Source organism: Xyrauchen texanus, chromosome 26, assembly GCF_025860055.1.
Source record: "Xyrauchen texanus isolate HMW12.3.18 chromosome 26, RBS_HiC_50CHRs, whole genome shotgun sequence".
Lineage (NCBI taxonomy): Eukaryota > Metazoa > Chordata > Actinopteri > Cypriniformes > Catostomidae > Xyrauchen > Xyrauchen texanus.
This window is the reverse complement of record NC_068301.1, coordinates 12,998,358-13,070,446: the sequence shown is the minus strand read 5'-3', so window position 1 is coordinate 13,070,446 and position 72,089 is coordinate 12,998,358. Positions and strand designations below refer to the sequence as shown.

Here is a 72,089-nt window from a genome sequence, read left to right as displayed (position 1 = left end):
CACAGACCACCTTGTCTGTGCCACCTTGTTGCAGGGGGACAGGTTTGATGAGTACAAGGATACCTTTCCTGAAGATGCATTGAGCAGCACCATGAAAGCGTACCCGATGCTCAGTGGAAGCAAGCTGAAGACAGAGCTCAGTCTCATCTACAGCAAGGAAGAATTCAAAGCCTGCCATGGTGCTGTGGACCTATTCCAGCTGTTTCAAATCAAATCAAATCAAATCAAAGTTTATGGAGAATAATCTTGAAGAAGTCTTTTCCTAAACTGTGACTCTCCTAAAAGTTCTCATTACCACACCCATGACCACGGCTGAAGCTGAGAGGTGCTTCTCAACCTTGATAAGAATAAAAATGTTTCTCAGAAACACCATGACCCAGGAGAGGCTGAATGCACTGGCATTGCTCTCCATGGGAAAGAGACTTGTTACTGAGATGACTGACTTTAATCAGAGAGTCATTGAGAAATTTGCTGGCCAGAAAGAAAGGAGAGCAAAATTTATGTTCAAGTAGTCAACATGCTTTTTGGTACTGCTTTGTATTTATTTTCGGCCACAAAAAAAGCCCCCCCCCCCTCAAATAATTATCACCAGCCGCCACTGCATCAAACTCATGTGAAGTAGTGCACACCTGTCTTCACCTGAAGTGACTCTGATTAACTCTAATTAACTGATTAATTTTTCTGACATTTTCTTGGTTGGATGCTACTACAAGAGCCATGGGCCACAAAGAGCTTACAAAGCATCAATGGGATCTCATTTTTTAAAGGTATCGCTCAGGTGAGGGCTACAATTTTTTTTCCATGCATTAAATATACCATGGAACACAGTGAAGACAGTCATCAACAAGTGGAGAAAGTATGGCACAACAGTGACATTATAAAGAACAGGACGTCCCTCCAAAATTAATGAGAAAATCAAGAGAAAATTGGGCAGGGAGGCTGTCAAGAGGCCTACAGCAACATTAAAGGACCTGCAGCTCTTTCTGGCAAGTACTGTTTGCTCCCTAGATGTGACAACTATCTCCCGTATTCTTCATCTGTCTGGGCTGTGGGGCAGGTGTTGCAAGGCTAAGCCTTTTTTGACAAAAAAAAACATCAAAGCCCGGCATCTGGTCTGATGAGCCCAAGATTGAACTTTTTGCCTAAAATTGTAAAAGGTATGCTTGGCACAAAAACAACACAGCACATCAACAACAGAACGTCTAGGTTACTGTTGTATCCTCCATTCCCTGATGGAGGGAACAAGACGTTGTGTCGAATGAAATGACACCAGGGGTCTTTCTTGAAGGCCTCGGTTACCTCTGAACTTAAGAAAAGGCCAATGAGAAATTGGCAGACAGAATTAGCATATTTGAGTATAAAAGGAGGGAATCGTGTTCAGGTTTTTCACTGAGGTGGCTCGGTACAGCGTTGTGGCCGGGGGACACAACGTCTCGTTCCCTCCATCAGGGAACAGAAGTTACAACAATAACCTATACATTCCCCGAACGAATGAAGTGACACTAGGGGTCCCTATTCAATCATGCCATGCGCTGAACCGTGTATGTGAGCTGCTGATGCAGGTGAGGGCAGGCAGTTGCGTGCCAAAGCAGCAGGTTGCATCAGACTGCATGTACCCTTCCCCATCGCCCCATAAAAATGTCATAAACCTTTTAGGTTCACGGCATCCCCGAAGGTGTGGAACAAGCGATGTGCCAAGCATGGGACATGCGACAAGAGCGCACACCATCATGGCGATTTATGTACGCTATCGTGGTGGTGCTGTATGAACGGATCAAGATGTGCTTGCCCCGAAGTAGCGGGAGAAACCTTCGCAGGGCCAGAATTACAGCCATCAACTCTAGGGGACAGGGACTGGTAGGGAATTCCTCTGCTGAATTCACGGACCAGAGGGCTAGGAAGGAAGGACATCAAGGGAGCGCAATTTTTGTGGACTCTCCTGGGAGAAAAGAGTGCACGTGATCGCCTCAGTGGAGGTGAAGGGCGCTATTTGCAAGCGAACACCCGGTCAGACATTCCCTATTCCCGAGATCCACGTGCTCGGACCTAAGAGAATACGGGACGAAACCAACTCAACCTTGAGATTGTATAATCTCATAAAGGTATGCAGATGTCTGCTAGGGAGGTGCCGTTGGCCAGTGTCCACGAGGATGCCACACTTCTTGTCTAGTGTCAAGTCTTCTCAAGGGGGCGGACATGGCCTTGAAGGGGGTCATAGGAACCTTGGGGAGTCTCTGGAGGCCTGAAAGGCATGGCCTGGGAGGGTTCGGCCTCCGGGCGCCTCTAAGGAATCAGGTAATCAGGTCATGCTTCCCTAAGGACTTACCGTCCACTGCGTCGTGGTGAGCCGATATAGCGGCTACATAAACCTTCAAGGTGGAGGGGGACAGCCTCCACTCCTGCCTCTCCTGCAGAATTGAGAGCACTAACCCGACTGCGCATCTCTGTGGGTTTTCAGATTGGGAAGAACACCAATTTGCGATCAAACACCACTTTAGGGCGTAAAGCAGCTCTAGCTTGGTTGATCGTGTCTACTACAGCAGGTGGTAGGCCACTTAGATCTTCTGCATCCCATCCAGGGACAGCAGTCGTGGGTCCGGAAGCGAGGGTTCTGCGTCCGGTATGCAGGGACTGCCAATGTTTGGTGCCGGGTTGCTGTGAGGATGGCATTTGCGGGCCAGATGACCCAGGGAACGAGGAAGTAGCTCTTTTATTGAGAATGTGTATACCGCAGCCCGAAGGGGGTGCGAAAAAAGAAATAACGACAAATGAGTATTCTGAAATGAGTTTGTTTGTCTGTGTGTGTATACGTGTGTACATCACTATACCAACATTTCTTTAGTTGTTAGTGGAATTTTAAATTCTTGATACCAGCTCATCACAACAAATAATAACACTATTTTGTTATATAAGAATTGTACTCACATAATTATTCAAGACTACTGAACAGTCAATTATAAAATAACAATAAAGCAATGAATATAAATTAAAAGTAATAAAACTAATTTTTTTTTTCTTTATTTAGAAAACTGTGCTTTTGTTAACAGCTTTACATATTTTTAACAACAGTATTAAGTATTCAAGTAAATATTCAGAATTAAATGCTAAATAAAACAACTTTTGTCTTCTTTGTATAAAGTACTGTATAATACATTAATACTACTCACTCTCTGAGTTTACATGAATACCTCACCAAAACGGGCATTTTGGTGAAATTTTGAAATGTATTTCAGGAGCATATCCGCATTATGAGCGTTCTCGGAGCACACGCGCATGCGAGCACACAAAAAGCAGACTGTCAGTGAAAGCGCAGTTATTATTAGATCACTAGCAAATTATAAATTACGCGCTCTTTAATTATTTTTTTCGTTATTCACATTAAGACTACTTTTCTCTTTTACTTGCCCCTTCAAAAATCCTCTTGTCCCGGACAAGAATTAATGTCGAGCCCTTCTTAAATTCAAACCAAACTCTTTACCAGTTCCAAATGAAATGTTATTCAAATCTCAGATTGACAGGGTAAAACAGAACGAGATAAAATACTTTTATATAGCCTACCTGCTTTGCCTCTCTGTTAGTGATTCTCATTCTGTTGCTAACGCAATGAGGTTTTAGGCCATCTATTGTCACGATGTGGCATCTTCATGTTATGGTAATGGTGGGTTTAAACCTTTAAAAACATACCTCAACAAAAACGAAAACTAAACCTTATTCGAGATTATTTGTATTTTATTTCAGTCATGCATTTTTATTGTATTTTTTAAATTTTTAACATTTAGTTTTTGTTTATGATAATAACCTTGATCCCTGCTAATACAAAGGCAACTTTAAGTAAGCCATTCAGAGGTAAATTTTCTTGAAAAATGTAAACATTGTCTCTGTGGAGCTATGAAAATTCCTGTTTGTTTTGAGCAACACATTTAGACCACACCAACAACATTACTCAACCAGTGGCGGGAGCTGAACGCAGGACTATATGATTGTTTGAACAATGGCAGATGTCCGGCGTATTGAGAAAGCTGTTTTGAAAAATGTTTTTTTATTTCAAAAATTCCAGTGGGTGTTGTTGTCCCAGAAATTACATACTTTAGCTTTAAGCTCAATTGACCATTTTCACAGATTGTTATGACATGTTTCCGCCTTATTTATCAGCGTAAATCTTGACATTTTTTAATCATAATTTTTTTAAATATTGAGTGTAAATGGAAATAGTTTTAAAAAACAAACTACCATAGCTGTGAGGTGGTTTCAATTACAGCTGCTGCGAGAGTGACAGTACATTTTACAATCATAATAATTTACATTTATGCATTTGGCAGACGCTTTTATCCAAAGCGACTTACAGTGCACTTATTACAGGGACAATCCCCCCCGGAGCAACCTGGAGTTAAGTGCCTTGCTCAAGGACACAATGGTGGTGGCTGTGGGGATCGAACCAACGACCTTCTGATTACCAGTTTAACAGTACTGTGGTTTGGACCACTAAACCACCACCACATAATCCACTGCTCTCTATTTTTTTCCTCTTCTGGAAAGTCATTCAAACGTAATAGTGGATTTTTTCTTTTGGTCTTGGTCCAAATGGGTAAGTGAAAATAATATTTGCTGTCATCTCCCATTTACTCCCATTCAACGCTGACAAAGTTTACCCTGCAAATGTTGTTTCTTCAAGAAATGCATCTTTCCTTGCAGGAAGCTGAAAATTTGGGAAGATATGGGGACATGTTTTCTTTAGTGCTGGCTCAAGTAAGAGCAGGGGAGTCATTACATTGATAAGTAAACATCTACAATTGAAATGTCTCAAACAGATTAATGATAAATTAGGAAGAGTCATTATTGTTTTAGCAGAAATTCAGGGGCAAAAGTTGATTTTGTCAAATATTTATAACGTTAATGATTACGGCTTTTTTATAGATCTTGAAGGGATGTTGCAAGCCACTGGCACCACTCATGATTTAATATAGGGAGGAGACTTTAATCTTTTGATGGACTCAGTCTTTGATCAAAATAAAGCAAAAGTGTGTAAGCCCCCTTGAGCAACAATCTTGGTCTTACAGATAATTGGAGACTTTTGAACCCATCTGGTATAGATTATAAATCTTTTTCATCAGTCCATAAGATTTATTAGAGAACATATTTTTTTAAATTGTATATCTAAGTCCCTCATTTCATCTATTGTGGATTGCTCAATTGGAAACATCTTCTCAGATCATGCCCTGGTGAGTTTAGAGTTGCCACATACGGAGAAAAAAATAATATAGTTGCCACTTTAATGTATCCATTTTGCTAAATCCTGAATTCCAACAAATGTTAACGGCTGAAATCAATGTTTTTATGGAGACCAACTGGTCCTCAGTATCCTCTATGGGTGTGGCTTGGGAGGCACTTAAGGCAGTTCTTAGGGGTGGGATCATACAGTATGCCTCATTCATCAAAAATCCAAAGCACAAGAACTTGTGAAAACAGAAATGATGATCCAACATGAATTTTCTTGATAAAAAATATGATCGTGCCTGGACACATGCATGTAAAATGGCTAGAAATGGCATTTTAGCTTAGCGTAAAGCTGACAATTTACACAAGGTTTATTTCTATTCCTTCTGCGCCAACTTAAAACGTAATTCTCTGTCTGCTCGTATGAATGTAACACTTCATATGATCGTGTTTCACCACTGTTCAAATGCATTCTGGATCTCATAATTTATATGTATATGTTTTCCATCTGAAAGCACTAAATATTAAATGAAACAAATGACTATAAAATGCAAAGTAATCTCTTCAGTAATCAAAATACTTTTTCAATGTAACTTTTTTCTAAATACCAATTATTTAAATTGTAAATGTATTGGAATACAGTTACTTATATTTTATATTTTAAATACGGAATCCTGTTACATGTTTTTCGTTACTCCCCAACACTGAATACAGATAGGCCTATAATACTATTTTGTCGCGGAAGGTGGAGTTTTGGTTATTCAGAGTCGACATTCATACTTTCAGTCAGGAATCAGGGAAGCTTTTGGCTAATATATATATATATATATATATATATATATATATATATATATATATATATATATATATATATATATATATATATATCTGCCATTAATTAAAATAATGTAATTTAATTTTTTTGAAGTTCACTAAGCCAGAATGTTCAGCTATTATACAAAAATTGTTTTGTGTCATATCTGTGATTTGTTTATTTGCTACGAAGTAAAAAAGCTGGGTAAACATCCTGTAAGCGTGGTGATTAATTGTTGCCAGGGGATGTATAAGCTATCAAAAAGCTCCTAGATTACATATAATTTTCCAAAATTGTCTGGACTTTCCTGAAATTACTTGGAAAGATATTTTTCAATGCTTCATTAGCGGAACGATCAAAAACGTTTGAAACAACCGTAAAACCCATTAAACAGACTATAATATCCCTCACAGCCTTGTTGTCATTCACGTCAAAGATGGCGCTGCTCTGAATAAGGTAAGGATGGCTGGCGCGAAACAGACGTTCCGAAGCTTTGCGAGATCCCGAAGCAAAGATGATTCGAAACACTGATCCGAAGCGTGATTCAAAACACCCACGTCACGTGACAACGGCTAAATGAAGCGTCTAAGTGTTTCATCAGGTGGAGTGCTCCGCCGAATCAGGGTTTCATTGATTGGTCGGTTCGGGAACAAATCACACAATCAGTATAAAAGTTTTGTCAACGCATTTTCATATCGTGGGTTTTTGTGAGAGGAGTTTGGTTTTGAGATAGTGGATTTTTGGTGATATAGTGACATTTATAGTGCGATTTGTTTAGTTATATTTAGGATTTAATTTACATTTACACATTGACTTAGAGACACACAGAGTACATATAGTGACACATGAATAGATGCATTGATAGAAATATATATATATATATATATATATATATATATATATATATATATATATATATATATATATATAGATTAATAGATAGATACATATATTACAGATACATATAGATTATTAGATAGATAGGCTACATATAAAATAGATAGATAGATAGATAGATAGATAGATAGATAGATAGATAGATAGATAGATAGAAAGAAAGAAAGAAAGAAAGAAAGAAAGAAAGAAAGAAAGAAAGAAATGGAGGCTCCACAGAAGAGATGCCGTACATCTGTGGTGTGGGAGCATTTCCATTTGGAAACCCCAAATAAAGTGAGATGTGTGTATTGTGATCGGCAGCTCGCCTACTGCAACAATACATCATCCATGATGCGCCATTTGAGGAGCATTCATCCTGCCATTCTGCAGGGTGCAGAGGATGGTAGTGTTCCCCCTGTACCAAGGCCTGCTACTGACACTGCTGGGCCATCTAAGCAAGGTATGCATTGTTTGAAATATAGGCTAATTATAAGTGAAATATAATAACTAAGTGTTGGGCCATTGTTTAGAAAGGCCATGGACTAAGACATGCCTAACATCCCAATCACAACTGCCAATCACTTTAAAAACAAATGTTGTCAATATAATATTATACTTTGTGAATATACATTTTATATGTCTACATATGAGTACCCAATCTACAGCCAAGACATCATTTTGTTTTTTTGTAATTGTTGTATTTCTATAATGCACTTTATCTTTCTCTGCACACTGAGCATAAATATTCATAACATAACTTTGTTTAGGAAGGTTTCCAAATGAACCAGTAGACTACTTTCACGGTAGGCTACTATTTTTCCAATATATTTGTCTGAAAGTATGTTTTATCTTCTCTTTTAAAAGGCAGACAGAGGGAATTGGATGAGGCTCTTCTGAACATGGTGGTGAAGGATCTGCAGCCCTTCACCATCGTGGAGGATGAGGGTTTCAGGGCCTTTGTGAACAAGCTTGATCCAAGCTATGTCCTCCCATCCCGGAAGGTGCTTAAAACAATGGTCAGCGAAAGGTACAACACAACCAAGGAGAAGACAATGGAGGACCTACAAAGGCGGAATTTGTTAGCCTTACGGCTGACATGTGGTCTTCCATTAATATGGATGGATATCTTGGTGTAACATGCCATTACATAACACCAGAGGCAACAATGGCAACTGTTTTACTGGGTGTAAGGAGGTTTTACCAAACCCACACAGCCCAGCATCTCATGGAGGCTAAAGCCTTGCTAATGGCTGAGTGGGGAATAACCTCCAAAGTTCACTGCATGGTGACTGACAATGCATCCAACATGATCCTAAGTGCCCAGCTACTCAACCTTCGCCATGTCCCATGTTTTGCTCATAATTTGAATTTGATAGTGAAAAGGCCCTGGATCAAACCCCAGTCATCAATGAAATTCGCCAGAAAGCCAGAAAGATAGTGGGGTTGTTCAGATCCAGCTGCAAAGCAAAGGACAAGCTTGTGGAGATGCAGAGCTTGATGGGCAGACCAAGTCTGAAAATGATACAGGAGGTTGAAACGAGATGGAACAGCACATTCGACATGCTACAACGCTTGTATGAGCAACGTGAGCCAGTGGCTGCTGCACTTGCCAATTTAAACAGTGATACTGCTCCCTGACAAGTCTTGAGTATGACATTATTCAACAGTCATTGACACTTCTTCAACCATTCAAACTAGCAACAACAGAGATGTCAGAGGAACAGAGAGTGTCTGCTTCAAAGCTCATACCATTGTACAGGATGTTGCAGCACAAGCTTGCACAGAAAAAGGAAATGCAACGCAGGAATCAACTGTACAATTAGGTAGGACACTATGACCATACGTGTAATTGGCCATAACTCTCATATTGTTGTCATTATTTTAATTAATATGGTTTTCTCTTGTGTTGGCTCATAGGCTCACATCTACAAGAAGGTCTGCACTCCAGATGTGGAGGGTACGAGACTTTTAGAGCCTTGGCACTGGCTACACTGCTGGACCCAAGGTTTAAAAATGTGGCTTTTGGAAATCCTGCCAAAGCCCTGGATGCTGAAAAGCACATCACACTGGAGTGTGCTTCACTGATGCGTTCAAACACAACTCCTGGTGAGTTTCAGTCTAGTTATCTTATGTAATGTGATTCATGAAATTTATACTTCATATGTGTTGTCAGTTTATGATTTGTTACTAATTGCCGTTTTCTTTTAATTCAGAACCACAAATGTCAACATCAGGCCCATCATCAACACCAGTTGAAACACAAGACAGTTTATGGGAACATTTTGACAATCGTATCCGTGAGACCCAGATGATACACAATCCTACAGCTGATGCCACAGTGGAAGTGAAAAAATACCTCAGCGATGTGTTTTTGCCCAGAACTCATGATCCTCTAACTTACTGGAAAGAGAGAGCAGTAATCTTTCCTCATTTGTATGTCCTAGCTAAAAAATATCTTTGTATGCCAGCAACAAGTGTCCCTTGTGAGAGAATTTTTTCAAAGGCTGGAGAAATTATCTGTAAAAAAAGTAGGCTGAGTCCTTCAACAGCAGAGAAATTAATATTTTTGAATAAAAATCTATAAGAAAGGGAGACATTGTGGCTTGATTTATTTTTATTAATATTCATTTTTCATGACCAAAATCACATTATGCAATGTGAAGAGACTACAGGTTACAAGCTTCATATATTACAAAAATACAATAAAAAAAAAAAAACCAACACATTTTTTTATTAGCTCTTTGTAAAGGTTGTTTCAGATCAACACCTGCAAGTGACCACTAGGTGTCACCGTGGAGACGGGTTTCGGATTGATTCGAAGCCTCGAAACAAAATGGCACATTTGCTTCGACTGTTTCATTGCTTCACGAAGCCTCGATCTGCCCATCTCTAGAATAAGGTCATCCGAGTTGAACTCGGAACATTTGATATTGTAGTGCCATCTCATAAACAACAGAGAGCGCCGTGTTCTTATCAAACCTATCAAAAACACATAAAGCAGTGAGTCTTATTCTACCATTCCCTCAGTGAAATCTGCTGGTGATGTCTTTAAGAATCAAGCTTTTTAATGAGGAAAACATCACCATTTTAAAATGTGTTTAAGTAGTGTTTTTATGGTCGTTTTGGGGTTTACACCATTCATCATGTCAAGTTGTAAATGGGATATAACTTTACACATAAAATATTAGTAGGTAATTTTATTGCTCTAAAATCATGTGAACATATATAATATTTACATCTTGTTGCTAAACTTTTGAAACAGTGAGTATTTTAGCATTAATGGACTGGCCACACTTAAGAGCCTCACTATATATATATATATATATATATATATTTTTTTTTTTAGGTAATCAACATGCTACACATGCTGTCGATTGATCTGAACTTTTATTGAACCAAGAATATTCCTTTAACTCTGTGTTTGACTTCGCAACCGTTTAAAATCACGCAGCGTGATTATATTTACTAAGTTCCTCATCGAACACACTGAGATCAATTGCGCATGTCTTTCACCGAAATTGGAGGTGGGAGGTTATTTTTTGTTGTTGTTGCCATTTCAATAATAATCACGCTGTGGCACGGTCAGGTATTGAGATTACAGTCTTTAAAAATCAGTTTAAGTCTTTTATAAAAGAGCTTAAAATTTTACTTTCAACCAACACTATCGCGTTGTATGCACCTAATGTGGGAAACAGCGAAGTTACTGCAGTGCTATCTTAAGTTTGTCATCTCGTGGTTTTCTCCTTTCCTCTAATTTATCTGTTATGTCTTTGTCATAAATAGCCAATATGTGGTCAGTAGAAACGATCCCTAATTGATTTTTCAAGTGCATTGTGAGATTTAAGTTCATGTATGCGAGACAGAAATGCACGTTTTCCGTTAAAGTTTACTCATTGGCTTTTCAGGAATGCTTCCATCCAAGGGTGTTTCATGGATAAAATTAAAGAGAGATTCATTTAAAGTCGAGAATAATTTAGAGCCGAAAAAACGGCGATGGACTGGCCTTAAAACTGGGGATGGTTTAAATCCACTAGCCGACAATGTCATACAGGTACAAGACCAAGACAGCGCTCTAGAAGACGCGTCGGTTTCAGAGAAAGGAGACGCAATTTCCCCAGAACTAAACGGCAACGTAACCTGCTGTCCTGAGCCAACGTCCTACTCGCACGGGCAGACAAGCTCCATCTCCTGTGGTCTTAAACAAGACTCTGCTGAACATGATGATGGACAAGCAGGTCATAATAAAGGTATTTTGACATCCAAAGTATGTGGCTTGAGAACTCAAGGTCCCCATACAAGGAGTCAGTCGGCGTCCAAAACTTGCAAATCGTTGAAAAGATTGTGTGGACAAAAAAAGTCAATTTGCTACCGTTTGCGATTAGCGTTGTGTTTTGACGAAAAAAGACGGCGAAACTGCGGGAAGCGCGTGAGACACTTGCAAACCGATTCGCAATGTCCAGCGTTGTCTTATATCAACAGTAACTTGCCAGTTAAGTCAGGTAATATTTCCAATAAGACCACGTTCCTTGCGGAGCGGCCTGGAGAAACAGTTGGGCCAACTCCACCTGTCCAGTGGGGTATACAACCAGATCCAAAGTCTGCTGGTGTCAAAACTGGCGGCTCGGATGCTTTGAGGCAAGAACAGCCTCGTCGGAGACCGGGAAGACCGAGGAAAGTTTATATTAATAGTTTTGGTGAGTCTGTCACACAGGTGAAAACTACCATCAAGACGGAGGTCCGGAGAGCACAAACTCCCCAAGAGAGTCATGCAAGTAGAACTGGTCGCTCTCGATTTGGACGAGCAGTTGTGTCTGGAGCACCAAGTAAGGGCTAATACATTCCTAAACACACAAATAAGGATAAATGTTGGAGGTTATTTAGTTTAGATTATGTGTATTTTACATAGATTCAAACACCGACATCATGTTTCTTAGCAGCATTCAGTGGGGTTAAATACGAACACTGAACTGGAGTGCCACAGTTTTGTCATAGGACCATTTGCCATTTTTATTTATTTTTGCAATACTTGCAAAATTGTTTGGAATTAAATCTGTTAATATTAATTTTACTGATAACATTTGTTACCAGGATTAGGCCTAGATTGGATGTCTATCATTACATTAATTGAAAGGAATAGTTAACCCAAAAAAAATTAACATTCTGTCAATGTATACCCACCCTCATACCATTCCAAACGACTTTCTTCTGCAGAACAGAAAAGAATGTATTTAAAAAATGAAATTCTCTCATCATTGACTTACCCTCATGCCATCCTATATGTGCATGACTTTCTTTCTTCAGCAGAACACATTTGAAGATAAATAGAAAAATATCTTTGCTCTGTAGGTCCTTAAAATGCAAGTAGATGGTGATCCGTGCCCGGTTGGATAAAGCACCTTAAGTGTAATTTTCCCTTAAGAACACCCTAAAGTTTCCCGTAAATGTAAGGGAGCTGTAGAAAATAAGCGTAAAGTGTTATTTAAGGGGTTTTATAAGTAAATGTTATGATCCCTTTCGGTTTCCCTTAAAGGGCACCTATTATGGCATTTAAAATGTTCCTAATATTGTTTTGGGAGTCCCCAACAACAGTTTTACATGCATGCAATGACAAAAAACACATTTGTTGTCTTATAATATGCATTTATGTTTACCTGATTTGCTCACCGACTCCCAAATGATTCGTTCAATGACTCATTTTTCCAAACCCCTCCTTTGCGTGATGCTAATCTGTGGTGATTGGTCAGATGACCCAGTCAGTTGTGATTGGCATACTCTGTGCAGAGATTGCCGGAAACGGAACGCCCATCACCGCTTTGTAGTAAAAAAATCAAAATCAGAGAAGGAATTTGAGTTGAATTATGTTAGCGATCATAGCCCAAAGTTCGGTGGTAAACACCCAATCAGTTATTGTTTGCGTTAGCCCAACGCATAAACATATTGGTAAAGCACTGCATTACTACAAGTTATTGCTCTATTCTTTATGACAACTCCAATAACATCGACAAACATTTCACATATTTAAAAAAAATTGACATTGGAGACCTAGAAGCTGCGCTGAGCGTAACTTACACAACACACACAAATACTTATTAAGCATGCTAAAAAACACATAAAAGCAACAATTATTAATAATACTTACAGGTTATGATTCGGAGGAGGATGCTGATCCAAATAAACTTGGTACTGAACCTTCCTTCAGTATCAACCGGCTCGCGAATCCACACTTGAAAGCATTCATGTTCGTAAAGCAATCGTCATTAAAATGACGCGAACACAGCACAAGGTTCGGCTATACTTGTGTGGTATAGTTGTGAATATAAACTCTAGCCACTGATTCTTCACATGCTCATCCCTGGGCAGTGAAAAAAAGGTCGCTTTTGATATGCACTTCAGAACACAGCGTCTTGTTGTCGACATGATGTTTTAAAGTTTTCCCTGGTGTCTGTGCGCGCAATGAGTGGGTGTGGCCAATTTGAAAATTTTTCATCTTGACGTCACAACGAAAATGACTCATTGGAAAAACGATTCATTACATTGACTCAGAGTCGACTCCTACTTTTGAGAGACAATAACTTTTTTTTTACGGTGAACTTTCATATATAAAACTTTGCAGGATGTTTTTGTTAACTTAAATCTATGTTACACACTACATGAAAGGTAATTTTCAAAATTCCATAATAGGTGCCCTTTAAGTATTTATTTTTTTTACTTAAGAACACCCTTAAAACATGTTAAGTGTTGCATAAAGCCCCTTTAGTGCCATTTTTTTAAGTAAATCTAAATGTTGGGAAAACTTCACCTTAAGTGTACGTTAAGAGTTAAAGAGTTTCTAAAAATCAAAATGGCATAGTTTATAGAACAAATTGAAGAGTACAGTAAGTAAAGGTGATTTTTTTTTTTTGACTATATTTGACTATCACATAATATGAGAAATCGCCAACTAGCAGTAGGGTGATCTATAATAGGAATACACACACAGAAATGTGCCTAGTATTTTCTGCTCTCTGTATCTTTATAAATTGTATAAATCATGCCGCAATTTCATTTGCGATATATGTATATAGGCTATATATATATCTTACAGTCTTACTGACCACCACTAATATTCTTAATTTATGATGGCAATCCATTCTCTGCATTTATACAAGTATCTAAACATCTTGCACCACCATGCACCCCTTCAAATTCAAAGGTGTCTTCCTCAGGAGGGTGCTTACCGGCCGTAAAAGCAGAATCTATCATTAATTGGTCCACATGCAGAACTCAGGATGTTTTTTTTTACCTACAAGGGAAAGATTTGAACTCAAGGTGTTTGAATCTATTAATTTTGAGGTTTGTAGATCATACAAATGGAAATCCTCCAGTGTTTCCTTCAGAAATTAGCTTGAAAAAATCTTTATGCCTTTATCACAAACCCATATGATTGGTGCAGCCTGAAATGTGCTGTGAAAATGAGCAGTTAACATGTGAAAATGCTCCTCTCATGCATGTATTCATCGCTTCAGAAGAGGTCAGACAATAATTTACACATTAATAATGATACTGAGAAAGTTGAATAATAATTTAAATGAAAATAAAAACATAGTATAAAGTGAAAGTATTTTCTATGTGGTAAAATTGCCCATGGTGCTCGAGACATTTCCGATCTTCTGAAAGTAGTTAGGGACATGTCATATCCAACAGTACAGCTTTATTACAGCAAAATTTGGCTCTCTGTAGGAAATTCTTAAACTGTTTCCCTTAGCTAAGAGAACTGTCGAAGGGATTATGCAACACCCTCATGTCATTTCCTTTGGTAAATTTAAAGTGTTATACTTAAGGGAAAAACTTAAGGTGTTTTATTCAAATAAACACTGACCTTTGAATCTCTTTAAAAGCTTTTGGTGTGAAAATGATCAATATTTAAGTACTTTTTAGCTATAGATCATCGCTTCCGGTAGCAGTTTGCGCATTCACGAGATGGCGGAGTTCACGTGGTCTCATGTGACTTATTCACGTTGGTATGTTTCTGAGGCAATCTCATGTTTTTCTCTCAGTTTAGACATCCAGGATGAGCACACAAACTCATCACTCAAATTATGAGTAAACAAATACAAATACAGATCTAAACCAAAACCAACACATTTTCTGTACAGTGCTGCTCCTATTCTGTTGTAAACAATGCTGCTCTTCCGGAGTGCGTCTGTTCTCATGTGAACACACCAACGCGATTACGTCACACACGTGTACTGCTGCTGAGCAGAAGCGATGATTTATAGTTTAAAATGTACCTAAATATTTATCTTTTTCACGCCAAAATTGAACGTTTCACTTTACAAGATGCCCTGATACAGATGTCCTGTATCCTTGTGTACACCAGTGTCTCCAACCATATTAATGCTCGCAGAGGAGCAGAGTCGAAGCATAACTTACGTCATTACCAAAACAACTTTCTTCCGCAAGACACATGCAGTTTTATTTTTGTGTATGTAAACTTCTGACCCACTGGAATTGTGATATAGTCCATTAAAGTGAAATAATATGTCATACAACATGTCAACAAACATCATAAAAGAAGGGCTTCTACCAGTTTATTGCTCTGATTTGCACAGAACAAAAAAATGACGAGACAGTGGGAAGATAAACATTGGTGATGTTTTATTTTATTTGCTTATTCTTTTTTTCTCCTGCTTTTCAATGCATTGTCTCCTCTTGCTCACACTCTGTATTCCACTGTCTTTTTCTCATTGTCGGTCTCTCACTTGTTGGGTCGGTGCGCACGCCTGACAACTCGTCAGCCAGATTTCAAGAAGGTTTTTGAACCATTAACTATTCTGGGTATGTCATAGAAGTGTGCACACTATATATAGGATCATTGGTCATGTAATCTGAGACTAACTCCCAACTCAAACATCAAAGGAAACCAGCTTGGGTCATGTAGTGTGCACTAGGCTTAAATAATGACAGTATTTTAAGTTTTAGTTAAACTATTCCTTTAACAGTTGGTGAATTCAGGGTATTTTAAGGTATATTGAAAGGAGAAATTGGTTCATTAGTTTGTTTTGCAATGCTTCTTTATATTTCTATTGCATTTATGCTCTCACCCATCTCACCCTCCTTGTCTCTGATTGCAGATATCAGTTCAAAACTTGAGGTGAGGAGATGTCTTAGGTCATCCATGAGACTGAGCTCAAGGAAAGACCTCAAACGTTTGGTGAAAAATTCATGCTGCGCTTTGTGTGGTGACGTTAAATACAGCCCCCCCCCTAGTAAGAATGTGGTTCGTTTACTCAAACACAGATCGAGAGCTGGCCGCCCCCACCTGACTGCATGGCAGAAAGGTGCCATCACATTATCCCCTCAGCCCCCGACCGCACCGATTTTCCAGTTTGAGAAATACCCCATGGTGAAAATGTGCGATGTAGCCAGAGTGTTTGACATAGCCTCGCACGACTTCTCGTGTGTCTTGCCAGCAGTACTAAGACAAAAGGGAAAGCGTGAAAGAGTGCAGTGCTTAAAGAAAGAATTCAGGTGTCTCACGCGTCCTCATCTCCATGGCAACAAGAAGCATCAGAGTAAGATTGACTACCAATCCAGGGATGTTTCCACACCAACCAATAGTTGTACTTCTTTCTCATCAGGTGATCCTCCATCAGGAACTTCTTGCATAGAGTTTGATTCAGGCACAGCAGAGAATCAGGATGGATGTGTCAAGGACTGGGTTGATTGTCTTCCAAGGAATCCAGACTGTGAGAGAAGACCAGCTGAAGGGACTGACCCTGTACACTTGGAGTGTGCTGGAGAGCACAATGTGAGCAATGGTGGTCCTGGTGTGTGTTATTGTGAAGGAGAAAAGTCGTGCCCAATGCAAAACATCTTTGAAAGATTTGAAGGTACATCCAGCCCAGTGCGTCGTGTACCTCCTCTAATACTCAAACGAGTTATTGCAGTCAATGGTTTTGATTTCAGAGATGAGGATGTCGATGATAACAATGGTCATTCTCTGCATGAGGGGGACAAGGAATATGGATCAAATGAGGATTTTGACGGTGATATTAATTCGCCTGAGAGCTTCTCCTGCCAGAGAACACAAGCCTATGTATTTTTCTCTCAATCCTCCTGTGCTCGTACTTACAAAACTTGGCCCTTCCAGAGATCTGGCCCGCCTAACGAAACGAGATCATCGCTGCACACTGGACCTCGCTGGATTGTGTCCAATTCACAAACTTCTCTCATTACAACACCTGAATGCTTATTGAAAAAAGATAAACTCTCCAAACCCACAAAGCCAAGCAGGGGCAGTTTTGAAACAATAGAAGTACTGGAGGGGCAGGCACTTTTATCTGCACCAGGTGTGAAGCCACCCACTGGCACATTAGCAGCGTTGGAAATGAAAGATCTAGCAGAAGGTCTTAACAATCCAAGAGCAGTAACGACTCGGCGTATTCATACTTCCAAACTTGCAGACCAGAAGAGTAGCAGTGCAGAAACCAAAGAAACACTGGAACAGCATCCACTTTCTTATGTGCCTTGTGAGAAGCCTACCCTGTGTGTGTTAACAGAGCTAGAAAGGACTGGTAATGAATTTACAGAAAGTCTTAACAGTCCAAGAGATATATTGACTGAAGATTTTCATGTATCAAAACCTGCAGAGATTGAATCAAACCAAAGAGTTAAGGAAACCATTGAGAATTACAACAATGTTCTTCAGTTTTCTACACCTGCATTCACTGAAAAGGTTAAAGTCTGCAAACCTATTGGCTATGGTAATGCAATGTCATTCAAGGGTTGCAGTCCTCAATCACAACTTTTAGTAAATCATTCCCAACTCAACTCGCCCGATCAGAAAGCTCTCTCAAGTGGGTGCAAAAATCTACACATTATTCCTCTCATCAGAACAGTTGATCCAAACTTGCTTACAAGATGTGTTTCAAATCCCAGAAGTAACCAAATAAGTACCCGTCCTGTTAACCAAACATCAAGTACTCCATCAGCTGTGAATGAAGAGGGGGCCGGAAATGGTATTGGGGCTTTAACTCACTATGACCCAGAGTCACTCTCAGAACTATGTCTTAAAGTAGGAATGCTGAAAGCACAGCACCCTTCCTCTGTGACAACTCCTACAGTGGAACTGGTTACAGTTGACCCTGTGAGTGGCTCTCAAAATTCTGTTCCATTTAGCCTCAGCAGTAACCCTTCCTCTTTAAAAGAAAGGAAACAAAAGAGAGTATTTGAAAAGTATAATATCTCAAACTTGTCCTCTTCTGAAGATGAAAATGAACAGGTCAGTAGACTGTCTTCAGATGAGGACTCTGTGGAATATGATGATGCAGAGAGCTTGCGGTCATGTGATGATACGATCTGTGAAAATAAAGATAAAGATCAAGTCTTCACTCCCCCACAATCATCTGAGTCTACATCTGTAGTTGCCAACAGTTTTCTGGATGTTTCTCGAGCATATGAGGAAGATGTCCTTGTACTGGATGTGATACAAGATGATCCAGAGTTGTTTGGTGCTGTTGTCGCCGAAACTGTGAAACAGGGTATGTTGGCAGAGGAGAATGGCAAGGATCAGACGAAGACCGAGTCAGAACATCAAACTGGGATTCATTGCAAGATTCTCTGGGACCTGAAGGCAGACAGGTGGTACATTTAACATTGTAGATATACACTGAATCTGTTCCGTTTCTTTGGTTTGCCATCATATAAAAATCTCTAAATTCCTTTTTGAAGCACTAGCAAATCTGTCCTTCCTGCTGCAGAAAAAAAGATGGAAAATATGGAAGATGGGAGTCCTCTTTCAGGTGTGTGACATTTAAATGGCTGTGCATTTATAACTGGGGCTGAACGATTAATAAAAATCACATTTAAATCGCGATATGACCCAGTGCGATTATCAAACCAAGAGGGCTGCTATTTCAATAAATAGATAATCTGAACATACTGCCCGCTGTGCTGCGCTTTACTACCCAGCTGTTTTGTCTGTAGTGTGTAGTGCTTTCTTAAAATCATATAAACGGTTTTGGTGTACTTTATTACACATGTGTTTTCAATGGTTCTGTATCCGATACATAACATTTCTGGTACCAGGTTTGCTCTGAGTTTAGTTTGGTGTGCTTATGTGCACTGAGCGCAGTATATTTAAAAGTGCTCCAGATTAACTTTAATTGCACATTTGCATAATTTCACATGTTTGGTCGCTACAATGTTCTATACAAATCTAAACTAACCCCATAATACTTGGTTTTTGTGGACAGAAAGTGAGAAGAGAGCATTTCACTGCACTTCAGTTCTGCCAAAATAAAAGCTTGAGGGTTGAACTGGACTGCAAAGCAATGCTTTAAAGGGTCATCAAACACTCCTCTTTCAGTTTAAGTCTGCCTCACAACCATTTGAAAAATGCAACTCAACTGGGCATGGATAGCTGTGAGAACAAGGGCCCTAGTGTATGGTGCAGGGCAGAGAAGGGGTGAAAGAAGGGGGTGAGCAATCTGTCAGTTGCCCATGCCGGCTCTCACCATCAGGATAAAATATGACTATTTGTATAGCTGGCAAAGTTAAAGGCCAACTAAATATGTTGAAAGCCGCTGCTTGAGGGAACAAATCGTTTGAATTTGTCACTCAGCATTATTTTACTAATACAGTTAACAGCATCAAAGATTCTCACAATTACTTGTAACAGAATGCATAAAGAAATTATACACTGTTTTGTAAGATCACTATACAGTACACAGAATCATACTGGTCATTTTATATCTGTAATTTAATACACAAATGAAAGTCAAGCCATGTACGCTGTATTGAAAATATGTGAATGATTTTTACACTTAAATAACTTTTGAGACTTATTCCATGATGTTCATTCACAGAAGTGCTTCGATTGGTTAACGCACTCACATTAATGATGGATGGATCGATCAATAGCATTTGTGTCTTTGACAAGAAAAAAACACGTCTGAGACAGCCCTCCTCACCACATATATCAAAACACTCGCGTTAATGAATGTGTACTGCGGGGGCCTGGGTTGCTCAGCGTGTAAAGACGCTGACTACCACTCCAGGAGTCGAGAGTTCGACTCCAGGGCGTGCTGAGTGACTCCAGCCAGGTCTCCTAAGCAACCAAATTGGCCCGGTTGCTAGGGAGGGAAGAGTCACATGGGTTAACCTCCTCATGGTCGCTATAATGTGTGGTTCTTGCTCTCTGTGAGGTGAGTTGTGAGTGGATTGCGCTATGTCTCCGCGGTAAGCTACGTGATAAGATGCATGGATTCACGGTCTGAGACGCATAGGCAACTGAGATTCGTCCTCTGCCACCCAGATTGAGACGAATCACTATGCCACTACGAGGACTTAGTGCACATTGACATTTGGGCATTACAAACTGGGTAGAAAAAGGGAAGAAGAAAAAAAGTGTACTGCGTGAACATTTAACCCTCCTGAAGCGTTTAAATTTGGGCGACAACTTTAATGACCCCAAAGTTTTAAAATAAGATTAATTACTCAAATTAAAATGTTTTTTTGCTTTTAAGTCATACTTAATGATTGTGTCCCTTCTGACCAGTTTATTTATACAAAGTATTAGGATAAAACATGGCATTTGATATTTATGATTATTTTATATTTATAATGAATAAAGGAATGAGATACTTTTGTAATAAGTTGACAAAAGCATGGGAGAGAATCGGCAAGAAATGGTAAATCAATAGAGAAAAATAAAGCTGCACATTTTTTCAGGTTACCTACCATAAAATTGGTTGGGGTCAAAATTACCACAAACATCACCGATGTGATCAAAATGTGTACAGGGATTTTGAAAACTCTGAAACATGTAAAGTACATATTTATGTATTCTTCTAATAAATATGGGAAAAGTCAGTTTTTCTAAAAAGGTTAGCATATTTTTAAGAGATGGCCAACTTGCTTTGACCCCAATCATAACAGGAGGGTTAAAAGGTGTTGCCTTTGACTGAGTGAAAGCCTGTCAGCAGTGCGGAGGGGACTTGGGTCACGTTACAATCAACTCTCTCAACTGAGGTGCTTGAGAGTTTGAAGCGCTAATCATGTGCATGGCAACCACTCACTTGACAAACAGCGCTCACTTGTCAAAGTGTAATGGCCACGCCTTCTCATGAATAATTATCATGACAAAGAGTCGCTGAAATTCAATGGAAAGCTAAACCTTGTACTTGTCTTGTGACATTGACTCAATGTTCATTTCAAACCTGGAAGATGAAAATAGCCAGAAAAATCCCTAAATTAACCCTTTTCCTCTTGACATGAAAAATAATAAATGTTGAAATTCTCTTCACTTGTGTGCAAGCGGTATACCTGTTAACATCTAAAAAAAAATGTGTTGTAGTGTTTCATGAAACTATGAGAATAATTATAATTAAAACAAATAATATATTTATATAATAAACTTATATTAAAAATTATTTCATTACAATCTAATTCAAGTTGACTGAGTTTCAATAATTAATGATCAAAAGTGAGCTGACCCTTTTTCAAATTGGACAAACAAAAATGACACAGCGGACCGATGCAATGTTATTGGGATGTTTTGTTTTCCTCTGTGTTATTTATTTAGTTTGGTTTATCATATTGCAATATTTTTCAAAATAATCACAATTAGATTTTTTGTCCAAATTGTTCAGCCCTAGCTGAAATAAGAGATATTTGTTTTTAATATGTCTGTCTTGATGCTGATTATGCAAATTTAATATTGTGTGTGAAAGTCAAACACTCTTTGGGTTTCATTTGTTTTTCAATCTATCATTCAATTTATTTGTTTAACAAATTTGTACACAAATTAAAAGATAGAGAGTGACTTTTAATGTTTGTCTTTTTCCCCTATAGTAAAGGAGACGCAGAGTTACAGAGCTCAGCCTGATAATTGTATAAGTTGCCTCCAGGTCAGCCCTGCTATAGAGGTCAGTATGCATGCCTCAAATGCTTTTGCTATTATTTATTGTATATAGAATTTGCTTTGATTATACTGTAAGAAATTAAACAGCTAGGGCTGGGTGCTTTTATTGAATATTCAGTGATTTTGCTGGCAATGTAAACCAAGTTGTGAATTTGGCAATGAAAGTCTCATTAAAACATTTTTCACACTCTCACTAATTTATTTAATTTGCCTACTACCGATGTCAAGAAGTTTATGTGCAACCCTGATTCCGAAAAATTTGGGACAGTGTGAAAAATGCTAATAAAAGTAAAAAATTATTAGTAAATTATATTCACGTATAGCACTACAACTAAACATTATATGATGTTTTACCTTGTGAATTTCATAGTTGTATTTTTTTAATGTACAGTAATTTAAAATCAGATGATTGTAACACACTCCAAAAAAGGTGAGACAGGGAATTTAAGACCAATAACAATCTTATGAGTTAAAATAACAAGGCAATGTGAAACAGGAGTTATTATACAGGTGAGGCAATTGTGTCATAGTACAGTGGATATAAAAAGTCTACACACCCCTGTTAAAATGCCAGGTTTTTGTGATGTAAAAGAATGAGACAATGATAAATCATGTCAGAACTTTTTCCACTTTTAATGTGACCTATAATGTGAACAATTCAATTGAAAAACAAACTGAAATCTTCGTGGGGGAAAAATCTAAATTAAAAACCTTACAATAAACTGGTTGCATAAGTGTGCACACCCTCTTATAACTGGGGATGTGGCTGTGTTCAGAATTAACCAGTCACATTCAAACTCATGTTAAATAGAAGTCATTACACACCTGCCATCATTTAAAGTGACACTGATTAATCACAAATAAAGTTCAGCTGTTCTAGTAGGATTTTCCTGACATTTCCTTAGTTGCATCTCAGAGAAAAAGCCATGGTCCGCAGAGAGCTTCCAAAGCGTCAGAGGGATCTCATTGTTGAAAGATATCAGTCAGGAGAAGGGTACAAAAGAATTTCCAAAGCATTAGATATACCATGGAACACAGTGAAGACAGTCATCATCAATTGGAGAAAATATGGCACAACAGAGACATTAACAAGAACTGGACGTCCCTCCAAAATTTATGAAAATACGAGAAGTAAACTGGTCAGGGAGGCTTCCAAGAGACCTACAGCAACATTAAAGGAACTGCAGGAATTTCTGGCAAGTACTGGCTGTGTGCTACATGTGACAACAATCTCCCGTATTCTTCATATGAATGGGCTATGGGGTAGGGTGGCAAGACAGAAGCCTTTTCTTACAAAGAAAAACATCCAAAGACCAGCTGAAGTTTGCAAAAACAAACCTCAAGTCTCCCAAAAGCACGTGGGAAAATGTGTTATGGTCTGATGAAACCAAGGTTGAACTTTTTGGCCATAATTCCAAAAGGTATGTTTGGCGCAAAAACAACACTGCACATCACCCAAAGAACATCATACCCACAGTGAAGCATGGTGGTGGCAGCATCATGCTTTGGGGCTGTTTTTCTTCAGCTGGAACCGGGGCCTTCGTCAGGGTGGAGGGAATTATGAACCGTTCCAAATACCAGGCAATTTTGTCACAAAACCTTCAGGCGTCCGTTAGAAAGCTGAAGAGGAAGTTCACCTTCCAGCATGACAACGACCCAAAGCATATATCCAAATCCACAAAAGCATGGCTTCACCAGAAGAAGATTAACGTTTTGGAATGGCCCAGCCAGAGCCCAGACCTGAATCCAATTGAACGTCTGTGGGGTGATCTGAAGAGGGCTGTGCACAGGAGATGTCCTCACATTCTCACAGATTTGGAGCGCTTTTGCAAAGAAGAGTAGGCAAATATTGCCACGTCAAGATGTGCCATGCTAATAGACTCCTACCCAAAACGACTGAGTGCTGTAATCGAATCAAAAGGTGCTTCAACAAAGTATTAGTTTAAGGGTGTAAGACTTGATTTATCTTTGTCTCATTCTTTTACATCACAAGAACCTGGCATTTTAACAGGGGTGTGTAGATTTTTATATCCACTGTATATAAGGAGCCTCCAAAAACAGCTTAGTCCTTCAAGAGCTAGGATCATTCGAGACTTGTCAATTTGCCAATGGATGCTTCAGCAAATTTTCCAGCACTTTGAGAACAATGTTCCCCAAAGACAAATTGGAAGGATTTTGGGCATTTCACCCTCTACAGTGCACACTATATTTAAAATATTCATGGAATCTGGTCAAATTTCAGTGCGTAAAGGGCAAGACTTCTGTATGCGTGTGATCTCTGCTCCCTCAGACATTACTGTCTTAAAGTATAATTCATCTGTGATGGATATCATAAACATGGGCTTGGATTACCTTTGTTAGTCAACACCATTTGCCACTCCATCGACAGATGCAAGTTAAGACTTTACTATGCAAAGCAGAAGCCCTACATCAACACTGTCCAGAAGCACTGCCGACTTCTCTGGGCTTGGTCTCATCTTAGATGGAAAGTAGAACAGTGGAACCGTGTTTGAGTCCACATTTCAAATAGTTTTTGAAAAACAAAGCTGTCGTTTTAGAGCTGAAATGATTAGTCGACATTATTGACAATGTTGACAATAAGTCAACAATAATAACAAAAATTTTCATTGTCGAATAGTTGTTTGATCTCATTTAACTTAACATGAGATCACATTAAACTCCAATAATGACATGCGAGAGCAGCACTGCAGCTTGCGCCTGACTGAGAACAGGAAGAATTACACAACTCGCAGTCCAGATGCATTCTAAACTTTCCAAATTGCTTCAGGTGATGTAGATCGCAAAGTATGAGGAATTATAATGCAAAATACAAAATAAGTAAATACTGAAGCACTGTCATTGTGAAATTAGCAGAACCAGATCTCTTTAAAGGAAACGCATTACATCTTTAATGCAGTTATATTTGATGTGTTATAGCTTTATTAAAGTTCAAATAATATGGAAGCAGATCATGTAAATAACTACAAACTCCGAAACTGGCATGTCTCTGTGCGGTCAGCGCCTCTTCTATGAGTTGCTCGAATGTCCCGATCTAATGGGGAGAGAATGAAACTGCATCCGACTGATGCACACTCTTGTCACGGGGAAGCTCATCCGTCGAGTGTATACGCTTAATGCAGCTAGATGATAACATGATGGCTCGTGACTTATTGAATCATAATATATGCCACTGTGCATTTCTTATTGTGAAGAAAATTGGCAATATGCATCTTTATTAATAAGAGAGAGTTTTTTTTTTGTGAGTTTAAGCTGGATTGATGTGAACAGAAAGGTCAGCGTGGGTTGTCTTCGCCCCATTATACACTGCAACAAAATCCTTTTTTGATTTTGATTTTGTTTTGGCTTGTTTTCCAATATAAATATCTAAGACTCATTTTAAAACAATGTACATATTCTTTAGCAGCTATACTGCAGAAGAAAATATTGTTATTTGAGAATGTTGAATATAATATTACAAATACTAATATTTAAAAAAAAATCTAAAAATCCTTTAAAAAATATGCATTTACCTGAGAAGCAGCATATAAGTCAACAACCATCTCTTTTTTTTGTCCACATTCAGAGACGGGTTGTTGGCTCTACACCAGTCCGTTAGCTGCTGCACCTCTCTGTATGCTGACTCATCATTCTTGCTGATGAGACCCACCACGGTTTGCCGATGTCACGACCATGGTGGGTCTCATCAGCAAGAACGATGAGTCAGCATACAGAGAGGAGGTGCAGCGGCTAATGGACTGGTGTAGAGCCAACAACCTGTCTCTGAATGTGGACAAAAAAAGAGATGGTTGTTGACTTTAGGAGAGCACAGAGTGACCACTCTCCGTTGAACATTGACTGCTCCTTTGTGGAGATCGTCAAGAGCACCAAATTCCTTGGTGTTCACCTGGCGGAGAACATCACCTGGTCCCTCAACACCAGCTCTATTACCAAGAAAGTCCAGCAGCATCTCTACTTTCTTTGAAGGCTGAGGAAAGCACATCTCCCAACCCCCATCCTCACTACATTCTATAGAGGAACTATTGAGAGCATCCTGAGCAGCTGCATCACTGCCTGGTTTGGGACTTGCATCGTTTCGGACCGCAAAGCCCTGCAGAGATGAGGACAGAGACAGAGAAGATCATCGGGGTCTCTCTTCCCTCCATCAAAGACATTTACACAAAACGCTGCATCTGCAAAGCAACTAGCATTATGGATGACCCCACACACCCCTCACACAAACTCTCCTCCCTCCTGCCATATGGCAAGAGGTACCGAAGCATTCGCGCCTTCGCGGCCAGACTGTGTAACAGCTTCTTCCCCCAAGCCATCAGATTCCTCAATACTCAGAGACTGGACTGACACACACACACACACACACACCTGTACACCATCCAACTTTTGCACATGTCCAGAGTTGCACTTTAATTCATTTTCACTTTACCTGGCTGCTACCTCAATAACCGCTATGTCCATAGAACACTATTTCATAGTATGTTATGTTTACATTTGGTGAAAAATACACTTCTATACAAAATACACTTATATTTAAAATATCTTATAATTTGCTTCTCAAGTAAATATGTCTTGTTTAAGGATTTTTAGACTATTTTAAATGGAAAACATGACAAAGATTTTTTTGCAGTGAACTTCTTTACCGAATTAAACTTAATACAAAGTATTTTTTTTTCATTTAGAGGTATTTTTAAAAGATGATTTTGTCCACTTTAGTGTTAGTAAGCGCTTTCAATACAACCTTTTAAGTCGGGGCACAAGCTGAATAATTGGTTAAGTGCTAATGATTAATCATTGCAATAATCAATGAATAGTTGAATCATCATTCTTCTAATTGTTCAATTAATCGATTATCAAAATAATTATTTTGATAATTGGTGTTCTCCGGGCCAAAGGGGAAAAGTACCAACCAAGATGATATCAGCATCAGGTCCATAAGTGTCTGTATGGGCCAGGGGTGTGTCAGTGCCCATGGCATGGGTAACTCGCACATCTGTGTGGGCACCATTAATGCAGACTGATATGTAAAAAAATTTGAGTAGCATGTACTGCCATCCAGCACCATCTTTTCCTGGGACATCCCAGGATTTTCAGCAGGACAACTTCAAACCACATACTGGTTTGAAGTTGAGAGTGCGGGTGCTAGATTGGCCTGGGGGGGTTTGGGGAGTGAGTGGAAGAAAGAAAAGGGGGAGGAGGGAAAAAGTGGAGGTAGGAGGAAAATAAAGGGAATATCCTTTGGAATTGCTCTAGTTAATTAAAATATATAATATAGGTTACTTATTGCAGTGCCCGGAAACCATTTTTAATGCCCTGTCAATTGTCTTTGTATTTGTTAACAATATTTTTTAAGTACGTCTTTGTATTTATCTTTATCTTTGTCTTTGTTTGTTTATATGTTGTTATGATATTATACATGGCATTCATTAATAATAAGCATTATTAGAAGAAATGGTGATGTTTTACAATGGTAAACACTCGACTGTGCCAACATTTTTGGAGTATGTTGCAAACATCTGATTTGAAATTACTGTACATAAAAAAACACTATAAAATTCACAAGGTTAAACATATATAAATTACAAATCTCTCCTTTTTTGTTTTTATGTGCATTTTTCATACTGTCCCATGACAGGAATCCCCCAGGAATTATAGTCATTTTTGTGAAAGTCTGAAAGTCATGCAAATTCCCATCACAGTGTAATTTTCACCACATCCCAAATTCTGGATTGTTTATTAGAAAATACAAATTTGTAAATAACGTTTTAACACTTTTTGCATAATTTGTCAAAACAAGTGCTAGATTGGAAATGATGCCCAATAAAAATATTTTAATCAAATTATATATATATATATATATATATATATATATATATATATATATATATATATAAATAAATAAATAAATAAAAAATTCTTGTCTCTTATTTCACTTCAAGCATGCTCTTCACTGACTTGGTTGTCAACTTGGTTTCCCAGGGAACACAAAAACTGATAAAATGTATACCCTCTATGCACTCTGTCACTTCGGATAAAAGCGTCTGCAAAAATGCATAAATAAATAAAAAAAAACAAATACTCTAATGTTTGTAGAATCATTTTAGGGTCAAGGTTTGTTGTGGTGGAAATGACATCCCAACTTTAGGACAGTCATAAAAAAAAGAGAAAACATAGAAATGGATTTCACACAAAAAATGTAATTATTGGTATTTTTATAATAAATGTTCTCAGTTTAATATTGAAAGTCTGGGTATGGAACTAGGGTTGGGTATTTTGAGTAATTTTGTAGTCAAGAACTACCAAAAAAAAACAAAAAACGAGTAATCGATTACTTGAAATGTAGCATTTAAGTTTCAACCTTCAACCATTGAACATGCTTTTCATTTGAAAATAATTAGCACTATGGATAAACAACAACTCTAAATTAAAAAATGACAGAAGAAATTGTTTTTGTTCACACATAGAAACATACATTCCAAGTCTTCTGAAGCAGTGAAATCATTTCAAATTACAATGCTGTTGAAAAGTTTTTGCCTTCATTCTGATTTCTTCTGTTTTTGTGTATATCTCAAACTAGATTGTTCAAATATTCAAACAAAACCATAAAACAAAGGCAATCTGAGTAAACACAAAATACAGTTTTTAAATTATAATGTTATTTATTAGTTACTGTTAGTTTCTAAATCCCCAAATTTATGAAACCGCATTCATAATAGGGTTCAGCTGGACTAGACCAACACAGGCCTGATAACTGCCAGCCCTATTCAATCAAATCAACTAACTTTTTCAGCAGCATGAAGTTGGCTAAAAGGTCTCACCCAGTAGCACGCTATGCCAGGGTCAACATTCAACATACCTGTCAACATTTGGGTAACAAAATCAGGCAGACCTCAGGGGGTGGGGGTTGCTGGATGGCAGAGACAGGCTAAATATATACAAATTGTGCCATTGTGATTTCATGTGCTACGCTTCAAAACGTAAATTTTTCCCACCGTGTCCGATATTAAAATCAGTGCGACACTTTGCAAAAGGCGTGGCCATTGTCGATATAGGTTCGAGAGATATTAAATTAAATTCTTCCATCCAGCTGTTGTTATATTTACATGTATATCTTGTTCTTTTCACTGGAGCACCACCTAAGTCTTCTCCTGTAGGTTGCCAGATTGAGGTCACAAATGGGTTGTAATGTGTATGATGTGTCGATTGTGTGAGTAGGATGCGTTTCATACATGATCTGGCAACTGGATAACCTTGGAATAATATATTGATGTGATTATTCATAGAACGAGGTTTGGGCCATACAAATTACGGGAGTTTCCCGGGAGAAATAACAAAATGGGAGGGGGTCAGGAGATGGATGTGAAATACGGAGACTCCCGGAAATAACGGGAGTGTTGACAGGTATGTCTGGGACTTCAAAGAACCACAGTGAGAGCCATTATTTCCAAATGGAGAACACTTGGCACAGTAGTGAACCTTCCCATAAGTGGCTGTCCTTCCAAAATTCCTCCAGGAGCACAGCAACGACACATCCAGGAAGTCACAAAAAAGCCAAGGAAAACACCCAATGAACTGCAGGCAACAATCCCTGTTCATGACTCCACTATCAGAAAGACGCTGGTCAAAAATGCCATCCTTGGAAGAGCGGCGAGGCGAAAACCACTGCTAACCCAGAAGAGCATTAAGGCTTGTCTGAATTTTGCCAAAACACACCTTGATGATCCACTAACCTTTTGGGAGAATATTCTGTGGACTGATGAGTTGAAAGTGGAACTGTTTGGAAGACAGGAGTCCCGTTACATCTGGCGTAAATCAAAAACAGAATTTCACAAAAAGTACATCATACCTACGGTCAAGCATGGTGGTGGTATTATGATGGTGTGGCGATGCTTTGCTGCTCCAGGGCAACTTGCAGTAATTGAGGGAAAATGAATTCTGCGGTCTACCAGAAAATCCCTAAAGGAGAATTTCCGGTCATCAGTCTGTGAGTTGAAGCTCAAGCGAAACTGGTTTATGCAGTAAGTCCACCTCTGAATGGCTCAAAATAAGCTAAATTAAAGTTTTGGAGTGGCCTAGTCAACATCCTCACTTGAACCAAATTGAGATGCTGTGGCAGGACCTTAAACAGTCAGATCATGTTTGAAAACCCTCCAATGTGGCTTTAAAGCAGTTCTGCAAAGAAGAGTGGGCCAAAATTACACCACAGCGTTGTGAAAACCGATCTCCAGTTATCAGAAGCATTTGGTTGCAGTGTTGCTGCTCAAGGTGGCACAACCAGCTATTAAATTTAAGGGGGCAGTTAGTTTTTAACATGGGCAATATACACTGATCAGCCACAACAGGTGAAGTGAATAACATTTATTATCTTGTTACAATGGCACCTGCTAAGGGGTGGAATATTAGACAGCAAGTGAACAGTCAGTTCTTGGATTTCATGTGTTGGAAGAAGGAAAAATGGGCAAGGGTAAGGAGCTGAGCGAACTTGATAAGGGCCAAATTGTCATGGCTAAAAGACTTGGTCAGAGCATCCCAAAAACGGTAGGTATTGTGGCGTGTTCCCTGTATGCAGTGGTTAGTACCTACCAAAATTGGTCCAAGGAAGGACAACCGGTGAACCGGCTCGAGGGTCATGGGTGCCCAAGGCTCATTGATGTGCATGGTGAGCGAAGACTAGCCCGTCTGGTCTGATCGCACAGAAGAGCTACTTTAGCACAATTGCTGAACATTTTTTTAATGTTGGCCATGATAGAAAAGTGTCAGAACACACAGTGCATCACAGCTTGCTCTGTATGGGGCTGTGTAGCCACAGACCTGTCAGAGTGCCCATGCTGACCGTCCACTGCGAAAGCGCATACAATTGGCACGTGAGCTTCAGAACTGGACCATGGAGCAATGGAAGAATGTGGCCTGGTCTGATGAATCACGTTTTCTTTTAGATCAGGTGGATGGCAAGGTGCATGCATGTCGTTTACCTGGTGAACAGATGGCAGCAGGATGCACAATGGGAAGAAGGCAGGCTGTCGGAGGCAGTGTGTTGCTCTGGGCAATATTCTGCTGGGAAACCTTGGGTCCTGTCATTCATGTGGATGTTACTTTGACAAGTACCACATACCTTAAGATTGTTGCAGACCACATACACCCATTCATGGCAAAGGAATTCCCTGATAGCAGTGGCGTCTTTCAGCAGGATAATGTGCCCTGCCACACTGATTTTGTCCAGGAATGGTTTTAGGAACATGACTAAGAGTTCAAGGTATTGACTTGGCCTCCAAATTTTCCAGATATCAATCAGATTACACATCTATGGGATGTGCTGGACCAACAAGTCCGATCCATGGAGGCCCCACCTCGCAACTTACAGGAGTTAAAGGATCTGCTGCTAATATCTTGGTGCCAGATACCACAGGACATCTTCAGAGGTCTTGTGGAGTCCATGCCTTGACGGATCAGAGCTATTTTGGCAGCATGAGGGGGATCTACACGATATTAGGCAGGTGGTTTTAATGTTGTAGGTGTTGGATACCTGTTTTTTTTGTTTATGTTATATCTCATTTGAAGATCTAAAACAATTTAGTATGAAAAATACACAAAAACAGAAGAAATCAGAATGGGGGCAAATACTTTTATACAGCACTGTATTTAAATGTTCTTTTGGGTGTTTTATTCCTTTTATTAACAATGCTTTCACAGCGCTGACCAATGCATTTAGTTGTAACGGCGAGATTTAGATAAGGGAAGCCAATTCATTGTTGCCCACTGCAGTCAAAGAGACTAAGGAAAATCAGTAGTAGAGTGTTAATGTTTTTACTTTTTGAATATTCAGAGGTCTTAATTGTCATCTTCTTGCAGAATGCTGCGTACTGCAATATCAACCATGAGATCAGAAACACAAATAATCTGTATGATATTAAAGCGATAGATACAAGATCAGCAATGGACACATGTAATAATGGTAAGTAGGATCAACATCTGCTTGCAGTTCTAAAGTCTGATGTGCATTGACTTTGTTTAGGTGCATTAGGTACAATAATCTCAGATTCTCTGTACATATGTTTAAAATGAAATGCTCATATTTTTGCTTTTGAATACATGTGGCATATCTGAGTAAATGTGATTATACAATTGAACTAACATAAACACTCATAACATCAACTCTACAAGTACAATCTTTGTTTTGATTCTTTATAAATTACACAGAAAATGCTCTGTTTTATGTCCAAGGTCGTGCCATGACTGCAACAGAGACTTCTGCTTGGAGAGTTTCAACCAATGTGAGTGTGCTCAGCCTGGGAAATAGATAAGAGAGTAAACATGAAAATTGTCATTATATTCATATTACCATAAAACAAACAAACAAACAAAATTCTTTGTTGCCATATAATCAACATTTTAGCACATTTTATACCATACTGACTATAATGCATTACATTTTTTTTCCTTTTTCTCTGTCATTTAGTATTGTTGGTACTATTTTAGTGAACATAACGCATGCATGCGAGCTTCCTGTCGGTTCCTGCACACACTAAGAGATGGGGATGAAAAGGTTTGTGTTGTAATTATGTCATATGGGTTCATTGTTTTGATTCTAGTGCCACCTTCTGGAGGACTTTCATACTGTCCACATTACTTCTAACTGTGTTTTTGAATTGGGCCTGTAATGGTTTTGCTTTGTTTTTACAGTTCTGTATGGAAACTGTGAAGAAGTTCTGTCATGTTGGCAACCCTGTTATTGTATTGCGAGCAGGTAACTGATCTTTATAAAACAGTTCAATACAATAGGGCATCATATTGGTCACATTTTAGCTTTTGAAAACTTCAAAATTAAATTTAAAGTATTACATCAATGAATGTCTTGAAATTGCATACATTACATATATGGTTTTGTTAAATATTTATTGTTAGCATGTATCATTTTACTATTTACAAGTATTTACATATATGTAGATCATGTGAGAAATCTGTGCTAAATCGGTACCGTCTCTTTAAGACTACCAGCATCAGCCAGTCAGTGCACATTAACGTGATTATGGCTATCTCTAGCGCATCTGTGCTATGTTTGATTAGAATTAAATGTTTTGTTTGTTTGTTTTTTATCAACAATTGACTAAAGAACAGAAAGGGTATTTTTTTATTCGATTTTTTTCTCCCCAATTTGGAGTGCCCAATTCCCACTACTTAGTAGGTCCTCTAGGTGGCGCGGTAACTCACCTCAGTCTAGGTGGCGGAGGACAAGTCTCAGTTACCTCCGCTTCTGTGACAGACTATCCACGCATTTCATCACGTGGCTTGTTGTGCATGACACTGCGGAGACTCACTGCATGTGGATGCTCATGCTTCTATCCACAATCCATGCACAACTTACCACATGCCCCATTGAGAGCGAGAACCACTAATCGTGACCACGAGGAGTTTACCTCATGTGACTCTACCCTCCCTAGCAACTGGGCCAATTTGGTTGCTCAGGAGACCTGGCTGGAGTCACTCCGCACACCCTAACAGAAAGGGTATTTAAAGAGAAATTATTTAATGATAAATAGAGTGCGTGGATCTAATTTTTGGTCGTCATTTCACAGAACGAGACAAACCAAACTTGTACTCTCAACACTCTGTTAAAGGATGCTGCATTTCTTCTCCACTATACTACTCAAACACTGGTGAGGGAAATCTTAAAGTTTACCAGCCAGCGAATAATCACAGACATTTTTACTCGCATTGTGTGCAATTTGGTCGCAATGATTTACTCACTTGTAGAGGGTTGCTGCATAAAGTAAAAGATTGATCTTGCGAAGAAACAGAGATCTAGATGCATTGAAAATCAATATTTTTACGGAGTCCTTCAAAATACCATGACAAGCTTAGAGATAGTTCAACCAAAAATGCAAATTCTGTTATCAAATACTGTACTCACCCTCCTGTTGTTCAAAACCCTTTTGAATTTCTCTCTTCCGATGAACAATAATGGAGATGTTAGGCAAAATGTTATCCTCAGTCATCATTCACTTTCATTGCATCTTTTTTCCATACAATGCAAGTGAATGGTGACTGATGCTAACATTCTTCCTAACATCTACCTTTGTGTTCCAGAGAAAAAAGAAGTCATATGGGTTTGGAACAGCGTAAATGATAAAAAAAAAATAAAAAAATTCGGGTTAACTCTCAAGGTTCAAATTAATGCTGTCTGTTTTCTGTCCATATTTCTACATGAAGTGGAGGTGTTTATGGGATATTACAGCAGAAGTTCTCCCGGTGTGAAATTTAGTCAGGAGACTGTAAATTCTCTGCTCTTTTCTCTTCTTAATCTGGGTTTACTGAGAGAATTTTTTGAGGTCACCAACTTGCTTCTCACATACAAGAGGCTGGTGAGTGTGTTTGTGATCAAATGCAATTGATGAATCAAAAATAATGTGTGTGTGCATAACTTCATATATGTCAACATTTGTGTTTGTAATCTATGTGTTAGCCTCCATCTGAGATTGTGTTAGCTGTTTTTAAACATGTGAGGGAAAGAGGACTGATCAATTCTGTACCAGAGCTCATTCTCCTCACCTCAAAGGTAATGTTCACATTCTGATCATTATAATATAATAGAGAGCAAGGATGTTCTCTACATGTTAATTTTTCATGTTAAAAAATGCAAAACTTGATCATCTCCAGATCAGCGTGTTTAGTTTTAAAGGTATTGTTCACCCAAAAATGAAAAACCAAAAACAAATTGGCATTATTGCCCTCATACCCTCAAGATTTGTTTTTGCCTCCTGCAATATCATATAAGGCTGCATATCAGCTGAACTGATAAAGTGGGAAAGGATCTAATTTTAAAATTATCTCCTGTTAGGGCATTTAAACCAAACTAAACTAATGCTGTAAGTAATCTCTGTGTGTTATTGTGTTTAGAGTGTCGAGGCTGGATGTGTTTTCAGTGTTGATCAGTGTGAGGTCATGCAGAGACACCTTCAAATGATGCAGGTTCCTTGGCAACAGATGGATATTTTCCTCACTGTGAAGTGCCGGTATTGTCTCTCTCCCTTTGGGCCTTTTTGGGACATATGGGCCCTATTTTAAGAGCGCTATGCCTAAAGCGCAATGCGATATGTCATATGCACATAATCAGTGGGCATGGCCATGAAGTTCTTCTTTTTAGGTACAAGTGGGTTAACGTAACCACGTGCACAAAGCGCTAATGGGCTGGGTCAAGTGCAATTTAATTCTGAGGTTCTTCTCCATTTATTACACCGTCTGCATCCTATTATATATTCCATATCAAGCAACTTCGATATAAATGAAGACAGCCCATTCATAAGAATTTGGTAGTGTAAATGCAAGGCATACCCTGCTCTGTTTGTCACCTGTGCTGCTCCAGACTGCGATGTATGTGTTGTATGTTCTCTATGTTCTCTATCACCCTCTCTGGGACTGTTTGCTCTCGTCGTGCTTGCCCGTGTCTCACCTGCTTGACCTGTTTCTCTACCATTGTTCATTGATTTGTTCATGAAAATAGAGCCCTTTGAATATGTGCTGCAGTGCTAAACTGAACACAAACAAGCCTATAGAGCAGGGGTATTCAATTAAAGTTCCAACATTTCTGATCTCTATATTTCCTTCCCAGCAAAGTTCTGGATAATAATATCTTAATCAGTGTCACTATGGATATGAAACATATGCAGCTCTGGAAAACATTAAGAGAACTCTGTAAAATTATCAGTTTCTTTGGATTTACTATTTAGAAGTACAGTATGTGTTTGAGTAAAGTCAACATTTTTGTTTTATTCTTTAAAGTGCTGACATAAAAATATTGCGATTTAGAGCATTTATTTGCAGAAAATGACAACTAGACCTCGAAGATTAATCTTTGTGAAGGATGCCTGAATCAAACCACATACAAAGTTATTTTCTTTGCATTATTCGAGGTCTGAAAACATTGCATCTTTTTTGGTATTTTGATCAGTTGTCATTTTCTACAAATAAAATGCTCTAAATCGCAATATTTTTATTTGGAATTTGGGATTTGGCTCTGTGAAGGATGCATGAGTCAAGCCACATACAAGGTTATCCTGGAAAAAAACATGCTTCCTTCTGCTCTGACAATGTTCCCCAGCTCTGAGGATTGTTTTTTCCAGCAGGACAATGCTCCATGTCACACAGCCAGGTCAATCAAGGTGTGGATGAAGGACCACTGGATCAAGACCCTGTCATGGCCAGCCCAACCTCCAGACCTGAACCCTTTGAATGTGTGGATGAAGGACCACCGAATCAAGACCCTGTCATGGCCAGCCCAATCTCCAGACCTGAACCCTTTGAAAACCTCTAGAATATGTACAAGAGGAAGATGGATGGCCACAAGCCATCAAACAAAGCTGAGATGCTTGAATTTTTGCTCCAGGAGTAGCATAAAGTCACCCAACAGCAATGTGAAGGACTCGTTGAGAGCATGCCAAGATGCATGAAAGCTGTGATTGAAAATCAGGGTTATTTCACCACATACTGATTTCTGAAATCTTCCTAAGTTAAAAAATTAGTATTGTGTTGTTTAAAAATGAACTTTTACTCAAACACATACCTAAAAATAGTAAATCCAGAGAAACTGATAATTTTGATGAATGATGAACCATAAGTCTGTGGACAAGGACATTATGAAGATGCTGGAGGAAACTGGTAGACAAGTATCTATGACCACAGTAATACAAAACCTATATCGACATAACCTGAAATGCCGCTCAGCCAGGAAGAAGCCACTGCTCCCAAACTGCCATAAAAATCCAGGCTACAGTTTGCAAGTGCACATGGGGACAAAGATCTTTTTGGAGAAATGTCCAAATGTCTGATGATTTTTTTTTTTTTAACTGTTTGGCCATAATGACCATTGTTATGTTTGGAGGAAAAAGGGTGAGTCTTGCAAGCTGCAGAACACCATCCCAACCATGAAGCATGGGGATGACAGAATCATGTTGTGGGGGTGATTTGCTGCAGGAGGTACTGGTTCACTTCACAAAATAGATGGCTTCATGAGGAAGGAAAATTATGTGGATATATTGAAGCAACATCTCAAAACATCACCCAGCTCCATCTTTTGTGGCAGGACATACCACCGCGCCTCTTCCATGTGCAGCTGCTGAGCCCATGTGTCGTATTGCCTCATGTTGACCTTCCATTTTGGGCAGGATGTGGTCTCTGCAGGGTCTTTTCCCCCTGAAAGAATAGGAAAGGAAAAGATCACCTTCCCCGATGCGTATGATAGCGTTAGATGGCCCCAGCCAATCTAATACTCTGTGGAGAGAAAACATAGAGAGAAAAGGCAGTGGTTGGCACGGCCTGCTCCCATGCTAGTTACGTCACTTCCCCCCCTCAGGGATGTGGGGAACTACATGACGTCTTTTGGGGCATTGTGGGAGGTTACGTGCAGTCTGATGCACCTGCTATTACGCACGCAGCAGCCTGCTTGCACCTGCATCAGCAGTTCACGTAACACGGTTCAGCTGTTTTGCCGTTTTTCTATAGGGAACCCTAGTGTCTCTACATCGGCACAATGTCACGTGAGTGACAGAAGGGGAACATCATAGTTACTGTCGTAACCTCTGTGTCCCTCTTGCCACAACACTGTACTAGTCCGACTTTCTAGTCCACTGAAATGGTCCGACCTTGTCTCAGCTCCTCAGCATAAAACCTGAATGGAGTTGCATTCCAGCTCCTTTAGTACCCGTATATCCAGGGGAGTGGCATGCAAATTCCACTCGCCAATTCTCAATGGCCTTTTCTCTGGGCTCTCAAGAGCAGCCCCTAATGTCACGACATCGACACAACGTCTCATTCCCTCCATCAGGGAACGGAGGTTATGACAGTAACCATGATATTTTCTGCAGTTAAATGTTAGGAATTGTGAGTTGAAATGTATTATGCTAAGGTGTTTGTAAATTCTCACTTCAAGTGTGTGTGTGTGTGTGTGTGTGTGTGTGTGTGTGTGTGTGTGTGTGTGATTTATATATATATCACTTAAGACTAAACATTCACAATAGCCTCTTCAAAACTGTGCTGGGATGAGGACATTGGGGGGCAAAAGGTGTTGGGGTCAGAGGGATCTTTTCTACAAAAAGATTAATATATTTCATAGAGTTCACCAATCAAGGGTTATTGGATATGAATATTAAAAGATAAGATCAACAGTTCATTTTTAAGCTGAATAACAGCAATCAATTTTTTGTGTTTGAATATATTTTTTTACATTCAGAATACATACCTATAGGTATGTAGGTAGGCATAGGAGGCCTATTGATAGATTAGAAAATAATGTATTGGAGTTCAGGGGTGTCTCCCCAATGAAAATGTATAACATTTAAGTCTGAATGGGCCATTTTTAAATATTCCTTAAAGTGCCAATCTGCTAACACAAACAAACATTTTACATAACAGTGCAGCATAAAAATGCTGTTTGCTATATATAGAGAGGCTGTAGGTAAAAATAGGCTGACTATGAAATAATATAAATTTTCTCAACAGTGTAGAACTTGTAATTTCAAGTTTTGGTTGTCTTTATTTGCCATCCATGCCAGAGATGATAACATCTTTGATTCGTTTTCATTAAATTAGAACAAAAATCAGTTTGTTTATTATGAAAGGCTTGTAACATGCTGATTAATTAAGCTAAATTTAGATGAGGAGAAAAAATTTTTATAGATCATATTCACGCTTGCGCCATCTTTGATTTTTAATGGGAATAACAACGAGGCTGTGAGGGATAGAGTTACAGTCTCTTCAATGGGCTGTACTGCAGTTTAAAGTGTTTTTGGATCATTCCGCGGACAAAACATTGATACAGTGTCTGTCCATGAACATTCAGTATACAAAGAACTCTAGACAACATGAGTTGTAGAAAATCAGATGTGATCTAGGAGCTTTGTGAACTGGAGAATCGTTTTTTTTAACCGGTTAATTGGAACTAAACATCTGAAAGAACCTGTTCCCATAACTAGATGAAACCAAGCCGGTGTCCTGAGAAATAGAGTTCCCCCTGAAAATCGGGTCACCCTCTGATGCAGCAATCACAGCAATTCCATTGGCTGAGGGACCTATTAATGGGTACTATATTCACTGCCTGAGTTGAAATCCTTTAAAATCGTTTGGTTTATGTCGCTATAACTTTGTAAATACAACATTTAATGACTTTTAAACCATAAGTAACACATAATAGTATATCACTGAAGTTATAGATTTTTAAATTTAAAGATGTGTCGTCGTTTGTGGTTTCAGTTAGCCTAGACTTCAATGACATGCTATCACGATAACATATTAGGTTTTAGGGATGTATGAGACTAGTCGACTATACGGTTCTGATGCTGCCAGTGGACACTTGAATAACTAGTCATTTAATATTTCCCCCCATTAACCTGATCAACATTTTTACACACGCTTGGCTTTATATTTTTACAGAGATTGTTCTTAAATTACTGTCATATTAAGGTTACATATTTTAAATATAATTAATACAAATATATATAAAAAAGGATATCTGGAGCAGATACAAAGTTTCATTTCAACTCAGGCTGCACGTGCTTCTTCCCTCTCTTACTCGCGGCCCACGCAGGAAAATGTCCTCTTGATAGACAAGCAAACTCAGCAAATTAGTTATGAAATCACTTCGGTGGTGGTGCGGGAATTGGATTTCCAAACATTTGAAAGTCCTTATTGATGTTTTCACATTTGAGTCTTCTTTAAATCTGAGCATGCTTGTATGTTATTTTTCTGCTGTGCAGGCTTTTTCAAGCGCAGGATAGCTGCCTCAGGTGACCATTTCGACATGTTCATTTTACTTATCAAAAAATGTATGCTTTTATGTAGCCTAGAAAATGACGGTTTTAGGCTAGTTATGCCATTTCTTTTAAATCTACTGATTAAGAAGGCTATTTTCAACGACGTGCTGACTGGTTGAAATTATAGATTGTGAAATTAAAGATGTGTGGTTGTTATTGTGAAATTTAAAGATGTGTCGTTGTATGTGTTATTCAGTTAGCCTAGACTTCAATAACATGCTATTAAAATAACAATGATAGGTTTTTGCTCAGGCATTACAAATTGTTACCCTCATGGGGTCTCAATTTACTGGGCGGACTCAATTGATCACAGCTGTCAGTAGGTGGCTCGCAAAGACCCAACACTTACAATGCAGTATTAATATATTATAGTATATATTAATATACAAGTATTATATAAGTATTATATTAATATATACATATTTATTTGCTGCAAAAATAAAGGGCATCTTGTGACTTATAATAATTACTGAGTAATAATGAGTTTTAATAACGTCCATATGTTTTCGTGTATAAAAAAGCATGTCTACATGTCTACTCACAACATGTTCAGTAAGAACACATGTGTTGTAAGAAAACAGCAGATCTATCTTTTTCCCTACAGTTTGTCGACTGCACACCAAAATAGAGGTAAAAAACAGGAGCTGATATTAAAAATACAATATCGCATACAAATCGGATGATGACAACCAAATTCAAACTCATGTCTGTAATGTATTTTGTCATATTAATAGTCACTGGTGAACGTTTAACCAATCCTTCCACTCAAATTGGGAGATTATAACTCAACATTAAGACATTTGAAAAGTGGTTCCTAAATAATCAAACTTATTTTATTTCATCCATTTAAAGTTGATCTTAAAATATACAGAGATTATGTTATGAGAGCAATTTGAACATCTGGCTATCATTGTTTAATCTGCACAGTATTTATGAATGCACAAATATGTTTCTTTATAAATTAATGTACGTTTTTGTGGTGTATGACACTGTCATGGGCAAATGTTATTTAATAAGGTGTATGTACGTTTGTTTTAGTATTTTTTTGGTAAAAAAACTGAACTGCTGCTTACTCTTAGGTGTGTACAAATGTGTGCTTTCAATCAGTCAAATAATATAAAACCATTTTCTTTTGTGTTACTGGACTATAAGATTGATGTTTTATTATCATTTTATAAGTTCATTTTCAGATTCAATTTCATTTTCAGAAAGTATGGATTTTACACATTCTAACCCTCATGAATAGCAATATTCACACTTTCACACACTTACGCTTTATTTTATGTCTGTAGAGCACTGGCCACTAACCCACACATCCCAGAGTTGTCTGATCTGGAACAGGCTGTAGTAACAGTAGAGGTGAGTTTACTAAACAATTTTCCATAGTTGATCTATAATTTCTTTTAACTTTTTATTTTAATTTTTTACATTTGCTCTTTCACTGGTTTTCTTTTCTATCCTTTATGCTGCCGTGTTTATAATTTGTCCATTTGATTTAGTACTTCTCTATTATATTGACAAGTATTCAGACCCATTACTCAGTAATTAGTTGATGCACCTTTGGCATCAACTTACAGCCTCAAGTCTTTTTGGAGTATGATGCAAAAAGCTTTGCACACCTGGATTTGGGGACTTTCTGACATTCTTCTCTGCAGATCCTCTCAAGCTCTGTCAGGCTGGATTGGGACCATCAGTGGACAGCCATTTTCAGGTCTCTCCAGAGATGTTCGATTGGGTTCAAGTCTGGGCTCTGGCTGGGCCACTCTAGGACATTCACAGAGATGTACCTAAGCCACTCTTGCATTGTGACTGTGTGCTTAGGGTCATTGTACTGTTGGAAGGTGAACCTTCAGCCCAGTCTGAGGTCCTGAGCTCTCTGGACCAGGTTTTCATTAAGGACATCTCTGTATATTGCTGCTTTCAGCATTCCTTCAACTATGACCAGTCCCCCAGTCCCTGTCACTGAAAAACACCCCCACAGCATGATGCTGCCACCACCATGCTTCACCGTTGGGATGGTATTGCACAGGTGATGAGCGGTGCCTGGTTTACTCCAGACATGATGCTTGGAATTGAGGCCAAACAGTTCAATCTTTTTTATGTTTCTTGCACTGAGGAGAGGCTTCCGTCTGGCCACTCTACCATAAAACCCAGATCGGTGGAGTGTTGTTGCTCAGGTTGTCCTTCTGCAAGTTTCTCTCATCTCCACACTTGATCTCTGTTGCTCAACCAGAGTGACCATTGGGTTCTTGTTCATCTCTCTTACCAAGGCCCTTCTCCCCCAATTGCTCAGTTTGGCTTGGTGGCCAGCTCTAGGAAGAGTCCTGGTTGTTCCTAACTTCCATTTAAGAATTATGGAGGCCACTGTGCTCTTGGGAACCTTTGATGCATGCAAAAAAAAAATTTGTAGCCTTCCCCAGATATGTGCCTTTATACAATCCTGTCTCTGAGCTCTGCAGGCAGTTCCTTTAACCTCATGGCTTGGTTTTTGCTCTGATATAGACAGGTGTTTGCCTTTCCAAATCATGTCCAATCAATTGAATTTGCCACAGGTGGACTCCAATCAAAGTGTAGAAAAATCTCCTGAGAAATGGGATGCACCTGAGCTAAATTTCAAGTGTCACTGCAAAGGGTCTGAATACTTATGTCAATGTGATATTTCATTTTTGTGATACAACATTATTTTTAATACATTTGCAAAGTTATCAAAAATCTGTTTTTTTTTTTAATGGGGTATGGAGTGTAGATTTATGTGGGGGGAAAGCATTTTAGCAAACATAATCTAAATACTTTCTGAATGCACTATATATAAGTATATGTATATACAGTGGATATAATGTTTAAACAGCAGATTTTTGTGATGTGAAAAATGAAACATAAATTATATCAGACTTTTTGCACCTTTTAATGTAAAAATTACAACCTGTGCAATGCCACTGAAAACCAACGTTACACATTTCAGAAAAAATACAAATAAAAATGTAGAATAACTTAACTGCATAAGTGTGCACACCCTTTTATAATTGGTTTATTATAAAATCACATCGTTTCAGCTTTTAAAGCTTGCAGCTTTACAGAAAATCATGCATTAACAGAAAATGAAACTGTAATATCTATAATGTCTTAGTCATCATTGTGTAGTTTGATATAATACGATTGTGAATTGTTTAAAAATAAGTAATTAAATAATAATTGTATGTAGAACCCCAGTGAACAAGCCAAAGGCGACTGTGGCAAGGAACATAGAACTCCATAAGATGTTTGTTAATAGAGAAAAATAACCATGGGAGAAACCAGGCTCACTGTGGGAGCCAGTTCCCTTCTGGCTAACATCATGAATATAATGCCAATATTACTTAAGTATAGTGCAAGTCATGGTTTAAAATTATTAAACTAAGTAATTGTTAAGGGTCAGTATTTAAACAAAGAATTTGTATGAACTGTAAGATTAATGACTAATGTCTTTTGAAGTCCATCCTTGATTAACTGCAGAAGTTCACATAGATGCAATTGTCCTTGTTAGTTGGCTGATGAAGGGTTTTGTTGGCAATTAATTGATAGTCTATGCATTCCATTTCAAGAGTGTAGTCCATCTTTAGACTGAGGGTGATGCAGGCAGAGATCAGTTAGGTGCATCGCAGGTCAACTGGCTGGTAATTTCGGTGAGGTCTATCCGAAGTCCAAGGTTTAGGCTAGAGGTCGACCGATATATCAGTTTTGCCTATTAAATCGGCACCGATAAAGATTTCTGGAACTATCGGTTATCGGCATAAATCCTCACCAATCATTTTCCCCCATTGTGTCTCGTGCTGGAGCAGCTAGGAAGGGCGCGCTGTCATTATACCGTATGAGAGCGGCCTCTAGAGGCGAAATAAAAACCATCACTGATGCCTTGTGGTGGTTGTTTTGACACGTGAGACTACACGTTGAATGCAGCGGAACACTGCACGGATCTGAACAATGTAGATTTAAAACACCAACAACTAAAAGGTATGTATAAAGTACATGTTTTCATATCATTATAAAGTAATTAATTTCTTGAATAAATGCATTAATAGAGAACAGCTGTATGTTTGCAGACCAGGCTGAGGGGAAGCTAACATTAAATCTAACTCATGCGGTTAAAACAATGCACCTAAAAAACATGCAAGTCCTATCCAAATGTTTAAATAAAATGTATTACCATCTATTTGCATTAGTTTATATCCAGTCATGTTTATACTTTAGCTAGCTAAGTTGTATGTTTAAAGGTAGTGAGAGATTTGAGAGGAATATTTTCATGCAGTCAGGAGAAACATTATATAAAATATTAGAAACGCATATGATTTTGATTACATTTTTTAATCCTCACAGTAATACAGGTTTTTGTCATTTTAATTAGATAATCACCAAGTGATTGTGTGTGTGTGACGAGTTTCTTGGGAGAATTTAAATGAGCGTAACAGGGCGAAATACAAACAAATATATCACTGAATCTTATAGAAGCGTTAAAAAAAAGAATAAGACATTGCAATTCACTAGTTTGCCCTAGTTTCACATTAAAGACCCCTCACCAGAAGTGAAGTTATTAGCCACTGGAAGTTGCGTGATAGCCTTGTGAATCACAAAAGGCTGTGTTTAATAAGTAAATATAGGCCTATAGTATGCGCAGCGCCAGCACGTTAGTGAATGGCGCTTCTCTGTTTACACGCGCACACCCGTGGCTATTTTTAGCCTTCACGCGTCGCGTAATATTTGAGCGCTACTCCATGAACAACATCTCAGATGTAGATGCTCAATAGATTGGTTCACTTATAATATGCATTTAGAATGGCACCGGAGGAGCATTTAACCAGAATTTGAATAAGAAGCGAATTAAACTTCTGTGAACTTGCCAAAAAACAGACACATACAGACTTCCTGGAGAGTTTGGATGGAATGTTAAAATAAAAGTGCACGACTTAAATATATTACTGTTGTATTTAAAATTAAATGTCAATACTATTAATAACTATTTATTATTATTATTATTATTGTCATCATTAGTATTTGTTTACCATTTATAACAATATATAAATTGAATGGGTTCCAAAAAATAACTGTGAATGAAAAGTGGACTGATGTCTTAGAACTAAATTGAAAAAAAAAAAAAAAAAGAGAGAGATCTGAATCCTTTAAAGTCCAGATGTAAGTTGAAACATTTTTGGTAAAAAAAGAAAAATCTAAATCAAAAATAAAACATTGGTTTCTTTTCTACTGTTGATTTATACTGGAATTACTGTTAATTTTGCTGCTATATTATCCAATATACTAGTTAACAATAAAGTGTTTCTTAATAAGCTATACATTTTATATTGAAATAATGTGTAGTTAGAGGTTTGTGTTTCTTTACATATTAAAGAGTACTCCCAGTTACTTTCACACAATAATGTAAAGATATTCTAAACCGATTATGACAAAAAAAAAACAACACTGTTATCGAATCGGGATCTGTGTTAGCCGACACTGAGATTTCCGGTATCGGAATCGGGAGAGAAAAAGTAGTATTAGTACATCCCTACTTTAAATGTTGTTTTTTCATTCAGTATCAATTTTAAAAACTATCGGCCGATTAATCGTTATCGTCTTGTCTTCCCAACTTAGTTATCGGTATTGGCAAAATCCAATATCAGTCGACCTCTAGTTCAGGCAATGGCATATGAATCATCCCATTTCTTATGGTTGGAGTTGGCAACAGTTAATCCTCTGAAGTTCATCGTAATAGACTGAAGTGGCGTTTGGATGGCAACGGCTGCTATTAGTCGTCATCACTCAAAGACACATAGCAGTGGAGTCCAACATGAAGCAAGAATGAAGCTGGATCCAGCCAGATCTGGTGACCTCAGTATAGGAGTCCCGAGGTTGAGACAGGGAAACAAATCTAATAATATTAGCAGAGATGCCATTTCAATTTATTGCAGAGTTATAGATCATGATCAATGTTTCTGGTTTTGGCAGACCTAACTAAAGCAGCCTAATTGTGAGTTGGAGGATAAATTAGGTGTATGCCTGGATAAATAGTTGAGTCTTTAGTCTAGATTTAAACTGAGTGAGTGTGTTTGCATCTCGAACAGTGTTAGGGAGACTAATTCATAGTTTAGGAGCCAAATATGAAAAATATACCTCCTTTTGTAGATTTTGATATTCTAGGAACTATTAACAGGCCCGAATTTTGCGATCAAAATAAACGTGATGGAATATAGCATTGTAGAAAGCCACTTAAGTACTGCAGAGCTAGACCATTCAAAGCTTTGTACGTTTTTAATGAATTAATACATTTTAAAATTAATATGAAATTTAACAGGTAGCCAATATAACGATGATAAAATGAGGCTAATATGATCATATTTCTTGGTTCAAGTCAGCACTCTGGCTGCTGCATTTTGAACCAATTGAAGTTTATTTATTGTTCTTGCTGGACATCCTCTTAGAAGTGCATTACAATAATATAGATTTGAGGTCATGAACACGTGAATTCGTTTTCTGGCATCAGCAACAGAGAGCATATGCCTTAATTTAGCAATATTTCTTAGGTTGAATAATGCTGTTCTACAAACATTGGTAATTTGATTTTCAAAGGACAGATTGGTACACTCAAATATAACACCTAAGTTCTTCGATGATGAAGACGATGTAACAGTACACTCATATAGAGTCAAATTGTATTTTAGCGGCTTGTGTTTAGAAGTTTTTGGTCCAATAATTAGTACCTCTATTTTGTCGGAATTGATTAGAAGGACATTTCTGGCCATCCAATCTTTTATTTGATTGATGCACTCGAATTGTGAAATTTCATCAGGTTTTGAAGAAATATAAATTTTGGTATCGTCAGCATAACAGTGGAAACTTATTCCACGATTCCTGATAATATCTCCCAGGGGAAACATATTACAAGGAGAAAAGCAGAGGCCCTAAAACTGTTTGACAATTCCTCATTTACATAGACAAAGTGGTAGCAGTCTGCTAAATAGGACCTAAACCATGCTAATGCAACAGCACAAATGCCAACATAATTCTCTAACCTATTCAAGAGAATATTGTGATCTATCGTGTCGAGCACTAAGATCTAAAAGCACTAGAAGTGAAATGCAGCCTCGATCAGATGATAAGAGCAAGTCATTTGTAACTCTGATAAGTGCAGTCTCTGTACTGTGATGAGGCCTAAATCCTGACTGAAATTGTTTATAATTATACTATTTCTCTATAGAAATTAACATAGTTTGGAGGATACTACCTTTTCTAGTTTTTTCGACATAAACGGGAGATTTGAAATCGGTCTATAATTAGCAAGTTCTCCAGGATCAAGTTGTGGATTCTTAAAAAGCAGTTTGATAACTGCCATTTTAAAGTTTATTGGGACATGTCCTAAGGATAGCGAGGAGTTAATAATATTAAGAAGAGGTTCTGAGATTACAAGGAATACCACTTTTAAAAGCTTAGTTTGTATTTGATCTAACGTACATGTTGTGGCTTTTGATGTTTCGATACGTTATGTTAGCTCTTCATGACCTATGACAGCGAAGGATTGAAGTTGCACATGAGGAAAATTATGAGACACTGTTTTCTGAGGTACTGTGAGATGATTGCATAATTCCAATTTTATTTCTAATTACTTATTATAAGATATTCATGAAGTCATTACTCTTGTGCTGTGACAGAATATTTGGTTCAGTTGAGACTTTATTTCTTATCAATTTAGCCACAGTAATTAATAAACATCTAGGATTGTTGTGGTTATTTTCTATAAGTTTGCTAAAATATGCTGACCTGGCAGACCTGATCTGTAGCTACAGTCTAGAAATTTTGTATTCTTCCTCTTGCGCTCCATTTTCTGAGCTGTTCTCTTGAGAGCATGAGTTTGATTATTGTACCATGGTGCAGGGCTTTTTTTCTTTAATCGAAGGGGGCGACACTATCAAGAGTGCTATAGAAGACTGTATTTATATTTTCTGTTATTTCATCAAGTTCTGCTAGGCCTTGGGATTTACTGAATGTATTAGATAGATCTGGAAGATTATTAGTTAAGCTATTTTTAGTGGTCAAAAGCATAGTTCTACCTGAATGATAGCATGGTGTAAATTGAGTAACATTAGCTGATTGCACATACAAGAGACGAGGTAATGTTCCGAGATGTCATCGCTCTGCGTTAGAGTTTCTATAGTATCAACATCAACTCCATATGACAGAATTAAATCTAGCATATGATTATGGCGATTAATTGGTCCTGTCAAATTTTGTCTGACTCCAAGAGAGTTGAGAATATTGATAAATGCTAATCCCAAGGTGTTATTTTCATTATCTATGTGAATGTTGAAGTCACCAACCGTTAAAGATCTATCTACAGTAACTACACGATCTGATAAAAAATTGGCAAATTCACCAAGGAAATCAGAATAAGGCCTGGGTGTTTATGCACTGTAGCAGTGGCAAAAGACAACAGAGATTTTTTATTTAGATCTGATGGTGTCACATTAAGCATTTTTAGTTCAAAAGACCTAAACTTATATCCTGTCCTCTGAGTAACACCAAAAATCGTCACCGTAAATTGTAGCAACACCTCCTTGACCCTTCAGACGAGGCTCATGTTTATAACAATAACTTAGAGGAGTAGATTCATTTAAAATAATATGTTCATCCGGTTTAAGCCAGGTTTCTGTCAAACAGAGTGCATCCAAACTATGATCTGTAATGATTTAAAGGGGTCATGACATGGTTTTTTTTATTGTATTATTATGTTCCCTTAGGTGCAATTATAGTATTAATATATTTTTTTTTAAGAAAAACTTTTAAAATCTAGTGATTTATGACGTTTTCCCACCCTGTTTCTCATCCTCTGATTTAAACAGTCTGTTTTGGGGGCGTTTTCCATTTAAGACTTCAGTGTTAACGCCCACTGTTATGATTGGCTAACGTCAGTGCCTATGTATCAATTATTGACGCCCCCAGCCAGAACAATATGCAAGTAAACTAAGTAAAAACACTGTGATTATTCATAATGAATGAAATTGCTCTTTAAAAAGTAGATTAAAGTTTAAAATAGATTACTTACAGTTTGCGTCGTCGTTGTTCCCAGAATAGTCAGCACGGACTTATCTTTGAGCAACAGTTTTCTGGCAAAGCCAGCATCATATTGAGATTTGTTCTCAAAACAGTCATCCTTAAAATGTACAGAACAAACGCTTAAGTTAACACTGCCGTGACTGGGACGTCCTCAAAAAATAAACTGCATCCATTTTTCCCTGACGCCTGGATCTTTCGGCAGCTTATTCAGAGGTTTTGTTTGACCACAGCCAGGAACAGCACATCTGTGTGGCATCGTAATTTTCCTGTGCACAAGTAGTCTCTGTCAGAGCTCGCTGTCCATCGACTGAACACTTGTGAGGCGCACGGCTATACTGAAATGAGCGTAGTTGTCTTGCGCTTAAAGCGTAGTTATCTTGTGCTGGAGGCGGTCATATGCAAACGCTGTTACGTCACTTCTAACCGACACGTCACTTCTAACCATGAATCCAGAACGAGCTGTATTTTGAGCTTGATTAAATAAATGATTCGTTTAGAATGGGGAGGACGTCTTAAAATATTAAACTTGCAGGACGTTTTAATGATACAAAGACCTCTTATATACCAAAAGATCAAGGCAAATTTGGTTTCTCATGTCATGACCCCTTTAATTTACAATTAGTGCTTTGGTAGAAAGAGATCTAATGTTTAGTAGCCCACAGTGTCTGAAATCATATTTGCAAGTTCACACACCTCTTTAACATTATCTTTAGTGATCTCCATCTGGTGAAGCCGTAAATCATTAGTGCTGACATGAATAGCAATTTTCAAATATCTACGTTTAGCATTAGCCAGCACTTGTAAATTTGATCTGATGTCAGACACTCTGGCACCTGAAATTTATTTAACAATAGTGGCTGAAGTCTCCATTTCCACATTCCTTACAATAGAATCACCAATTATTAGGGCTCTTTCAACATGATTCTCACTGGGTGCATCACTGAGTGGAGATAATCGATTGGAAACCCTAACAGGAATGGGAGTGTGGTGTCGCTTTGCTGAGCGAGTATGCCGCTGAGACGTCACTCAAACGCCCTGTTGCAGGGGCTCTAGAGCTGGAACCAAAGTTTGTGTGTTGCTCGCTGTACTACCAATTAATTGCCAACAAAACCCTTCATCAGCCAACTAACAAGGACAATTGCATCTATGTGAACTTCTGCAGATAATCAAGGATGGACTTCAAAAGACATTAGTCATTAATCTTACAGTTCATACAAATTCTTTGTTTAAATACTGACCCTTAACAATTACTTAGTTTAATAATTTTAAACCATGACTTGCACTATACTTAAGTAATATTGGCATTATATTCATGATGTTAGCCAGAGGGGAACTGGCCCCCACAGTGAGTCTGGTTTCTCCCATGGTTATTTTTCTCCAATAACCAACAATACTTATGGAGACCAAGATTGAACTTTTTGCCCAAAATTGTAAAAGCTATGTTTGGTGCACATCAACAACAGAACACAATACCCACAGTGAAGCATGGTGGTGGCAGCATCTTGCTTTGGGGCTGCTTTTCTTTAGCTTTTTCTTTCAGTGGCATTGCATGAGTTGTAATTTTTACATTAAAGGTGCAAATATTCTGATATGATTTATTCTGATATCGGTGTGTGTGTGTGATATATGTATGTATGTGTGTGTGTATGTGTATATATATATATATATATATATATATATATATATATGTATATATATATATATATATATATATATATATATATTAGGGCTGTCAATCGATTACACTTTTTAATCGAATTAATTACATGGTGTCCCGATTAATTAATCGCATATACAAATATTTGCTGAGAAAGCCCCTCATATAACAATAATTCAATATATAATGATGAAATAATTATACATAGTTATCTTTAAATATTAAAAATTATATGTGTATATATATATATATATGTATATATGTATATATATATATATATATATATATATATATATATATATATATATATATATATATATATAAATAAAAAATATATATATAAAATAAAAAATATATATAAAATAAAAAATATTCAGATAATTCAAATGCATTACATTCTTGTGGCAGAAGAGTTCATCATTGATAAGACCATTCAAAAAGCGGCTTTAGAATACAATGTATTGTTTTCTACCATATTATTGATCATAAGACAATCATTGGCATACAGCGATCCATTTCACAAGTGAATTTGTCAATCAGTTGGAGATTTATTATGAGGGCTTGTTTAAGGACCGTCAATTTACACCTGTGTCAGACATTTTTTATTTTTTTAGAAACAAGCCAGGGGTATACATAGTACACAATACTACAGATATATTTTACAATAATGCCAAGACATTGTATTCATTACATAGTTCATTGGTTTTCAAAATTTTGGAGTTGTTGGAGGTACAAAGAGTATTTAAATAATATTTCTTTTTTTTTTTTTAAATGCAAATAGGGGCTTTATAGACATAAATGTACAAATTATGTATAAAAAACTTGGCAAGAAAAATAAACCGATTAATCAGAAAATATTAACTTATCAAAACTGTGAAAACCAAATAAAACATCTTTTTAAAGCAAAGAAAAACTAGTTAAAATAGAGGTACGTACAAACAAACAAAATTTTCTCCAAAATGCTACAGCGTGGACACATTCCCAAAAAAGGTGAGGGGCAGATTCTTCTACAGCATTACAGAAGGAGCAAAGTAGATCTATTTCATGCAGCATGTTTCTTAAACAAAGATTGAAGGTGTTTAAAGGACACCTCCTTAACCTTGTTGGTAATTAAATATTTGTGAGGTAAAGACCATACGACCTGCGTCAGACATGCTTGTGTCGCGTCTCAGGTGTGTTGCGTCATAAAAATAAAATGTTTAGGTCACTGTGTCAAGTTAAATATGGTTTAAAACTCAATCTTTAAACACATCTTGAGATCCCTTAGTTCTCATTGGAGCTCCTTCAAGTGTTTTGAACGCAAGAACGTAACGCACGTTTGTGTTGTGTGTCCGCTGAAGGGTTGTTAATGTTTTGTTCACTGTAATAAACTGTGTGTTGCTCACACTGCTGAAATTTCACTTACTGCCCTCTGGAGTAAACAGGTGGTACTACAAGCTTGCATTTCTCAGGAATTTCTCAGGAAAGCATTGCGATTAGTTGCGTTGTAAAATGAATCGCACGTTATTAATGTGTTAAATCGACAGCCCTAATATATATATATATACATATATATATATATATATATATAGATAGATGGATGGATGGATGGATGGATGGGGGTGTGTGTGTGTGTGTGTGTGTGTGTGTGTGTATATACACGCACACCGATCAGCGACAACATTAAAACCATCTGCCTAACATTGTGTAGGCCCCCCTTGTACCACCAAAACAGTGCCAAACCACATCGACCTCTCTAATCAACAAGGCATTTCCGGCAACAGAACTGCCCCTCACTGGATATGTTTTGTTTTTGGCACCAATCTGAGTAAATTCTAGAGACTGTTTTGTGTGAAAATCCCAGGAGATCAGCAGTTACAGAAATACTCAACCCAACCCACCTGGCACCAACAATCATGCAACGCTCCAAATCACTGAGATCCCATTTTTTCCCTATTATGATGGTTGATGTGAACATTAATTGAAGCTCTTGACCGCTATCTGCATGATTTTATGCACTGCAATGCACTGCACTGCTGCCACACGATTGGCTGATTAGATATTCGCATGGATGATTGTTGGTGCCAGTCTGGCTGGTTTGAGTATCTCTGTAACTGCTTATCTCCTAGGATTTTCACACACAACAGTCTCTAGCCAAAAACAAAAAACATCCAGTTAGGGGCAGTTCAATGGACAGAAATGCCTTGTTGATTAGAGAGGTCGACATAGAATGGCCAGACAGGTTTGAACTAACAAAGTCTACGGTAACTCAGATAACCGCTCTGTACAATGGTGGTGAGAAGAATATAATCTCAGAATGCTATTCGGGTTGGCGCTGTTTGGCGGCACGAGGGGGTCCAACACAATATTAGGCAGGTGGTTTTAATGTTATGGCTGATCTGTGTGTGTATATGTATATATATATGTGTGTGTATATATATAACATAACCATACAAAAACTTAATTTATACTTCATTGGGTGCTACCTACTCATTTGTGTGTGTGTGTGTGTGTGGCGCCAGATGTTGAAGCATCAGGAAGACTGGGCTGGTTTGGCACAAGTGTTCTGTGGAGTTTGTGTGGGTTCACACAGTGCTACTGAACTTACCACGTTCTGCTGCTGTGTTACAATGGCGCTGTTAAAACAGCCCAAAGACAATCTCTCACTCCCATATGAGCTATTTGCTGAATCAGGTAGACATGCACACCAAAACACCCCCTGTCGAATGTTTGGACAAACCTATGCATTCTTTATGATTAACTATTCTACATTTTAGAGTAATACTTAAATCATCACAACTATAAAATAACACACATGGAAGTATGGGCATTTTGTTGTTAACAAAATATTAAACAAATGAAATAAAAACTCTTATATTTTAGTTTCTTTGAAGTAGCCACTCTGTCTAGATTACAGCTCTGAACACTGGGCATTCTCTCAACCATCTTCATTAGTTACATATTGGGATGCTTTTTAAATAGTGTTTCTCTTTATGCTGGGCAGTTTCTTTTTGCTTTTCCTTTGCTATCCCAACTCATCCAAAATTAAATTAGCATTTTAGTTTTGTAATTCCTACATGGGCACAATATATACTCAACCATAAATTCATTCACTAGAACAGGCCTATCATCAGAGCACCTGGACTAATTAAAGTCATCCCTCCCCATTGTTTATTTGTTTTTTATTAATGTAAGATACTTTTCAAAATCATGCTTCCAGCACTGCATGCATCAAAGCAGATCTCATAATATCTAGTTTATAGAACCTCACAAATGTGTGCAGGATGCCCAATTGTCCACTGCACAAACATTCTCAATGGAGATTTCCTTGAATAAAGCCAAAGCAGCAGCTATCTTAAGTCATGGAAAAATAATGAAATCTGTTTACATAGTCAATTAGTCCATTTTTATTATATCAATTGTTGTAGTTATGAAAACCTTTCTTTTCTTCTCCCTTTGGGAGTGCAATCACTCTTTAAAATGTCCAAATATTCTTATCCAGTATTCACAAATGATTGAGAAGTCATCAAAAAATCAAGGAAATGTATTGGTCAAAAGATGTGGGAACCGTTTCATGACTACGCTTAGATTTTCATGTTGTGTGCTTTTGCTAGTATGTCAGCAAGTCTCATTCAATGAAATGGTGAAAACTATCCTGGGCAGAATCGGAGTCTCGCTGATCTTTAAGTACCACAGGACACGAGATTGGAAGAAGGTAAGTGTATATGCTGTTTGTAAAAGTCTGCTTGTAAAATAATGAACCTTTGACTGACTACTTTGTCTGTGTGCCTTTCCTGCTCTCTTGCATGTTCTCAGGGAGTAAAGCTAGTCACTGTGATGTTCAGACTGCACATTACGTTCACCACTCTAAAGGGGCTCATGGGTAATGAACATCGAGTTTCTCGCTGTCAGCTGGTCACCACAGCAACAGAGCTCTTCCTCCACAGCGGGAGTATTGAGGGAGCTCTAAAAATGCTGCGAGGTAAAGGGGAGTTGTATGGAAAATTCCGTTTGTGGCTCAGATTTTGCAATAAGGGATTATCGGTTTATGTATTTCTATTCCTGCAGCTGATGACTGGTTTGTCACCTCAAACATGTGGCCTTGTGAGCAGGCTGACATAAATAGTCGAAAACGGGTCCTGACTCTCTTAGCTGGGAAAACTTCAAACAGAGACACCTTTGAGATTCTTACCAACTTGCCCGGATTCGGGCAACATATAAGTGAGTTATTTAATTTCATTTAATCTTTCATCTTTCAGATGCACTATACAAAACAAACTTTTGAAACAGTTGTTGACATTGGAAGCATATGTTTCATATAACAATGGTTTGTGATATAATTAACAACCATAGTTACTTGCAAGCCAACGTTTTGGAAATCTGCTTCCCGCACCCTGTCCGAAGTGATTTCCAAAGATTCTTTACTCCTCTTAAGAGATAGAATCTTTCTGCACATGCCGTGAGTGAGAGAGGGAAGCAGCAGCCTGTGGTGAAATGAAACTTTGTATACATCTGCTCCAGATATATTCTTTTTCAATAATTGTATTATTAATTATATTTAAAAATGTAACATTAACATGACAATCATTTAAGCGCAGCCCTTGTAAAAACATAAAGCCAAACATAAATGTGAACAACGTTTAACAGTTTAATGGAGAAAAATATTGACCTACTAGTTATTCCAGTGTGGAATAGCGGCATCAGTACCATTTAGTCGACTAGTCTCGCACATACCTAGTATACACAGGGCCTCAATTGGGGACGAATGGTCATGTTGTTGATACACCTAGTCTGCCATCAGTCATGTAGTATAAGCACCAGCACGATGGAAAACAATACTAAGTCAAAGGGCAACAACTGCAAGTTGTGTAGCTTGGCTTTCCGCTTGGCTTGTGCGCTTGGCATTTTTAATAAAACTACCTATTTTCCTACTATCGGCACAATTTAAACTTGAAGTCCCTAAAACGTTGTTTTTTTATGAGCCACATCAACAAGGGGGCTGTCAGTGCACCTCAGAATGCAGGGATCTCGAGATGTGATTTGAAGATGCGAAGTTTAAAACTATTATTATCTTGACACAGCAACCTAAAAACAGGGCTTTTATGACCCTTAAAACCAGTGAAACGCTCAAAGTGTGCATCTGAAGCATTTTTACATAGACCGTAAATGTTAAATAGTGCAGACAGAATGTCTTACACATTGTGTAAGAAAAGGACAGATTGACAATAATATGAGAATTCAATGACATGAGAATAAAACAAACAATATATGGATTTCTAAAGCTACTTTTTGTTTTGTCTAATCAATACTGTTATCGTCTGCCAATATAATAATTATATTTGAATATCTTATTATATTTATTATTATGAAATATTGAAAAAAATATTTAAATTATTATGTGTTGTTTATATTGAATTATCTTTATGTGGGGGCCTTTCTCAGCAAAAAGAACAAAGAAATATTAAAAAAAATCATAATTCCACGTATGTGAACGATTTGTCAACATTTCTTACTTTTTTGACAATTCAACCATAAAATTTTCTTTTTCAGATGGTGGGCACATAAATGAGTATACTGAAATGTTCAGGGCTCATCTACGTCTGTGTGTGATGAAGCAGACATTACCGGTTGCTGCAGATATTCTTGAGTTCATGTTAATACAGGGTATGGTTCCTGAAACCCTCCAGCTTCAGAGTATCATCCATAAACTGGGCAAGCAGAACAATTGGAGCCGTGCCAGGGCTCTTTTTAAATGTGAGTGACTTTCATCTTCAAATTCTTGTAAGCTGCTGTTACAGCATCCAAACTGATTCTACAAGAATCAGTGCTATGCTCAAGTAAATAAGTTATGTTGTTATAGAAGTTATTCTGCTTTGCATAAGATTCTTCTTTTTTTTTTTTCAAATTTTTTTGCAGCATGCACAAATTGTTTGACCTTTTGGTTATCATTTCCCTGTCCTCTAATGAAGCAAACACCAAAACTCAGCATGTCTTTTGAGTGTGCTGCCTTTGAGCTTAATCTACATGCAGTGACAGTGTTGTAATTAATTATATATATATATATATATATATACATACACACATCTAAGCATAAACGGGCCTGAACGTCAGATATTTTGTATGTCTGTTCTAGGCGCTCATTCAGCCGGGTTTTACTCTGCAGTGGTGTTCGAAAGCAACGCTCTGTTTCTGCCCTGTAGTCTCAGTGAGATTGAGATGACACTGGCCTTTGAGATGTTTATCACCTCTATCAAAACAAGCCTACAGACCCCTTCTGAATCCTCTCAATCACTTCTGATTAAGCTCAGACGGTTAGTGTGTGTGAAAGAGAGACATCTTAATGGACATCTTTACAGTTTAAATGCAAAACTGATCATTAGCTAGAAACAGAATTATCTTGGTTTGCCAGCATGTAAAGTGCTTTTTGAGAATACAAATACGTTTTTTTTTTAGGCAAGCTGATGCTGCAGAGGTAACGGAGAGTGTGTACTTGGCAGCCAGTTGTCGGCTCCTCTCTGCGGCTCTCATACCAAACCCCAAGCTGAGTATCCGCTATACAGCTGTCAATCAAAGCCAAGAACAACTCTTTCAACTGGACCGTGGGTCTGCCCACAAATGGTTTTTACAGAACAAGCGCTGGGCACAAGAAATATGGGCAAGCTGACACACTTTCGACCAGTCCCGCTTGTAACTAATGCTATCTTTTTTTCTATGTCTAATCAAAGGTTACTCTGAGCAATGCATGTGTTTCAGTCTGTTAATTTGAAACTGTTTGCACATAATTGTTTTTGTGGTATTTGTTCATCTCCTTTTATAGATGTTTATATATTTCTTTGTTAAAACGTAATGAAGGATAAGATTTTTTTTGGAGTAGTACAAATGAAAGGTTTTCCGAATGATTCGCTTTGTGTTCTTTTGTTTTAAAGTATTTGACATAAATCTACAAATACCTTAAATTTAAAGGAATCCAAAGATTTACTCCTGAAGCTGTTTTCACCTGTTACTACACACTTTTCTCCTGTGAGAAGAAAAAGCACCATGGCCACATTTTTTTTTTTACTTTTCTAAAATAATTGTGATTAAATCCAGTTTTTTACTTAAGAAAAAGACACCTTTTGTGCAGTGTAATTTTTTGTTCAGTCCATTTTTTTCATTGTTCCCATTGGCCACGCAAATAAAATAAATTATCATTTTTGTAGTTAACATGAAAACACTTGAACACAGTCGTTCTGAGATGCACTCAAATACATTAAAATAAAAGGCATTCCGTCATTAGATCTAATTTTGTCTGGATCTCAAGGGATGTGCAAATTTCAGTTTGTTCAGTTTACCTGAAAACAATAAAAATAAAGTGAAAATTAATTCATCTAATCTGGTCACTTGCTTTTATTATGATGTCTGAATGTTTCACAAAGAGAGATTTTCAGATTTATTCTGTTTTCAAAGCACTAGCTTCTTTAAATAAAGTGTTTTATGCATTAGCAAAAATGTGTTCTCGTCCACTGGTTGCCAATAATCTAGAACTTATTTGACATTATTGATTTAATAATAATAATAATGTCTGAAAGAGCCAATAAACCTCAGGAACCACAAATTTGTTTTGGGAAATCACGCTAGAGATATCAAAATAGTTTTTAGTTCAATATTTGAGGTGAATTCGAAGATTTGTTTTATTATTTTAAAGGAGATGAATTCATGTTTTAAAGCTTTTTAAATAAGTATTAATATTTCAAAATTTAATGTGTATTTAAATGGTATTGGGTGAAATTAACTTAACTAATAGCGCATATAATTTTAGTACACATGATTCAATATTGGCTTATTGAAGAGGCAATATATACATTTAAACATAAGACAATTTATTATTATTATTATTTTGGCGTTAAAACATTTTGACCTATGTCAAATTAAAAATACAAAGGAATAAAATCAAAGAAAAAAAATTCACAATTAATTTGGTTTATTGTAATCTATGTGCGTGGATTTTTGTTGAATACCGTGTTGGCATTAAATTGCTGTTAATGGTTATATATTTAATTGTATGTTTTCCTCCAGAGAGAAAACATTTTATTGCATAATAATATAAATGATATTATATTATAATAATAATATTGCTTCCAAATTAATTTATAGTTTATAGATCGTGTACATTAGCATGACTTTCAAATAATGGACTGTCGCCGGTTAAGTGTCTACAACACATCGACTGTTTTTGTGTTTCCCACCTCACTCTCTCGCACATTTCACACGCCTAGCTCCCTCCTTTCTCTTGCCAAGCCCCCTAAACATATTTAGCCGGAAGTGCGATTAGCTCCAAAGCATGAACATTTGTTCCTTTCTCTCACGGGATTAAGCAGATTTGTGTGGGGCAGGTAGCACGCATCATTGTTTGAGTGCTTGTTCCGTGTGGTCGCAGTTATTTTTTTACTGTAAGTTAGTGAGCGTTGTGCATACGCACATGCTACACGAATGAACGCTTCGAAATATGTGAGGTTATGTACGTAACCTCAGTTCCCTGAGACAAAGGGAACGATACTTTGCGTTTATAACGCATATGGGAGTGTCCATCCACACTACTTTGTTGATACAATAACGCCAATAGTCTAATATTGGCTATGGTATTTGAGCCCTGCTCGTTTTGCCATGAAGCTGTGCTTTAAAAGTAGGTGCACAGTCTTGTAGTGTGGCTAGTGTTCGCAATGTCTCGTTCCCTTCGTCTCAGGGAACCGAGTTTACATGATTAACCGAGACTTTCCCTTACGCCTATGCATGACTGTGTTTATTAACGTATTTGTGGGAACAGAATTCTATCACGCCGCATTACACAACATAACCTCCTAGAAAGGAAGCATGATGCCACTGTCTTGTGGGACAACGACTGACATGAGTGTGCTGCAGTGAGTAACCCTTGTGTTGGTCCTGGAGGGGAGCACTCAGGACGAATATATGAACTGTAGTCAAATGGTTTGAATTAACTCCTTAAGTGCTTGTGACTTATGGTAAATTACAATGGCCCAAAGCAGGTGGTTGTGTAAAAGATGATTTGCTCCTCCCATCCTAAAAGGGAGGAGCAAAAGTATATATATTTGGCCAATGGATAGCCAGCAAAGATTCCGCACGATGACTGGTGTATATGAATGGCGAAGGTAGAGGGCTTTATAGAGGAGATGATCGCTGTCTTGAAGAAATTCGAAGGAATTATTTTTGTACACCTGCTTTTATAGCAGACAGCTTCACGCCAAAATGGGCGGGGCTCAAACACCATAGCCAATATTAGAATATTGCCGTTATTGTAGAGAGGTTTCGACTAGGTCGTGTGGAAGGCCCTCCCGATATGTGTTTCTCTACCTCAGAAACATTGCATCAAACAATGGGAACAAAAACAAAAAAAATAAAAATCGCACCGAGCATTATGAAGCAAGACCGAAATTAGAGCAAAAAAGAAATGTTTTGATGGATATTTTTTATTATTACTTAACATAAGATGTAATGTATTTTGTACATTGGGTGTCCAACTCTGTTTATTATGGACTAGAAATAAAGTTTTTTTTGTTTTTTATATATTATACAAAAAAAATTTAAACATCATGAGTTCGGATCTCTAAAATAAGTAGGCTATGATTAGAGATCCTGGGAGAAGACGGCAGTCGAGTTCTTCAGACGAGATGATGTCAAATATGGAGAGGTGGATCGCACACTCTGCAAGAACATCTAGCAGGAACCATTAACAAACGCCAGCAGCAGCAGAGTCTGCTTGAAAAGAGACTCAGCTGTGGCTGCAAAGGATCCAGTAGTGCTCAGGATCTCAAAAAACAGGCAGCTGAAGAGGAGAAAGGGCAAAGCTGAGACATGCTGCTAAACAGAGAAAATGGGCCCTTGAGAGTCTGGTTCAGGCAAAAAATTAAAACAGACCCCTCTTACGCTGTGTGTTTTGTGGAATGACTTGCCTCCACACATTCAAATGGCCCCCGTATTTTATGTTATTATATTTTCACTTTGTGCAGCACTTTGGTAACCTTCTTGTTTTTTAAAATATGCTAAATAAATTAAGTTGATTGGATTGGATTTTTTGCTGGCGTATCCTTCTCACCTTTTTTACCCCTGACCAGTTTTCATGCCTGCTGTTGATTGTCACCGTATTTTATGCACGCAAGTGTTAAGGTCTGCAGCTGCAGATATTGAGTTTATCCAATAAACCAAGAAGCTGTTTTCTATAAGGCTACATGGCATAATAATTAATTGGGGGGTGTTACATCCTGTAACAGTGTAGTACACCCCCCCCCCAAAACACTGTAAAATTTAAATGAGCGGGAAAAGGCCAACACGGAGCAGAAGTGAGAGAGAGAGAAGAGGGAGATGAAAAAAAAAAACACTTGCCAGTTCTCCAATACGCTGTATAGTTTGTTCCTCGACCACTCCTCCACCCTCTAACTGATGACAGCCGCACCTCTCCAGGCTGATCGGAGGCAGACCTCCAGCCCCTGGCGGACGGAATGCCCCGCCGCATTCTTGGGGAACAGAAGGGGTCTCTTCCGCCCCGGTAACGGTTCTCCCACTCCAGGCGGTCGGCAGTGAGCCACTCCCCGCTCGGGTCGGCGCTCTCAGACCCCGCCACGTTTCAGGCCCTGGCTCCAGGCGGTCGGTTAGGAGCCCCTTCTCCCCTCGCAGTTGGCGGCCATCGTCCGCTTCCAGGCGGCCGGGCCCTCGTCCCCCGGCAGATGGCCGCGGCTGCTCCATTGGGGTGGACTGTCGTGGCGAGAACTCTACTAAGGCGTATCCCTCCTACTTCCCGGGTTTCGGCACCAGTGTAAAGCAGTCAATGGAAAGGAGGAGGCGAGAACCGGCTTGTCAATATAACTAATATTTTTAATTCTAAACATAAAAGACACAAACACACATATGATGGACATGTCCGTAGACAATATCTCTCTCCTGCACAATCCTCCACAGTTGGCCTTTATCCCTCTCAGAGGCTTGAGTTGTCTGATAAGGGACCGGGTGTGTATAATCACGACCCGGCCCCGCCCTTCTGCCACAAAGTTGAAATAATTTTTTGTGGTAATCAACATTATTCCAAATGCTGTCAATTAAGCTTAAAGAGCACCTATTATGGTTTTTCAAACATTACCTTTCATGTAATGTGTTATATAGCTGTTTGTAAATGTAAAAAAAGTCTGCCTCCCAAAAAAGCCTGAGTTACTGACTCCCAAAAGAAAGAACCGATTCTGAACACCTGAAACGAGTTGTTAGTAATTCCAGGCTTACTTCCTGTACTAACCTACTTAATTTGGAAACAAAAAACCCACCTCTGGTCTTCATTGGCTGCTTGCGAACTGCTTTGCCCTGCCCTCAAATGCTACACTAAGCAGTAGACCAATCACAACAAACTGGGACATCTGACCAATCAGAGCAGAGTAGGCTCTCTGAAAGGAGGAGTTTAGAATGAATGCTTTAGATAGAATGATCATTAAATGAGTAGTTTTTGAAATGGGGAAAAAAGGTAATGCTGCAATTTAAATTATGAGCAAATTAAAGTGTTTTTTGACCTTGGATGCATGTAAATCTATTGTATGAGACCTTTAAAACAAAATTAGGCATGTTTAAAACCATAATAGGTGCTCTTTAAGCTCAATTGACAGCATTTGGAATAATGTTGATTACCACCAAAACTTATTTCAACTTCTCCCTCCTTTCCTTAAAAAAAAAACAAAAGCAAAAAATCAGAGGGTAAATTGAGGTATAAGCCTGTATATTTCTTTAATACTGCAAAACATAGAAGACAACAAATAGCTTGTATTTTTTTATTTTTAATATTGTATTTTTTTATTTTTTTATAGTCTATCAGTCTACTGATTGACCAAACAGACGATCTGACAGCGTCCCACAGACATCATTTTCCCCACTGTTTACTGAGCCTAGGGCAGCTACAGAGACCGGTGAGATATTTCTTGGCACCCATTTAAACTTTTCCCAGCTGAGGTGCTTGCAAATGACTGTTATAAACCTGTGAAACTAATAAAACATATACAAACCAAACACTTGATGTTCAAAGATAAAGCCTGTTGACTTTTTCATCCGTTTGTACTTTGAAGAAGGTACTTGTTCTCTTGTTCAGGTTTAAAATATTAAGACATTTAAAAAAAAAAAAGTAAGTTAAATTAATATTATTTCTTTAATTTTGGCACCGTCTCTTCGATTTATTAATAAAACATTAAACAAATGAACACAAAATGAGTGTGTATAAATGTTATGTACTCATCGGGTAGCCAACTTGGAACAATGCGTGGTGTGACATACAGTAAGTACACATAAAATAAAAAGTCTCAGTTTCACTTTATTTACAATGAAATATGTATTATTCTATCATTCGTAACTTTCCCCCTCTTTTTTTAAGAATAAAAAAGCTATTTTTCATGCCAGCCACATGATGTCACTGTTGCTTTAACTTCACCCTTAAAGAAAGAATTACAAGACTTCCTGACATCTGAAAATGTACCATTACATTAATACAATGGATGGAAAGACAGTTCTTCCATCCTGTGCAGTTAAGCCCAGCTAGACAATGAGATGTTTTTGTTGATCCAAAATCAAAGCTATGTTGATCCAAACCAAACAAGATCCTTCACTGTTACATAATAGATTCCATCACTAAATGAAATGTGACTTTGTCTAGTAAAATCAATATTGATTCAATAGCTGTACAATATACGTGTTCAAAACCGTGCTGACATTTGGGATCATTGTAAACAGGAATCAGCCTGTTTCCTTTCCACAGTGAATTGAGAATGACAACTTTTCATTATATTAATTGAATTTGGAGCATCTGTGGGCTTTGAAACGAGGCTGTCCTCCTGATAGACCATCTGTGGTTATTTCTCTAAAGCACTTTTCTTGGATCTCTCGACATAAAATACTGTTGATAATAAAGATAAATATGAATATTGTTTTAATATGGCTGACAAGAACCCACCCCTGGATATTTGACAAAACAGATTGCAACTGTTTGCAGATGCACCGTTTTGACAATCACTTTAACACTTTAAAATTCTACTTGAATTTGGATGTGATATATCACTGTAATTTTACATTAAGATGGTCAAGAACATTACAAAATGAAAGGTATGATTTGTTGACATACAAATTACATAACAAATATACTGACAATAAATGTATAGGTTTGTCAAATCTTAACAGTTTTATATTAACTCATATCCAATATCTTTATATCTAAATATGAATATGAAAGTTTACAATAATTAAAAAAAACCAATTTGGCCAGTAAGAAAAGAAAACTTAATTTAAGATATATTCTCTGAAAACAATTCTCAATATCTTAAACAGTCTTGCTTCTCAAGTAAATGTATCATATTTTAAGTATGTTTAAATATTTTACTGGAAAACAAGACAAAAATATTGATTGAGAAAATTACTTTTGCAGCTTAACAAGCAAAAATCAAGTGTGCCAACCATACTCACAAACACTCAAACTCGCTTTAGTGAAGGAAAAAATATGAAGTAACACTGACAAGAAGTGTATTGAAAAGGTAAGAGCTCCATATGTGTAATTCTGTAAAATACTGAAAGTGTAATTTAGTTTTTCTTCTTCATGGCTTCATGTGTCTGGGTCAGTTTGCGCACTGCCTGCTCAGGTCAGTGCTCAGGGCGAAAAAGTGAACTGAAACCAGCAGATGAAGTGTACATAATGTATAGAGGCTAAAAGACTAGTCTATAAATGACATCTGACCTAACAAGGTGATAGGAGTGTTGTTTGACATTATATTTTTGATTTATTTATTTCTGTAATGTTCTGTCTGCATGAGCCCTCTTTGCACACAGTAACAGCAAAATTGCAAGTATTTACCAGCTGGAAAAGTAATATTTTTGGCAAGGCTGCTAATATACCCCTTTTCTTGAACATGAAATTAATTTTATTTCTAATGAAATCGTCATTTTTATTTGTATAGCACTTTTCACAACACACATCATTTCAAAGCAGCTTTGCAGAAAATCACGTTTTAACAGAAAATGAAACTGTAATATTTATAAAATCTTCATATAGAGTCATCATTGTGTAATTGTATATTCTGTATACAAATTAATAATTAAATAGTTAAATAATAATTGTATTTCGAACCCCAGTGAGCAAGCCGAAGACGACTGTATCACAAAACTCCATAAGATGTTGGTTAATGGAGAAAAATAACCTTGGGAGAAACCAGTCTCACTGTGGGGGCCAGTTCCCCTCTGGCTAAACAGTATGAATATAATGCCAATATTAGTTATTTATGTGTAGTGCAGGTCATAGTTTAAAATTATTAATTTAAGTAAGCGTAAAGGGCCAGCGTTTAAACAAAGATTTTGTATGAACTTTAAGATGACTAGTATTGTTGTGGTTATTTTCTATGAGTTTGCTAAAATATGCTGACCTGGCACCTTTTAGTACCTGTCTATAGCTACAGACACAATCCTTCCATACACCGCAAAAGACCTCTAATTTTATATTCTCCACTTGTGCTCTATTTTCCGAGCTGCTCTCTTGAGAGCATGAGTGTGATCATTGCACCATGGTGCAGGGCTTTTTTGTAAAAAAATAAATTTAATCAAAAGGGTGCAACACAGGAGTGCTAGAGAAGTCTGTATTTATATTTTCTGTTATTACATCAAGTCCTTCTAGACTTTTTGGCTACTGACTTTGTGAGATAATTCAGGAAGATTATTAGTGAAGCTATCTTTAGTGGCCGAAAGAATTCGGTACTAGAAAGTGTAAAGAGTGGTGTCGAGTGAGTAACATTAGCTGATCACAGCAAACCAAGACGATGTATTGATCTGAGATGTCATCGCTCTGCGGCAGAAGTTCTACAGTATCAACATCAACTCCATATGACAGAAATAATCTAGCGGATGATTATTGCAATAAGTTGGTCATGTGACATTTTTATCTGACTAAAAGAGAGTTGAGAATATTGATACATTTAGGGTGACCAGATTCCTGCTTGTGGAAAATGGAGTGCGAGTACGCTACCAAGACGTCACCCGAACGCCCTGCTGTGGGGCTCTTCAACTGGAACAAAAGTGTGTGTGTGTTGCTTGCTGTTCTACCCGCATCCAAAACCATATCTACCAGCTTCTATTTCTCACTGAACTTCAGTAGTTTTCGGATGCGTGTCTCTAACTGTGACAGGGCAGAGGGCGGGTCGGGTCGTGATTTTACACACCTAGCCCCATATCAGGCTAATCAAGCCTCCGAGAGGGATAAAGGCCAACTGCGGATGGTGGTGCGACAGAGAGAGCGTTTACGGGCATCTGTCCGTCCTATGTGTGTGTTTGTTAGTTCTTTATTAAAATATTATTTATAATATCAAGCCGGTTCTCGCCGCCTCCTTTACATTGAACTACTTTATACTAACTCAATAGTCTTCTCCATCAGCCTAATTCCTTACATTTATCACATGTGAATCCCTCACTGCTGATGGAAGAAGCTATAGTAAACGTGTGGCATGCAATGCTGGAAGATATAACATGAGCGGATGCCATGACTTACCGCAATTGTTTGTTGTTGTTGTTATAGTTGCTCTTGAGCGGCTAGGGTTTGAGATTGATGTGGTTCGTTGTGGTTCCTGATCAGCAGAAGTTTGAGATTGATGCAATAATCAGTGTAAAACACGGAGAAAACGAATGCACGCAGTTGAGACCCGAGATGTAGACAAGCAAAAAAGAAAAGAAAAAAGAGAGAAACAGGTGCGTGCAGGAAAATATACACAGTTGAAACAGTAGAAAAGCATATTTTTTTTAAACTAAGCATGCAGTAATATGGCAAGGGATAAAATGCAATGCTAATCAGGCCATCAAGCTACAAACACAGACTGTGTGCAGTGTGCCGGCAGCAACCGGAACAGGAAGTGGCCAGGAAGGAACAGGGAATTAGGTTAGAAAGATCTGCTAGAAAATTCAAATAGAAAATATGTAATTGCTGAGACATCACTGCATCAACCCTTGGAATTATAAAAAAAGCCTCTTTGGATCTGCAGGAGGGAGTTGTCAGTTTTGTGCATTTATCTTGCATTATCCAAATGCTGATTGCCCTACAAATCAGAAAATGGCTATCTGAAGATTATAACTCCATTTCTTATCTTCAGTAGAAGACAACTTATCGGTTTCTTGAAAAAAAATAAAACTTAAATCTGTTATATTTTACTCCTAAGTTCAAGTTGCCCAGTTATTTATATTGCCCACTCTGTAAATTCCAGTGCCTTAGGCTAAACAGGTTTACTTTATGCCTCTAGCTTCACTTATTTCCTCAATTTCTATTTTTCCAAGCTATCTCTGACATTTTCAGTAGCCTGTGGTAACTTCCTGGAGGGGACAGTTTAGTGTTTAGTAACTCTTGGCTTCAGCATCCTTGTCCTTGGCCAAAAAAGTCTATATTTGTAGGTGCAGTGTGTAATTTGTGTGCCATTAGCATCACCAAATGGAACTGCAAATATAATGACTGTTTATATGCACCAATGTATCGGCAAAACATTAGTATATAAAATAAATTTAACATCGGCTGATTGTTAAAAGATGTAGTAATTTTTTTATCATAACGTTTTATTCCTAAAAAAATTAATCATTGATTAATATCTTTAAAATCATCAGCAATCACATGCACTGAAAAAAAAAAATTTTGTGGTGAAATAAATATAGCAAAAAAGATTCATTACTTTCTACACTGAATAAGTTAAAGTGTGAACTTTAAAATTTTGCATTTGTACATACATTTTCTAGCTTATAAGTAAATATTATTATTGATCGTTTGTTATCTTTAGAATGTGTCATCATAAGTAGAAAACCACGTCATATTTATTAGCTAATTTCTGTAAATTTCACAGTTAAATAAAATACATTCATTTTAATAAACTTTTCAAAACTGGTATTCCCAACTTTGCTTAAATAATTAATGAGCTTACATGGTTTCACTGTTTAAAGTTTATTTACACTGTTTCATTTGTTGATTTTACAGTTACATTTGGTAACTTCTTATTTTGTGAAGTCTGAAGTTCATTTGGTACTCAAAATTACCTGTTCATTATTTATTTTTTAAATGACTTTTAGATTTTTATCGTCATTGTGTTTTGCGCACCAAGTGTTGAGGTATGTGTGCGCTGCTGTGGTTCTTGTTCTGTTGCATGTAATGCAAGGTGATGTTGTCCAATAGACAACATAGCATGCAATGTAGTCTAAGCTTCCCTGTAGAAGGCTTCCATATGTCATGTGGTGCATTACATTTTAATTTACATTTTACTAAATGTGAAAGTGGAAGTTACTGTATTAACTGAAATTCTTAAGTAACATTTTTTTTAATTAATATGGTGTCATGAAGTTAAGAAGTCTTTACAAAATTTTATATAATTAAAATTAGTTTAAAAAACTGTTTGCAAAAACCTGCGAAATACAAATTTATTAAATCTTACTAGTAATTTTTTTTCAGTGTGAGATAAAGACTCATATATCAGTAACCTTGCAAAATTTGTTTTATTTTATGTGAAGAGGTTCTGTAGAAGTTCATAATATAATAACAAAGCATAATGTTATTCTGCACATAATGTAATAAGTTCAATGTAATGTTCATAATGTTATAATTTTCTTAAAATGTAATACATTACATTTTAACGATTTTAATGAAAATGATTATTATTTTGTCATATTGTAATAAGTTTCAAAACAAAAGTGTCCTTTTTAAAGGCATAATTATTTTTTTTTTATTCTAAATCTGTTCATAAGAACATTAAAAAAAATAAAGAAATCTTACCAATTTAATGTGAGCCTGACAGTAGGCTATAAAGAATTCAGTTAATGTGAGTTCAGAATGTTACTGTAAGTTAATTATGTGCTTTTTGCCAAACCAAAAAGCAAAACCACTGAGTATCAATAACGGTAGAATACTCAAACAAGGAGTTTGCACCAGAGGGCAACTGTGTTTTCAGTGGAATCAACCGAGAAATGTCTGAGTATTGTTGTTTTTAACTGAGTGAAGAGAAAGTACTTTAACATTGGAAAAATTACACATCACATTTACCTAATCAAAGCTTTTAAACCTGTTACCCCAATTTATTAATTCTTCATTAAATTTACAATCACTTAGTACTTTGTTAGGAACACTATACTAATACTGGGTAGGCCCGACCTTTCTTGAGGCTCTCAAAACAGCCTCAATTGTTCTTGGCATGGATACAACGACATGTTGGAAACATTCTTTTGAGATTCTGGTCCATGTTGACATGATTGCATCACACAATTTTTGCAGATTTGTCAACTGCACATTCATGCTGTGAATCTCCAGTTCTACCACATCCCAAAGGTGTTCTCTTGGATTCAGATTCGGTGACCGGAAAGTACATTGAAGAACAGTGTTGTCATGTTCATGAAACCAGTTTGAGATTAGTTTTGCTTTATGACATGGTGCATCATCATGATGGAAGTAGCCATTAGAAGATGGGTCAACTGTGGCCATGAAGGGATGCACATGGTCAGCAACAATATTGAAATAGGCTATGCCATTCAACCAGTCTGGTCATTCTCCGTTGACCTCTCTCATAAACAAAGCATTTCAGTCAGCAGAACTGCCTCTCACTGGAAGTTTTTTTTTGTTTTTGTCGCCATTCTGAGTAAACTAGAAACTATTGTGTGTGAAAATCCCAGGAGATCAACAATCTGGTACCAACAATCATGCAATGGTCGAAATCACTGAGATTTTTTTCCCCATTCTGATGGTTGCTGTGACTGGTGGCTCATTAACTGAACTGACCCGTATCTGCATGATCTTATGCATTGCACTGCTGCCACGCTTTTGGCTGATTAGATAATCACATTAATGTATCTTGGTGTACAAGTGTTCCTAATAAAGTGCTCAGTGAGTTTATATTTATAATTAATTAAGGATTAAATTATGTGACATTTGATTTAGTGAGAGGAAAATCCTGAAAGTGTGTTTGGAGAGAGAATGAGAGAACAGGATTTAAACCTGTTCGTTACTTCTTTTCAACAACAAGGCCAATGTGGTGGAATCTGCTTTGCAACTGGGTCCCAGCAGGTGTTTAATAATGTGGTGAACCCCACGGCAGTAGCACAAACTGAGGAAAACCGCCTCAGGGTTGAAAATAATTCCTGCGGAGATCAGCGAGTTCCCCAGCTCTCTGGCCCACCAGTCGCGGTTACTGTGCTGTTGCAAAGGCACTGAGGTTGTTTTCTGTGCTTTTCTAAAACTATAACACTTGGTGTCACTTGAGCAAAATGTATTTGTGAGTGTCTCTGTGAATGTTGAGTCCTTCAAATTGTGAGCTTCACATTTGGGTGCTGAATTTTTTATGAAAAGCGGACTTCGGGTGGTGACCAATTGTCGTAAGCATTGTCGCACAAGTTAGGTAAGCAGATGAATATATATGTTTCACATTGTGATTGGCTGGATACATGAACAGTCCAATATTCCATATTCTAAATTATGTAACAGCCCTTACAAAAAATCCAGAGGTCTGAAAAACTTGCCTCATTATTTTCACATGCAAATTAGCTTGCGATTCCCCTGCAAATGCTTGCCTGAAGTTTGCAGCACTGCATTATAAGTAGTGAACCTGCAGAAAACCTTTGCTGACAAGAATTTGTTGCAATGCCGAATTGCATTTCATTTTGCAGCATGATTATACAAGTTTGCCTGAACTCTCAATTTTTGTAAGGGAGTTTGTTCTGGTCCTCTAATCTGATTGAACAAGAAGCATTGCAATTGTACTGATATTTAGAATAACAGCACTGACACTTTAGTGTTTGTATCCCTTTGCTTCTGGAGCATCGTTCTAGACAGGTTGTCAGTCATTGCTACACATAACAGTTGATGTTGCTTTAGCTTCTTTTGGCATTTATTGTCATTAGTGGAGCAAAATCACAAAATAATTGGCCACATTATGTCTGAAATATAAATTACTCAATAAGAACTTTTTTTATAGAACTGTTGTATAAAAGCAATATCACAATTGAAATCGTGCTGACATCAAGAACAACAGCACTCTTGCTCGTGTAAAATTGGAGTGTTGTTATTGGCTGGCTAAATTGAGCATGCTCCTTCTGAAATTTGTTTTGGAACTCCCTTTCAACCAAATATTTCAATGTAGGCGGATATATCCCATTAATAATAACTCTGCATTTATTAAGCACTTGCTGAACCTGGGGTATTTAAATTCATGGAGCTGCATAAAAAATATCCAAAACCACAAAATTAATCAGTTTTTCTTTCAATTTGATCAACAAGTGCCAGTAGCAGTGGTAGCTCAGTGGTTAAGGCTCTGGGTTACTGACCGAAAGGTCGGGGAGTCAAGCCCCAGCACGTCAAGATACCACTGTTGGGCCCTTGAGCAAGGCCCTTGACCCTATCTGCTCCAGGGGTGCTGTTTCATGGCTGACCCTGCGTTCTGACCCCAGCTTAGTTGGGATATGCGAAAACAACTGCATTTCATTGGCTCTGTACCTGTACTCTGCACAATGACAATAAAGTTGAATCTTAATCTTAAAGTGCTGGAGTGACACTGCAGTTACACTAAGGCGTCAATCTTTCCCCTGCAGTCAAAACACTCACCTTTATAATGTACAAACATGGTGCCACATTGTCCACATAAGCTCTCAGCATTACAAAGGGCACTTCTGCTGCTTGGCACTTCTCTTGTCCTTCACTCATCATCGTATCTTGGAGAATGTCTTGGACAAGCCCAGGGACAAAGACATCAAATATTAACAAAGAGCAACAATAAAAATGTAGCATGTTTAACAAGCATATGTCACACTCTTGTGTACTTAAGTGAGAAATCCTTACAAGAACATATTGTTCGATTTACAACACTGACTATGTTTTCTTTCTTGTCCCATCCTCATTCTCTGTACAGCTGTTACCACAGCACTCACTTATAGCAAATCCTGTAAAATCCTTTGAAATGGACTTCAAACATGACCACCATTAAAGGTATATTTCGAGTTCAAAACAAGTTAAGCTCAATGGACAGTATGTGTGGCATTATGTTGATTACCACAAAAATGTATTTCGACTTGTCCCTTTTTCTTAAAACAAGCACAAATCTAGTTTACAGTGAGGCACTTACAATGGACGTGAATTGGGCCTGATCTGTAAAGGTTCAAATACTCACAGTTTCAAAAGTATAGCCACAAGATGTAAACAATATTTGTGTGAACATGATTTTAGTGTGATAAAATTGCTTACTAACCCATTCTGTGTAAAGTTACATCCAATTTTACAACTTCATTGCCATGACGTCATCAATTAACAGACAAACTGAAACAGCTGCTGAAAACTGAAGAAGGCATCCAATACAAAATTAATATTCATATAATCACAATTACACGCATGTTAAAAAGCATTATAAACATAATTCCTTACAGGTGCAGAAACCCTATTTCCTATAAATGTGCCACTGTCCTAATGAGGCAACAATGGTGCTGTTTGTGAAGGGGTGAGGTTTCAACATTTGAAATTCTAATAACGCCATCCCTCAGGGTTCCACAGAAGTTCTGAATGAAGACACTAATTAAAGCCTGAGGGACACATGGCAACACCAACTCTCACAGTGAAACGTCAGACATGAGAATTATGAATATATTTCCATGAGAAGATGGGGGGGGGGGGTTCATTTCTCAAAGGTCGGGAGAATTCGGCACTTGTGGTGTTTGGGGCCGGATTAAAAAAAAGTACCATCTTTTGATTTGTAGAGAATG

General features: G+C 37.7%; 2 protein-coding genes across 2 annotated transcripts; both read left to right on the top strand.

Moving 5' to 3' along the window:
* The first annotated feature begins 8,620 nt into the window (after nt 1–8,620).
* LOC127620391 (zinc finger BED domain-containing protein 4-like) lies at nt 8,621–9,502 on the top strand. The gene is made up of 3 exons (XM_052093616.1): nt 8,621–8,727; nt 8,822–9,010; nt 9,118–9,502. The coding sequence occupies exons 2-3, from the start codon at nt 8,989–8,991 to the stop codon at nt 9,486–9,488; spliced, it is 393 nt and encodes a 130-aa protein (XP_051949576.1). The 5' UTR covers nt 8,621–8,727; nt 8,822–8,988; the 3' UTR covers nt 9,489–9,502.
* Nucleotides 9,503–33,988: 24,486 nt separating this feature from the next.
* On the top strand, nt 33,989–57,635 carry LOC127620347 (protein TOPAZ1-like). The gene is made up of 11 exons (XM_052093556.1): nt 33,989–34,180; nt 34,282–34,374; nt 34,716–34,831; nt 40,915–40,981; nt 52,859–53,030; nt 53,951–54,051; nt 54,153–54,318; nt 54,405–54,557; nt 55,887–56,090; nt 56,470–56,647; nt 56,790–57,635. Exons 1-11 carry the CDS (start codon nt 34,040–34,042, stop codon nt 56,998–57,000), a joined length of 1,602 nt encoding a protein of 533 aa, XP_051949516.1. The 5' UTR covers nt 33,989–34,039; the 3' UTR covers nt 57,001–57,635.
* Nucleotides 57,636–72,089: the final 14,454 nt, after the last annotated feature.

Bases quoted from the DNA above. Each gene is read 5' to 3' on its own strand.
- LOC127620391 (XM_052093616.1), top strand. From the start codon at position 8,989: ATGCGTTCAAACACAACTCCTG. The intron at 9,011-9,117 runs GTGAGTTTCAGT...CTTTTAATTCAG, and splicing joins GCGTTCAAACACAACTCCTG to AACCACAAATGTCAACATCA.
- LOC127620347 (XM_052093556.1), top strand. From the start codon at position 34,040: ATGGGATATTACAGCAGAAGTTCTCCCGGTGTGAAATTTAGTCAGGAG. The intron at 34,181-34,281 runs GTGAGTGTGTTT...TCTATGTGTTAG, and splicing joins TTCTCACATACAAGAGGCTG to CCTCCATCTGAGATTGTGTT. The intron at 54,052-54,152 runs GTAAGTGTATAT...GCATGTTCTCAG, and splicing joins GGACACGAGATTGGAAGAAG to GGAGTAAAGCTAGTCACTGT.